At 36.4% G+C, this 67319-nt stretch overlaps 3 protein-coding genes across 6 annotated transcripts; 2 read left to right on the forward strand and 1 right to left on the reverse strand.

The window, feature by feature from the left end:
• Nucleotides 1-19092: 19092 nt before the first annotated feature.
• Nucleotides 19093-31314, forward strand: e2f8 (E2F transcription factor 8). Of its 3 annotated transcripts, none has more exons than XM_084107912.1 (14): nucleotides 19093-19428; nucleotides 20449-20539; nucleotides 20696-20947; nucleotides 21043-21199; nucleotides 21297-21608; nucleotides 22936-23100; nucleotides 25371-25508; nucleotides 25611-25814; nucleotides 26405-26489; nucleotides 26573-27035; nucleotides 27942-28259; nucleotides 28369-28504; nucleotides 29154-29476; nucleotides 30519-31314. In XM_084107912.1, the coding sequence occupies exons 2-14, from the start codon at nucleotides 20456-20458 to the stop codon at nucleotides 30666-30668; spliced, it is 2787 nt and encodes a 928-aa protein (XP_083964038.1). In that variant the 5' UTR covers nucleotides 19093-19428; nucleotides 20449-20455; the 3' UTR covers nucleotides 30669-31314. The 3 variants fall into 3 exon arrangements, with proteins under 3 accessions (XP_083964038.1, XP_083964039.1, XP_083964040.1); XM_084107913.1 differs by having other exon boundaries at nucleotides 19171-19306; XM_084107914.1 differs by having other exon boundaries at nucleotides 19291-19428; nucleotides 22939-23100.
• Nucleotides 31315-34674: 3360 nt separating this feature from the next.
• On the forward strand, nucleotides 34675-41642 carry csrp3 (cysteine and glycine-rich protein 3 (cardiac LIM protein)). 2 transcript variants are annotated; one of them, XR_014605435.1, is made up of 7 exons: nucleotides 34680-34807; nucleotides 35659-35790; nucleotides 37897-38065; nucleotides 39008-39137; nucleotides 39374-39467; nucleotides 40688-41178; nucleotides 41370-41642. XR_014605435.1 is itself a non-coding variant. In XM_084109348.1 (6 exons), exons 2-6 carry the CDS (start codon nucleotides 35679-35681, stop codon nucleotides 40759-40761), a joined length of 579 nt encoding a protein of 192 aa, XP_083965474.1. In that variant the 5' UTR covers nucleotides 34675-34807; nucleotides 35659-35678; the 3' UTR covers nucleotides 40762-41642. The 2 variants fall into 2 exon arrangements, 1 of the variants encoding a protein (XP_083965474.1); XM_084109348.1 differs by having other exon boundaries at nucleotides 34675-34807; nucleotides 40688-41642.
• A 117-nt stretch (nucleotides 41643-41759) lies between these two features.
• Nucleotides 41760-59415, reverse strand: zdhhc13 (zDHHC palmitoyltransferase 13). Its single transcript, XM_084109347.1, has 17 exons — nucleotides 59279-59415; nucleotides 58378-58589; nucleotides 57100-57222; nucleotides 54860-54937; nucleotides 54476-54620; nucleotides 54291-54355; nucleotides 51753-51915; nucleotides 51121-51246; nucleotides 49774-49907; nucleotides 48185-48285; nucleotides 47600-47724; nucleotides 47240-47302; nucleotides 46867-46960; nucleotides 46685-46768; nucleotides 45957-46114; nucleotides 44020-44117; nucleotides 41760-42750 (listed from the first exon to the last, which is right to left on the reverse strand). Exons 1-17 carry the CDS (start codon nucleotides 59300-59302, stop codon nucleotides 42606-42608), a joined length of 1938 nt encoding a protein of 645 aa, XP_083965473.1. The 5' UTR covers nucleotides 59303-59415; the 3' UTR covers nucleotides 41760-42605.
• Between the last annotated feature and the right edge of the window lie 7904 nt (nucleotides 59416-67319).

Consider the following 67319-nt stretch of genomic DNA (forward strand, 5'->3'; position numbering starts at 1 on the left):
CAATGGCACTCATGGTTGTGTGATCAATAGCAGCAGAATGTGAATATTGATTATGTGTGTGTTTTATGAGGAGGAGGGTTACAGGCCGTTGGGGGTTGGAGGTAATGAGAATAGAATGGAGCTCATGTGAAGGCAGTAAGGGGGTTACTGTAGCTAATTAATCCCCCGTGTGTTGTCTTTTGACTGCTCCATATGTGATACTTTCAGTTACTCGCTCTCATCTGGGGAAATTCCATCAATTACGGGATTTGGGTAGAGGAGAAATCCCCAGGGAAAGGGATTCTGGGTGAAGCATGCCAGAGGAGATCACATATACACGCACAGATGCTCTACAGGAGTAATGGACCGGATGAAAGTAGGTGAACAGGGAACACCTGCCAAGAGGCAACTGGAATTTGGATCAGGTTAGAGAGGTCACAGGTGCTTTATGAAGGAAAACTCAATCTCAGGCTCTGACTTCATGCAAAGCTCGCATGCAACAATCTTCACAAATTCACACAAGACAGCATGAATTGGTATTCACAATGCATTTACCTTCTTTAACATGACATATTTCAAAGTGAAGAAACAAACTGAATATTCAGCAAGAAATTATGTGTCAGCCATTCAAAAACAGCTTAACAACATTTTAAAAGTGCTACTCAGGATGTTTGAAAAAATTCAAGGCAATTTGAAAATACATATCGTTCAAAAGTTTGGGGTCAGTAAGATTTTTTTTAAAAAGACAGAAATTAATATGTTTATTCAGCAAGGATGCATTAAATTGATAAAATGTGAAAGTAAAGACATTTATAATGATACAAAAGACTTATTTATTTTCAAATAAATGCTGTTTTTATAATCATTGACAAAATCCTGAAAAAATTGCATCACCCTTTCTACAAAAGTATTAAGGAGAAACACAACTGTTTTTAATATTGATAATAATACATAGAGTAATGACTGTTGAAAATTCAGCCTTGCCATTATAAGAAAAACATACTTTTTATAATGCATTAAAATAGAAAACAGCTATTTAAAATTCCAATAATATTGGATAATATATAAAATAATATAAAAAAGGGCATTCTGCACCTTTTTTGTGTTCTACGGAAGAATGTCAGAAATGAGTGACATGAAGCCAACTAAACAATGACAAAATCTGAATTTTTAAGTGAACTATTCCTTTAACATATTCTTATATTCTAGCATAATCTAAAGTATTTTAAGTCCCACATCTACCCCATATTACTACGCTTAGTCACCAACACAGGAGGGGCAGCTTTAACAGAAGGATTTTAATGGATTTACCCATAAATGCTTCTTTCTAGACACAGGAATCAATGAGTGCTTTTCAAGCCCGTCTGCAACATGAGTGTCTGGCCCACAGGTACGACCTCTCAAGGTTCCCACTCATTCACATTCAAACAAATACTCACTCCCACTCCAGCAGAGGTGCATTATAATGCTGCACGTCTCTCAGGTAGAACAGAGGCCAATGGGTGATGGGAAATCATTCAGTGATTCATTCCACCTCTTTCTCTGTAGATTACATGGTGGAGGGAGCTCACACAAACGGCTGTGATGGGGGTGAACAGGGATGAAAACCAACATATGAAATGGAAAATCTAGGAAAAGCAGAACAGAAAATTCTACAGATGCTCATAGAAGAGTAAATGCTCATATCCAATGCTTTGGAATACAGACCTAAGGCTGGTTTCTGTTTTAAAGAAGACACTCAACAGATTATTGAAGAAGGGAAAGCAGCTTCAAAAATAGTGTGAATTTCATTAGGAGATATATGACGAAAAAAGCTTTTTTCCCCATGACTAAGACGATGACGAGACGACACTAAACGATCATTAAATTATCATTAACGGTCATTAAACAATAACTGTGACTATATCAACAGGCAATATCATTAATGAAAAAAGACAAGACTAAAATGTAGTAAAAAAAGAAAAACTTTCCAAATTCTCACTTTGTTTTTGTCGGAAAAAAAAGAGGACAAAATATTACAGACTGTTTTTAACAAGCCCCAACTACGAGCTTTCATTCTTGCGGTTGCCAGATGTCAAGAGTTTAAATCCTCAATCAGAGTGCTTCTTGTGAATGATACAGAATGATACATGTTCTGCCCTGTGTTTTACTTAACCTGTGTAATCTGGCAACCATGCGCACCTGCTCTCTCTACACCGTGGAATCTGAAATGGATGATCTGAAAACACTGACAAACAACTAAACTGGAGTTTAGTGATCTCCACTGAGATATTCTGGTGTCAATCAGTCAGTCTGTTCCTTCACAAGCTGTTTGCTGCCACTAAATCTATGATCAAACCTTCTTTGATGAACTGTAATAAATCTAAACATGAATCTCGACTAGGCCTTGTTTGCGATTGTGGTTGCTGAATGAATGCACTTACACAGCTCTGTGTGACAATACAAAGTCTTTACTCTTGTTTTAATAGAAAAACATGAATGTAATTTAGAATTATTGGAATTACTAATAGGATTTTTTTCACTGTTTTAATTTTTGAGAGAAGTTTCTTGCTTTACCAGTTTTCATAATGTAGAGGGTATGTTCATTTTTATGATAAATAGCCTATAATAAACCAGGAAACTAGATGAGGTAAAATAAACCATGCGTATGAGTTGATATTCTCTTGATTTCTGCTTATATGTGATTAATTGATGAGATGTAAAAATAAATGTCCTTAAATGACAACAATCGTTAGTTACAATTGTAATTTTGAGCAAAATAATCACGATTATCAATTTAACCATTATGCAGCATGATGAAAATGTGACCCAAGTTTTCATTAACTAAAACTAGACTAAAATTGCCAGACATTTAGTCGACTGAAACTTGACTAAACAAAAACAGAACAAGGTTGACTAAATATGATAAAGACTATAAGTATATTTGACACAGGACTAAGTCTAAATTAAAAAATAGCTGACAAAATTAATACTATTCAAAAAATTAAAGTGTGGAAAGGTTATAGAAGTTTACGTTTACTGTAAAGCAAATGTACTGAATAAAAAAAATATATATACAAAATTTTTATATTACAAAATAATTTGGGCTCTAAAGATGCTACAAAGCTATATGTCTAACCAAACTGTGTTCCAAATTTGAAGTTGATATCACAAAAATGTAGGTTTTAAGGTACCATTTTCATGGTAACGCAATGCTAAATTTCAAAATGTTTTTACAGGATGAATTTTGAGTGTTTAAGCTTTCGAATGATACCTAATTTATGATGACTACTAAAATATCAGAGAGAGAAAGAAGATAATAAAGCATCAGGTCACTGACAGTTAACAGGTTAAATAGATAGAAAATGCTGTCATAATTCACTCACCCTCATGTCATTCCAAACCTGTATGCATTTCTCTATTATGTGGAACACAAAAGAAGATGTTTTTGTGTTTTTGTTCCCTTTCCCTTTAAATTTTAAGCATCTAGTTTTGAACAAGACAAGAGTGATAAATGTTTCTAAAAATACCAAAGTAAACATCAAGAGAGATTTATGTTATTCCAGCATAAGAATCGATATATGTAACTACGCAGAAAATCTATAAGGATTTCATACAATGGAGAGAGAAAACATGTAACCGCTTTTCCATTTGGCTTGAAAAAGGCCAGCAAAGCCTGTGCCATTGCTCATTGTCACCTCGGCAAACCCATTTCCCAGCAGCCCTGAAGGAAACTGCGCTTCGACATTTTTTACACAACACATGTCACATCGCGCACGGACACACGTACACACATATACGCCGCCCTGACCTAGAGCAACAACTCCGGGTTTTCCGTGAAGTGCCTTCCCGAGTTCTCCTTCACCGCCTCCCCACCCCTCTTTGTCCCTGTGCTTGTCTGTAGCTTTTCCGATTAGGATTCAGTACTCAAACCCGCTCTTCCAAACGGTGGCAGAAACGGGATTCTCCAGCTTCACACTCCGGGTTACACATGGCTAGAGAGGGAAAAGACGCCTTTATCCTTCGTTATCGCTGGGAAAGCTCCCAGAGTGTAAAATTGAATTTTGATGAGATCATGTGCCGTGCCACAGCCGAGGGGAGACATTAGGGAAGAGTTTGGGAAGTGGATGAGGGCTTAAAGGAGAATACTGAAGCAGGTACCGTATATCAGCAGCGTCGCAGCCCCCTGCGCTAGAGACTGAAGATAACAGCCTCAAAAACAGCTTCCAGGGACTCTGGGAAGGCAGTCCATCCTTGTGCTGATGTGGAGAGAACTGTTAGTGGAGATCAGCGGGCGAGTCTCGCCTCGGGCTTGTTTGGGCGGATGTGCTGTGATGAATGACAGAATACATGGCTATTTGTCTCTGTGCACAAAATCTCATTTACCATTAACATTGTGTTTACCGGAGCCTGGATGCCAGTAACAAAGACCCTTTGAAAGGTCACACAATAAATTAAAACTGGGAATAACACTCCTGCCTATACTATGACGGGAATTTCATAAGCTGATGAAACACCCCAGATACGCACAAAAACGTGTAATGTCTGTCAACCAACAGTGCAGTATCTCTCCGAAAATCTACATGAATTACAGTTCATGCCATCTTAAGGGGATTGCAATGTTTTTGCGAATACAGATGGCATATAATAATCTGATTAATCCTGTAAGAACATGCATGGCTTGTCAAGTCCATTATGTGTCTCCGATATCCAGAATGTCCAACTGATGGCTCAAATCCGTGGTTTATAGAAGCAGCACAGTGAGACTCTTGAAGGTTGTATCCAAGACCTAAGCGCTAGTGTAGTTTAATTAAAAGACGTAGATGAGACCTACAGATTCAAGACTGGTCATGCTCAGCTTCAACCTTCCAACTGGGCCTGACCACCTGTCCCTCCGTGAGGAAGAAGAGGGACTGACAGATGGTGTCAGAGAGTCAGAAGCCGGTTTTTCCACTCTCCACCCTCACGTCACATTCAGCGGCTCATCAGTGCCACCTGCCCTGACCGACAAAAACACTTTCCCCTCACTGACGTTGTTCATGGAGAATCCAACAGACCAGGATGAAAAGAGGTCTCCTGCACTTCAAAATTAAAGACATGGGGGCAAAAATCCCACATATTATGTGTTTTTGTTTTATGAGTTTAAGCAATATTACACAAGCAAGAATTCTGTTCGTCCCAAACTGATTGCAATTGCAAATGTGATATTGATTTTATAAAACAGTTCAGTAAACAAGAAGTTAATTGAACCTTTTAGACAAAATATAGTCAGTATTGTCTGTTTTTGCTCTATTTTGCTGACTAAAATGGTTTCAAACAAATCCACAACAGAACCGTTGTGCATCTACAGTGAAAAGATGGCTTTTCTTGATACTGATTTAATTTGACTGGTAACAACCCTGTGTCTTATTATTTTAATTGAATTTATTGATTAAATGGAAGAATTTCACATAAAGATGATGCATATATCTATGAGGGAAAATATCACCCCTTAATGGAAAAGTTAAATTAACTGTACAGATATGAAAAATAGGAAAAGCTTTTGGACAGCTGAGATGGCACAACCAGCCAAGGTACTAGCACAAAAACACACTCAGCAAAATACAGTCTAATTATCTGTATTGCTAAAATCCCAGAAGTAGATAGATATACTTGCATTAGCAGTGGTGGTTCACAACATGTTTCATGTGTTGGACCACTTCAACAGTAAAAGAAAAAATGTGGGCCAGCAAAAATCAAAACAATTACTTAGGCTATTTTAAAGGTCCCGTTCTTCGTGATCCCATGTTTCAAACTTTAGTTAGTGTGTAATGTTGCTGTTAGAGTATAAATAATATCTGTAAAATTATAAAGCTCAAAGTTCAATGCCAAGCGAGATATTTTATTTAACAGAAGTCGCCTACATCGAACGGCTCGTTTGGACTACATCCCTCTACTTCCTTCTTTAATGACGTCACTAGAACCGTTTTTTGACTAACCTCCGCCCACAGGAATGCTCCCTCAACTCTACCGAAATTCGTTTATGTACTTGCGCACTTCTTATAACTTACTGTGTTTACTCAGCTCTTACGGTGATTTTCTGAAGTAAAACCGACGCTTCATCTTTTGTGTGATGTACAATAAACTTTATTAAACTCATCAGTATATGTTTGATCATCATTCGGACAGCAGACTTGTAGGCTATTAATAAATAATGGATACATACAAGCAGATGACAAATACGTTATAATAACCGTAATTAAACTACTAAACTATACCTGTTCCATCTCTATACAGCACTCTGACTCTGTAGGCATTATTGTCCGACTCGAAATGAACACCGTTACTGAGAGTTTCTGATATTATCATCATTCCGTGAGGTGAAATTGTCCTGAGAGACTGAGCGCGAGCTCATGAAGCTCCGCCCCCTGGGTCGTCCAGCAGCAGCTTATTTGCATTTAAGGGCACACACTAAAACAGCGCGTTTTTCTGAGCCCCAAAAAATGACAATTTAAACATGCTGTAAAAAATGATCTGTTGGGTATTTTGAGCTGAAACTTCACATACACACTCTGGGGACATCAGAGACTTATTTTACATCTTGTGAAAAGGGGTATAATACGGGACCTTTAAGAAGAACAGCCTCCGATTTACTGATTCATATTTTTTTTTTTTTAGCAGACTGCTGTTTTGCTCTCATTTCACTAAAATGAACTAGAATACTTTCAGTTGACGAACCTGCTGTAAATAAGCCAACTTTTCATTAGCTTACAGATGTTGGACCTAACACTTATGTTCACAGTTACATCACTGAACTAACACGAATAAGACTCCTTTTTTACAAATTAAATGTTACACAATCCGTGTATTAATTGCAACCGGTTGATTAATCATTGGTGTTTTTGGTCAATTATAATGATTTATCTAGTTTTTAAAATCAGTCATTCAACTAGCTGACTACTTGAAATCCTTCACGGACCACAGTTTGAGAACCAATGGTGTTGTACAAGATAATGTACTGTGCTGTACTTTAGCATACTACAAGACAGCACTTAACCATACTAAAGTATACTACACTGCACTTTGTTGCTTTAATACAATACTGTACAAAAATAATGCAAACAGCAAGCTAGGACAAAATAATCAGAAAAACATCAACACAAAATCCTGTTAAGACTGAAAGATGCTGTATGATGTTAAATTATACAATAGACTAGCATCCTAAACAACGTTGTAATGTAACTGTATACAAAAATACACTATAATACAATAGACATCATTGCCTGTCACGATTATGAATTGTGTACTGAGTCTGACGATTACAAATTATGTGATTAACGCTTTAATACAGTTTTGGTCATCACAGTGCAAGTATGTTATTTTTTGTGTGTTTTTCTTGGAATTGTATGTAATATAATACAATTTCCTTCAATGATGTAAAGATTTATGTTTATATAACTAGTTAATATAATATAATGTACTATAATATAATGAACTATAATATGATATAATATAAAGTCTCATGTCTCATTAAACCCACTTTGTGTTCTTAAGAACACAGTTTTTTATTTTGTTTATTCTTTACTATTACCAGATTGTGACTATCTCCACACCGGAAAAGCAGACACAATATCACACATTTTATGGCATTTTTTTTTAACCACTTATATTTCCCTTATTTGGATCATGACAGTATGTAATTGAAATAAAAGTGAAACTACACAATTATCGCAATCTTGTATAATTGCAATAAGATCAAATAACCATGATCAGATTAATCAATAATTGTCACAGGCCAACATTGCACTACAGTACAAATACTCCACTATGATCATACTACAGCATCAGTCAGAAACCTTATGTCTCGTCTCACATCTCTGCTGGCAGGGAGCAAGACCTTCCTCTACGGATGAAGAGTTCCACGCGGGAGTTATTGAGATGAATTGTCAAAGAGGTGTTAAGAAAGAGTGCAGCACACACTTCTCATCTCCAGTGGAGAAACTCTGGCAGGGGGAAGGGGAAGAAAACCTGATTACGGTGATAATGGCTGGCTGTAAATAAAGAGGCTGCGACAGTCATTTTTCAATGTGCTTTCCAGCCTCGCTGATATTATGTTCAATTAGGCTCAGATATTTCTATCATGGGCCAGTGGAAAACGATCAATCAAGGCTGTCAGCAGTCTCTCTCGCTCGCTTTGCATCTCTGGGAAGGAAGCCAACATTACTAAATAAAGGTGCACACACAGAGATATACTGTTCAAAATGGCAATTACTGTCTTTGATGCAGTTTTAGCACTCCAGTTAAATCTGTAATAGTCAGTAAGGAAAGAGATATGGCTTGCTCGGCATATCCCATGCAAAAGTAACAGGAAGTAAAAAGGCGATATGTCTAAATAAATAATAAAAAATTCAGCCAGGATAAATAATCAGCGGGGCAAATAGCACGATGATTATTTTTGATTAATCAAAAGAAGCAGAAATCGTTATCACGATTAAAATACAATTAATCGTGCAGCCCTATACCCAAGGTCAATATACAAAGTAAATATTTTCCAGATAACATTTTAATAATTTATCACAACAGAAGCAAATTACTTCATTTAGGAAAAAACGTAATATCTCACTTTTTATCATAATATTTAAAAAAATTATAATATTCATATTTAAAGGTACACTACATTTAAACAATGAGTTAATAAATTATTAATCCTTCTTCCAAAACATGTTAAAACAATTTGTCTTACCCTGATTCACTATGGTAATATTATAAGCAGTGTTGGGGAAAGTTACTTTAAAAAGTAATGCATTACAATATCGCATTACTCCCAAAAAAGTAACTAATTGCGTTACTTAGTTACTTTTTATGAAAAGTAATGCGTTACATTACTTTTGCGTTACTTTTTCTCACCTGGGCTAGGTTTGCTTGTTTGTTTTTTAATAATAACAAAAAAAAGTTTTATTTTTGGCAAATGTTAAGGCCCTTTCATACCAAAAGTGAAATAATAAGCCTCAGGCTGAAGGAAATGCATATTTACGCCTGTACAATAGAGGGCACCGCTCAAACAAACCATTCAGCTGTGCTGCCATTCTGGATTAAAGAACAATAGGATACAGGAGAAGGAAGTTCAACACTCTTATTCTAAAGTAATTTTTGCTTATTAGTCTGGTTGAATTGGATCATTGAAGGTCAGCAGCAAATACACTGGTTAATAAAGTGAGATTAAATACATAAAGTAGATTTGTGTAATTTAATATAGTTAATTATAAAAGTTTTGCGTAAAATTCTGAGATTGCATTTGACTGTTTTTATTCGTTTTGAGGAATAATGAATGTTTTTGTGCAAGTGAAATGAGTAAATGCATGTTCATATTTATTCTAGAACTAAAATAACCTTCATGTTCACACAGCGCACACAACACCTCCTCACTTTATTTCTCTCAACATGGGGACAGGAGAGCTGTCAGTCAATAAATGTGAAAAAGTAACAAGCGTTACTTATTTGAAAAAGCTTAATAGCTTATTAAAGCTTAGATATTTTGTTGTAAATTGAAAAAGTAATGCGTTACTTTACTACTTGAAAAAGTAATCTGATTGCGTAACTCAAGTTACTTGTAATGAGTTACCCCAACACTGATTGTAAGTGTTTAGATTTTAGATTTTATGATTTTCGCAGGAAACTGTGTACATATGTCGCTAGAAAAAAGTTGCTCCAGCTACTTTGACGCATGTATGGTGTTGGAGTGGAATAAGTTAGCTGTCACAACGAACGAGAAAGGTTGACATGGAGCCGCTAAATCTCCAACCTCCAGGGAATCACCCGTTTAAAACAAAAAATGTGCAGATCAGAGGAGAATCTGCTGGCCAAAAGAGAACAAGACAGAGCTCCGCAGACGTAATAAAACAAAAACCAACATTAGCCTGGCTTTTCACAGATGGCAATAACTGAGGGATTTGAAATGTTGTAAAAGCGAAGCAGAGATGTGTTTTTATTACTCAACAGGTGAGTAATGCATTTTATTGAACGATAAATTGCCATATGTCGCTCTCTAACAGAGTTCATTGTAAAGCATTATCTGTTGTGAAGGGTCATTTTGGTTGTTGTAGTGCTGTGCTGGAATTGATTTTCAAGGAAGCACAGTGTCTATTAATGGGTAAAGCTACAGTAACATCTTCAGCTAGTCAGCTTGAGATCCTTTCCATCTAAACTGGTTATATCCCTTAAGTCTAGTAATGAATGTTTTATGAACAGTGGATAACCATATTCATCCACACAGTCACGCAGAGCCAAAGCACAACCAAAACAATCTTCTGCAAAATGCATCCAGTTTTGTTTTTTTAAACACGCTGGGGGGCCAAAAGTTGCAACTGTACCTTTAATTAGAAAAAAAAACTGTATAAATGAGTTAAAAATACATATCTGCATTTACATATGGAAGGGAGATCATCATAGTTGGGGTTATTTGGCATCAAAAACATTGAAAACACCATTAGATCTCTTTACTGTCAAAATTATCCCAAAGACTATCAATATCAAAGAAATGGCAGTGGCCTTAATAAGTCAAAAACACATATGCACTTTAACACTTCACACAATATGACTCAAAGTGAAGACGATGAAAACAAACAGTCATGTCAACAGCTCAGGCACAAACACACAGATTTCTCATCCTCCTAATGAGAGAGATCTGATGTCCAAGATGTCACAGCCAAACAGTTTGATGTGCAATTAGTGTCACTCTTCCATTCCCATTAGCACAGGGAATCTCTCCCAACTCCCAAGCATGATTCAGAAGAAAAACACATGCAACTTTTCAATCTGTCAAAGCTTTTGTCCTGTTCTGTCTAGAACCTTAGTTCCTAAAAAGCAGTATTTGAACATTTGAACATTTATTCGTTAATAATTTTTTCACCTGTTACCTCTCCTAACATTTTTACTAAGAGGTAAGATATTGAAAATTCTGTCATAATTACTCACCCTCATGTTGTTCCAAACCCATAAGACTTTGGTTCATCTTCGGAACACAAATTAAGAACTTTTTGATGAAATATGAGAGCTTTCTGTCCCTCCATCGACAGCAACGCAACTGACACTTCGATGCTTCAAAAAGTTTATAAAGAGATTGCAAAAATTATCCATATGAATTGAGCGGTTTAGTATCAATATTTGAAGAGAAATGTTTTGTCCCCCCCATTGCTGCCAAAAATCTCTCAGATTTCAACAAAAAGATCCTCATTTGTGTTCCGAAGATGAACGAAAGTCTTACGGGTTTGAAAACGACATGAGGGTGAATAAATGATGATAGAATTTTCATTTTTGGGTGAACTAACCCTTTAAACAGAGTCTTCAGGCAAAACTACTCAAAATAGTGAAGGAAAGATAACAGCACTTGTTGGCTCAGTCAGTTTCCACTGTGTGTGGCCTCAACAAACACAGCCTTTGGTCTAGTGTACACTACTGACACAGTAGCCATGTCAACCAAAGAGGGGTTACAATTTCAAAAATAGGCTAATTCAATAAGATTAAATTCTGCTCTTTTATGCAAACATTAGTGTAGAAACCACCCTTTTCATGTTAGCTTAGGGTGTATTAACATTGGGAAAATCCGCTAGTTCACTTGCTTTGGTCCGGACCAAATACAATGTTGATTTTTTTTGTTTGGTGTGGTTCGCTTTCACACTGCCCTTTTTGCAAGTGAACCAAAATTTGTCAACAAAACCACACGTGTGCTAAGGTCATCCATTCATTGGACAGAAAACCGTACCAGAGTTCGTTTGGAACCGGACCGAGACCACCTCTTCAGCTGGGTCTCGGTACGGTCGTTTGGTCCGCACCCGAGTGCGATTGCTGTATCCCCACCTGTCCAAAAGATCCGGGGGAAACGAACTTGAGTTTGATTCAATTGAACCAAACAAGAAAGGTGTGAACACACCCTTAGTTTCAAAAGGTTCAGGTTATGAATCAAAAAGCAAAAAAAAGTTTGTCTGAGTACTGACTGTTTGTGAAATTAACCACTGCAAAAGGAAAGAACTAAGGTTCTTCAGCAATCAGAAAGTCAGTAGGTTTCACTGGTTGATAAAACAAGCAAAAGATGAACCTGAGAGTCTGAAAAATCTATAATTTAACAGATTGTTCCTAATATTATAATCAAATTATAATTACAATTATTTAAGTACAAGTACGTTTTAACAACGTTTTCAAACAACATTTTAAAATTCCATCAAATTTAATTGGAAAATCCTTACATATTTTAAGATTTTTAAATGAGTAAAAAAACTAGAGATTAATAAAACATTTTGTATAATGGAACAAGGGAATGGACCATTTAGTTTACGTGATTCGTATTCATAAATTGAAACATATTTTTTTTATGAATACGAATCACATAAACTGAAATGGTCCATTCCCTTGTTCCATCAAGATTTATACAAAATGTTTTATTAAGCTTTAGTTTTTTTACTCATTTAAAAATCTTAAAATATGTAAGGATTTTCCAATTAAATGTGATGGAATTTACTATGCAGCAATTGATATTCGTAAATCTTAAAAAAATAAAAAAAATAAAAACTGTATACTACAACAAAACACAAAAGACTACTTGTCCCTTCATTACACATATCATGAAAACATGATTGAACCCTTAAAATTACAGACAAAAACCGTAGACCAATATTGCACACCAATACAATCAAGAGTAACCTTTTTTGGGACCAAAAAAATAATTTCCTACCATAATGGACATCCAAAAGTAGCCAATAATTTAGACAAATAAATGCAGGGCTGCATAAGGCAGCGAAGCATTGAGATAAATGGAAATGCAATAGCATTTAACCATTAAAATACCATTGTGTTTTTGCAGTGAGAATTGAAGAACATGCAGAAAACACATTCGTTTCACCAAGCAAAACAAAGCAATGAAACATTCATGAGAATATATGAAGACGCCACTCAATATAAGCCACTATGCTTTTTCAATTATACCTATTTCATTAATGTATTTCATCCTCTTCATTGATTCACCCCTCGTGCTGTCAATGAATGGAGGACTGGAGTTCACTGGCTCTTTGTCATTACTAGGCCCTAATCTAAAATTCATAGCTTCACATTGAAAAAAATGATGTAAGCTTCACCTCAGCGAGCAATTCCAGAATGAAGTGCATTACCTGCGACTCTCCCAGGAAAAGTCATTTGATGAACACACGTAATCAAAAAATCAGGGCCAATAGTACAGAGAAAATCCAATTAACCAAAGCAGGAGCAGCTCTCTCAGGAAAATCTATAGCATGAGGTAATTGGGAAACACCTAGCGTCAGATCCAGGGAGACCCCTGTTATTCCACAAACAATGGATCGTATATAGCACACGAATAGACCCATTCAAAACCACTGGTTTCAATTAACAGAAACTATTGTGCAATACAAAATATCATGTCACGTTCATACAGAACAAATTTCTGATTCATATCATCCCTCGGATAACTTGAATATGCAATTAGTTACTTGATTTTTGGTCTTTATGCCAATGATCTTCTTGATGTCACGGTGTGTGTTCGACTCAGTGAAGGCGTAGTGTCCTGACAAGAGTTCATCATGCTGGAAAATTGGAAAACAGCAGCTGTGCTTTTTGCTACTTTAATTAATTCATGTTATACTAGAATCCCAGGTGATCAATTTTGCATATCTAATCGAGTCAAACCAAAGAGGACGATGGAAAAAAAGCCATCCACCACCAAGCATTTCAGTCAAATTAGTCTGTATACTTTAATAGTCCTTCAAGACTCTCCTTTAAGTCTGGGCGAGAAACCAAAATGCCCCTAAAGGATCCAGCTGGGCAACCAGGAAGCTCAAGCCTCATCTCTTCGCTTCACGCTAGGATTTACACCAAGCAAAACATGTCATACTTGGAGAGGCAAGCAAACGGGTATCCGTTTACATGTAAAATCAGATTCCCAAAGACGGAAGTGAAACATGGGCCTTGAGGAATCTCTAAGCCAATTAGCTCAGCTCTTGAGAGCACAATGTAAGGGGCGAAACTGGATCGGATCGGATGCAAAGAACACTCAGGTTTGTGAGGACTGCCCTAAAATTATTGTGCATTACTAGCTGTTTATTAGTTTCATTTATCATACAACCTGCATGACTGGTAATCTGCACTGAGAGCCTTGGTAAACCAAGGATTTGGAATAAAACAAAACAAAGCAAATTACACTCTTACATTAACACCGAAACTCTGGCATCGTTTTTCTCACGCTTCACTGCTATAAAGCCTAAAATTTTCCACAAGCTTTGTGGTCAGCACATGCATTTGCAAGCAGTCATAAAGTAGACACACAAATCTCAACACAAGTCAATTAAGCGGCCATTGCACCTGGTGCTATGCTATTGGGCCATATGCCAAGGGACGTGCACGGCCTCAGCTGACCATAAATCACCGGATAATGTGCAGCATGGCCAAGGTGAAAGTGTTCCAAGTTTCTCCCTTAGCATTCAAATAAAACTGTATTGCCAGGTTTCACAGACAAGGCTTAGATTAAGCCGGGATTAGGCCTTAGTTTAATAAGGACATTAAAGTAGCTTTTATAAACGTGCCTTAGAAAAAAAAACATTACTGGTGTGTATTCCAGAAAGCAAGGTTATCTTCCCATCAAACATGCACTGAACTCTCGGTTGATAAAAGGGATAGTTCACCCAAAAAAAAAATTAGCCCATGATTTACTCACCCTGAAGTCATCCTAGGTGTATATGGCATTCTTCTTTCAGACGAATACAATCGGAGTTATATAAAAAAATGTCATGGCTCTTCCAAGCTTCATAATGGCAGTGAATGGCTGTATTGTATGGCTTCAGGGTGAATAAATCATGGGCTATTTTTCATTTTTGGGTGAACTATCCCTTTAAACCAAACCTTGCTTAATCAAGGAACGCTGGTTCCAAAAACGTGTCTGGGAGAAAGTTCATCCAACCCAGAATATGTTAACGCTTAACACACCAGACATTCTCAACAGAGCGACGAATCGCCATGGAAACGGACGTTAAGAAAAAGTGCGCCATACGACTTTCTTCTTCTTTTGTTAAATGCAGATTTACATAGTGCATATCGCCACCTATTTGCTGGTTGTGCAATCATTTTTCAATCTTTTCGTTTAATAATCTTCAATCACCGTGAATAGAACTATAACGTTTGTTTGATGCTAATTATATAATAAAAAGAATGACTGATTTAAATAACAGTCTGTGATTGCAAAGATAACATGGCTTTATAAGTTAATTTTTTTGTCATTTTGCTTCCACATTGCTTGAAAGGTAAGATATACCGTATATCATATAATATATGTCTTTTATTTTAGAAAATCGCTATATCGATTTTATTATATCGCTATGCTACATTATAGCATAGAAACATCCTGTTGCAAAAAAAAAGATGATCAAAGATGTGTGAGATGAGAATTATATAGTTATATATTGTAATAAAACTAACATTACCTTGTAACATTACCTGAACAGAACAGAAGCTGCTCTTGAGTAGGTTATGTTCAGAGATAAGTGCTATGGCTACTTGCATACCCTGAAAGTCGAGGTTATCCGCTTACTACCTTAAACATACCGGGTATGTCACATAACCTGCTTTCTGGAATACCCCCCAGGTGTGCATCTTGAGACAAGACAATGGCACTGACATATTTTTAGATATGCCAGTGCAAGTTGCGTTCAGTTAAAACAGCTCAAACATGCATTTTAGTCAAAGACTAGGCTTAAGGCTTGTCCGTGAAACCAGGAGTAAATGATTGAAATGCTGCAAACAGCGACTGAAGAATCAAATCCAGGCACAATCCTAGTATCTGGAAGCTGAATATACAAAAGCATATTAGGGGCATTTAGGAAAATAGGCAGCTTTGGGAGTGGGAGTATTGCTCTCCTCGAAAAGTAAGATATGAGTATCTCAGATCAAAACACTCACCTTTTTCTGATCATCCAGACCATGAACTACCTGCTTCCGCTTTTGAGGCTGAGATGTAGACGCCTCGGCTCCCGACTCAGACATCTTCCTAAAACACTCCTTGAAGTATCCACGGCACTTCTTCAAATAAAAATCCAACGCTCTCAGACCTGCTCCAGTATTCCCGAAACCAAAGTCCCTATGCAACCGAGCTAATTCCCTTTGCCACAGTAGTGTCCATTCATTCGTGCGATTCATTGAGTCTGGGGCAGGACAGACGTGCGATCACACCATGGTGCATCCCTTCAGATGAAGCCCAGCACGGCTGCTCTGTGACAGGCATCGGGAAGGGGGGAAGGGCCCCTGTGACCAGCAACCCCAACTTCATAATTACACATTTCGGTATTCACAAAGTCATTTTCCCGATGAGCTGAAATCTTTCAAACGACATAGTGTCATAATCTTGCAGCTTTACATCACAGTCGGTTCTTGTAAAATCCTCCAAATCCAGTGATCGAGGTACTTTTTCTCCAGACTTGGTCTTCTTTACATAATCAGGTGCATGTGTGACAGAAGAAAACAAGACAAAGCAAACTTAATTTTATTTTTTATATAAAAAGAACTAAGTGAGGGCAAAATAACTGTTAAACTTCAAGAGTATTGATTAAATGTTTAAACTAAATACAGTACAAGCAATTTGTCATATTATTAGATGTGCAAGTGCATTATATTGTGTTCTGCTGAACAACGCGAGCTTGCAAACGTTGACATTAATTTAATATAATTATATTATATCACAATTCATATTAGGGCATCCAATTAACAACAAACGTGTCTAGATAAACTTTCTAACCCTAGAACTGACATATTGGGCAAGTTAGGTTTCGGGAACAATACGTAAGCCGCGACACACAAACAAATATTTATTTGAAGAATAGTTTTTAAAATACTTAAAAACATTATTCTGACTTATGACATTTTTTCACAATCCATGAATATGGATAAAGACTCTTAATTTAAGAAATCATATCTCTGCCATCATCAAGCAACCCCTCCTTCACAGCGCTCGCATTGTAGTCGAGATCCTTTGGTTTTTAAGTGATTTAATATAAAAATGTAACATTGCACAACAATTAAAACCGCGAAGCTTATAGATGAGGTTTGATTAAACATATTTTACACCGAGCATCTACTTAATGACGATAGAACAGAAGATAAAAGAGACAACTCACCCCAAACAGGAGCGCTGGGTGTCCGCTGAGGGATGCGGAGCAGCAGTGAGTGAGTGAGTGCACGCGGGACCAGCGCGCGCTACAGCAGCTTCAATCCATCACATTACGTCATTCCGCGCACACTAGGCTTTTCTCGCCGCTTCATACCGGTGAACGTCTCCATGGAAACGTCAACAGCGAATACGCACAGTGTCACCTAGCGGCAAACAAAGGCGGTGTCAACAACAAAGAATAGCATGATAATTCTAGATTAGTTTAATATTTAAAAGTTAGATTTCATACTGTTGATTGGGAAAATAAAATGTTTAATTATATATAAAAATATATATTATTAATAATAATAACAAATAATTAAACTTACAACCAGAGCCTAAAACCAACTTTTTGCCCCACCTGCCAATGGCCGTTGACTTAAGAAAATGTACCGGCCATAAATATATTTTACCGGCTATGAAACTGTTTTTGCAAAAACAGGCAGTTATGACACCAACATTTTAGATGCCAGTGAAAAAAATCAGTGAAATGTTTTCAGTGAAAACATTCAAGAAAACAGTGAGTAATAAAATAAGAACAAGAAATCAAATTACAAACACAAATAAATACAATATAACAAAGATACAAATGAAATAAACAGTGCTTTTCAGGTTTTTCAGGTAGGTCTAACAAATTTTCAGGTACAGAATTTTAATAAATTAAACAAATGTAAAATAACACGGCATAGTCTTCACTGTATAAATTAAACATCCTTATTAATTAATCCTTAATAAAGTTACAAAAGGTATTCAGTCAAGAGCAGTGATTTTTTTCTTTGTCCTTTGTTGTTTGATTAAACAGCAAACAGCAGGAATATTAGGATGCTGTCACTTTAAGAGCGAATGCACGGATCTAATATACCGATACTGATACACATGCATTTACTTTCTCAACTGTTTATAGACATAACCGACTATGTTTCCTAGGATACTTAAATAATTTTGTGTGAATTTGTCCGCTCAAGTGCAAGAAAAGAAGAAGCTCAATTTAGTATTTGCAAGCTGTTTGAGACGCACGCAGCACGCGAATAACGAAATGAACTAATTTTGCGTCTCCTTGACTTAAAGGGATACTCCACTTTAAAATGAAAATTCTGTCATCATATACTCCCTCATGTTGTTTCAAACCTGTATGAATTTCTTTCTTCTGCTGAACAGAAAGGAAGATATTTAGAAGAATGTCGGTAACCAGACAGTTTCTGGTCTCATTGACTTCCATAGTAGGAAAAAAATATACTATGGAAGTCAATGAGACCAGAAACTGTCTGGTTACTGACATTCTTCTAAATATCTTCCTTTCTGTTCAGCAGAAGAAAGAAATTCATAAAGGATTGAAACAACATGAGGGTGAGTATATGATGACAGAATTTTCATTTTAAAGTGGAGTATCCCTTTAAATTTCAAGTTTTCATGTCAAGGCTTAAACTTTCATGACGATGCAGCGCTGGCCCGTAAACTGTCCCGAGTAACATTGTATGAAAATGCATAGTTAGAATTCATAAAAACGTTACCGGCCAACTGGCGAGTAACACCGTTTCATATAACTTACTCGCCAACGCCGATTTGTACTCGCATTTGGCGCTTCCCAAGTGTTAACTTTAGGCCCTGCTTACAACTGAAAGAAAATGTGTTTTGAAAAATTACAAATACAGCCAATAATTGAATAAACATAAAAATAAAACAAACAAATAAATAATTAAATGAAAAACAGTAAATTAACAAATTAAAAGATATAAAGTTAAATAAAAATATGAACATGTTTACAAATAGAAACACATTTTTCGGCTCTTATTATATAAAAACAAAGGCTTATTTCCCCCAACAAGTAACAACCAGGTTCACTGAGTTTTTTACCCCCATGACCTGCTGTCGTAGTAGCAGCCGGAAGTCTGACTCCGCCTCCAGTCTGGATTCCTCTACTGTGATTGGCGGAGAGGAGTGTGGAGGCGGGGCGGAGTGTAGCGCGCTGTGTGTCCAGTATCTAGGCGGGACAAATGGTCAGACTGATCAAATAAACTTTTTTACTCACTAGGAAACGGACACATACAACTTTTCCTCAGCTATGCATCAAATGCAGTTTGTTTCCTCTTTTTATTTATTCACGGTTACTTTAGTGTGACTTGGGTTAACTTACAGAAGTGTTGGATCCGATATTCTTGGAAACCAGGAACTGTAAGTTAAGTTAAACGTGTGATACTTACAGTAACTTATCTGTAAAGTAACGTTATTCCTACGGATTTATGGGCACGACCGATGCCTAGTAGTATGTGAGAGAGGTACATTTCTCTTTTTGGGTGAGTAGCTTTTTATATTTTGTCATGTTTTTGTAGTTTTACTCTATGGAGAATGGAGAGTAGTGTAATGTAAGGTAACGTTAGTTGGCTGTAAGCTTGCGGATACGTTTCAGGATTGTTTGGCTTAGCCTAACTAACATCCGTTAGTAACTAAAATTAATCGAAAACAATGTTTTGTTCTATAATGCGTACGTTCATTTCATTATATTATCATACATTTACCCTTAGGACAACAATCACACTGGCGGCTGTCTGGATTTTTAACCCGCGCTAACTGACTGAAACCTCTAGTTTTGTAGTGTTATGAGCCAGCATGACTACAATCTTGATGTAAATACGAACGTATATAAGTACATAATTCATTCCAGAGCGCTTATTATATACCATATTCTAATTTAAATGCAATATATAGCAGATAAGTAAATGAGTTGTTAGCTACCTATGCTAGTAATCTTAGTCGGATAATTAAAAAAAAACCTCAGGAATATTAATAGTTTATCTAGACTGTTAAATTATTAAAAGCGCAAGACAATCAGGCAGCTAAACGATTTCTTTAGAGTTGTAGGAAAGTTAGCAACTTCCGGACTAAGTATTTTGCAATCTGCTAGATTCCGCGCCAAGATTTCAAAAAGTGTGGAGGCGCGCGGGACGTGGTGAAGTCCCGCCTCCTCGCGCCCTCTCATTGGCCGCTGTCAGTTGGGGGTGTGTTTTCGTTTAAGGTCTCCGTAGCCATTCGTTGGAACGCTTGTCAGTTATTGCTAAGCGCAAAAATATCAACACTAATTTGAAATCAAAATACTTTTTGATTTATGCACATTTATTCATATCTGTTACATTTTTTAAATTAGTTTTAGCTGTGTGTGAGTTATACCCGTGACTGATCTTCACAATGTTGTCTCCAAGACTGTATAATGCTGTGAAGAAACGGTAGGATTGATTTATTGATTGTAATTTAAACTGTAAGTGAACGTTGATTATTGAAACGTTGCCTCGTGTGTTCGTTTTTTTTTTTTTTTTAAGGTGGAAAATGTCCAGTACATTATCAGAAGGTCAAACATTAATCAAGAAGCCTTTAAGAAGTCCATTGAAGGCAACATCAACAAATGACACGGTCAGTTACAAGTATTTTGGTGTAACAAATGTCAACAAAATAGTGACTTGAAGAACCAGTACAAATTATTGTCCTACTACATAAAATAAGCATTTTTTGAAAAATAAAAAAGTGTGATTATGATCATGATGACCTATTGTGTTTTCTATGTAACAGGGGCATGTTTTTGTCGAACCACAAACACCACTAAAAAACTCAAATAAGGCTTCAGCATCTGAAGCTTTGTCACTTGAGAGCCATAATATCATGGGGCCCCTGACAACACCTACTAAGGGCCTTGAGGCACCGTCTAGCGAGCCCTGGACACCCACCTCCAACCTGAAGATGCTCATCAGTGCGGCCAGTCCTGAGATTCGCAACCGCGAGAAAGAACAAGCCGTGGACAGTGGCGAATCGGAGAACTCACAGGTATCATCAGTTCAAGTCTGTGTGTGTGTAACAGTACTCAGAGTCTCACTATTTGCTAAAAGGCTTTGTGTGTTTTCCATTGTCGTGCCACACAGGAGCCTGAGCAAGGGGAAGAAGTAGAAAAGCTCCAGATAAGTCGTAAAGACAAAAGCCTGGGTTTGCTGTGTTACAAATTTCTTGCAAGGTACCCAAACTACCCCAATCCTGCTGTAAACAACAAAATCAGCCTCGACGATGTGGCAACAGAACTGAGTAAGTCACTCACTGATCAAACAAAACTACTTATTTCAGTCATCAATCATGTTTGTTTCATCAATCCTAATGGCTTCCATTCTCACTATCCTCTCAGATGTGGAACGACGGCGTATTTACGACATCATGAACGTTCTCGAGAGCCTAAACATGGTCAGCCGGCTGGCCAAGAACTGCTACACGTGGCACGGCCGGGTGAAACTTGCGCAGACACTTGCCGTGCTGAAGCGGGCTGGCAAAGAGAACCGCTATGAGCAACTGATGCACCAGATCCGTCAAAGGAACCTGGAGCGAGAAGAGAGAGAGTTCGACTTGGAGGGAGAGGAGAAGGAGAATGAAGAAATGTCCAGTTTTGATATGGATGGAGACTCTGGTCAAGCAGAGCTTTCAGGAACAGATCCTAAAGCAGGTAACTATGTCACAGCCTGACATTGGGTCTCATTTCATTATTTTGTATTCGTACACACAAGAGAACTGTGTGTTCTTCTCATGAAAAACGTCCACCTAATTCACATACATACGCACATAAATTTGTTCTTAATTTTGTTCTAATGTTAATATGGAGTAACGTATTTTCCAGAAAATAAGTTAAACTTGACTATAAGTCACTCCGGGTCAAAATTCCATTGTTGAGAGAAACAAAATACACAGATGGAGTCGCTTAAAAGTTCAGAAATAATGCAAAATGCCGGTAAATAAAACAAAACATTTACAACCATTAAAAATATATTTTAGTTTCTCTCCGTCCACAACCAATATTTATATTTAATGGTATTTAGAACAGAATAGGAATTAAAAAATAATATAAGTATAAAACAAACAAATTATAGTGGCACTTATGATAAATGCCAAGCCTAAAATGTATTTACAGCAAAGATTAAACTACTGGCTTGTGGGAAATGCTATACAAATAAACTTGGCCTCACATATATCTCTCATCCAGCACAACTTTGCCTGTGTTTTGCATGCAAGGTGAATATGTGTTTTTATACAGCGAAACCTCGCAGCTGCTATAATGCATTTTTTTCTTACTGTATATGATGAAATATATTTAAAGGTGTAGATTGTAAAATTTCTGTACTAAAGCAAAAAATCTACCATAATATGTTTGCAGAGATTTAGGAAACATGCTAAGTTCACATACTTGTTTCTCCGAACAGCAATTCTGGCCAGTTATTCTACTTCGAGATGTTAGTTCTGTGTGGGAATGTCTGTTTTTGTTTTGGTCTGTGCGGTTCCTCACACTGCCAATTTACCCAATAGTATTTCAACACACCTAGTTTCCAGTGGGCAGAAAACGCAGCCATGGAAGCCAGCAAACAAACTAGGTCAGAGATTGCAGATTCTACCCGACCTAAAAAGCCTCCGCATCCATCTAAAAAACTATGACCAGAGGCATGTTAAAACTCATCATCTCAGTGTAAGGCTCTCTGTTGTCAATTGCGTTCGTTCCTGTTGCGTGTTCTTAATCTGGCAGCCCACATGAGCGTTGAGTCTTGACTGCAGTAACGTTAACCATTTCAACCGCTAGCTGTCAATTTTACATACTGCACATTTAATATTTCATCTCAACACGGTTATAATGCCAGCCTTCGTACATTTAGAATGCATTTTAGTACAAAAGTAACGAATCAAATCATGATTTGTTCGTTAAAACGCTCGTACGCAGATTTCAAACACAGATTCGTGCTATGCATACTCCGTGAATAAAACCTGTTAACTTTGCTTTTTCCCAGCAGCTTCAGCGAATAGTCGAAAAGACAAATCTCTGAGAGTGATGAGTCAGAAATTCGTCATGTTGTTCCTGGTGTCCAGCCCTCCTGTGGTTAGTCTCGAAATAGCTGCCAAGATCCTCATCGGTGAAGATCACGTGGTGGATCAGGACAAAAACAAGTTCAAAAGTGAGTGCTGTTCTCATCGTACATATAAAATACACTCTGATCATTGTGATAGTGGAGGGCACTTATGTTTTCCGTTTCATTTGGTGGTTGAAAACAGATACAAATCTTTTAAAAAGTGCATAATCAAATGTACTCGACCAATAAAAACTGCTTTGAAGAAACTGATTTATTAAAACTTGAGTCTATGGCCGTGTGTGTCCACCAAAGCGTTTTTTTCCTGAGGCTAGTGTATTTTTCCAATTGGCGGTTTTTACCAGTCGCCTAGAGTTGAAGAATGTTCAACTTTGGGTTAAACACAGCGCTCATCACTGTCACTTTTTACACAAACAGTCCAATCACAGTGGAGGAGGGGCGGGACAAATACAACACTGACCAACCACCTCATTCTGCTTGTACAACCTCAACAGATGACAACAACAAGCATAATAACGGAACAAAATAATTTAAAACAAAAGCCAGAGCAAATACTTCACATTGTATCAACATTTTTTGATAGAAACAATACAGAAACAAACTATCTGTGAAATGAGATACTAGTAACACTTCCACGGATATTCCATATAGGGGTGTGCCATATCATACCGTCCACGATAATACCGGTATAAATTTTTACATGATAAAAAAAGTGTCATATCGCGATATCACTGATATAGCGACGCAATGACGTATGGCGCATTACGTTCCCTAGCACGCACAACAACAACACCTGTCTGAGCGCGAGAGCAGCAAGTCAGCCTCCAATGACGGTTTAGTACCTAAAAAGGAGCTACTTCAATAATAATAATAATAATAATTCATTACATTTATATAGCGCTTTTTCTAGGCACTCAAAGCACTTTACATAGAAGGGGGAATCTCCTCAACCACCACCAATGTGCAGCATCCACTTGGATGATGCGACGGCAGCCATATTGCGCCAGAACGCCCACCACACACCAGCTTACTGGTGGAGAGGAGACAGAGTGATGAAGCCAATCAGTATGTGGGGATGATTAGGAGGCCATGATGGACAGAGGCCACTGGGCAAATTTGGCCAGGATGCCGGGGTTACACCCCTACTCTTTCGAAAGACATCCTGGGATTTTTAATGACCACAGAGAGTCAGGACCTCGGTTTTACGTCTCATCCGAAAGACGTATGAGAAATGTAGACCATTTTTTTTTAATAATAGTATTTTAATAATTCCCGCAGGTCTACCACTTATAATGCGGGAAATTCCCCCGCAAACATTGATTCACTTTAGCATGTACATTGTATGAGTAGCCTAAATGAATCCACACAGATTATAAAATCAAATCAATCATTTTAAAACTTTCTCCAAGACGCAATTTTACCAACCGCGGTGCCGCGTCTTCTCTCTCTCGCTCTCAAAATTCCGGTCATGGTTAGTATATTCATAAACAGTCGGTTATGTCTGAAATAAGCATAAAACGCGCGTGACAGTGTGACAGACAGTAACAGTAATGGATCCGGGCACTAGCTCTAAAAGTGACAGCAGCCATATGTGTCTGTCATTAATGTTGTCGTCAAAACAACAAAAGATAGCTTTAATTGTAAGGAATCAGAATTAATAGCCTATGTATTTAATTTAGTCAGGACTCAGGACTAGTGTTATTTTACATTTGATTACCTTATTCAGTTTCTGTAGTATTTCTGAATACTAGTGTTAGACCTACCCAAAAACTTTTCTCTTTATTTGTATTTTTATTATTTTGGATATATTTTTTGCTACTTTTTTCAATTTAATTCAAAGATTGAAATCAAGCTTCCTTGTGTTGTGTAAACTCTTAGAAACAAAATCACCCAATTGTAAAAACGCAATGAGTGAGCAAACATTTAGGTGAGATAAATGTAATAAAAAAAATGGTCTACATTTTTTTTCTATATCGTCATATATATCATTATCGCAAATACTCTTGAAATGTCGTGATATAATTTTGAGGCTATATCGCCCACCCCTAATTCCATATCATAGCAAGCAAAGCGTCTCAACTGAAAAAAACGGTCATGCGTATTACGTGTTCAGTCTATAGCCGCGTAATGTTTCTTTACGAAGTGACATCGTCAACTACTGGCCTGGCATGAATATTACAGCGTTTTTAGTCGTTTTCGCAGATCCGTGCAAACGGGGATCATTTTGACAATGGTGTCATCTGTACGTGGAAAAACTTCCCGTTTTAGTACATCGTCATGTAAACTTACCCTAAAACTCTGTCATTTTCCTGTCATTGTAGATGGAACTGATTTTTTATTCCTTTTTCTGTTCGTAGCTAAGATCCGCAGACTTTATGACATTGCAAATGTTCTGAGCAGCCTAGAGCTGATAAAGAAAGTGCATGTGACTGAGGATAGAGGAAGAAAGCCTGCTTTCAAGTGGACTGGACCAGAAGACTTACCATCTCCAAAGGGTGAGTGTGACCTGACTGACTTGATTATAATCTTATTCAGACTGAAATAATGTGCATGTTTTCACTTCTTATATCATTTATTGTTGTTGGTTATGTTTACAGATCTGGGGACCTCTACTACATCATCAGCATCACGGCCTCTGGAGTCTCGTTCCTCTGTTGATAACTGTGCTAAAAATCTCTTTTCCTCTCCCGGAACAAAGCGAGGTTTTACACGCCACAATTCCTTAGTCAAGCTGGTTAAGAGCATACAGAGCGACCGCAGGAAAATAAACTCTGCACCTTCTAGTCCTGTTAAAATGACAGGTGAGCCATTATTGTTGTTTCGTCATAAGCAAGCAACTGACTGATCGTCTTCTGTTTTCTGTGGGAATTTTCTACTTTCAGATATCAACTAAGGTCAGACATTATTAATAGTAAAAGACTAAAGTTTATATATTAATACTTTTAGCAAGGGTGCAGTAAATTGATCAAAAGTGACAGTAAAATTTCTATTTCAAATAAAAGTTGATGAGTGTGTTTTTGAATTCTTTCAAAAACATAAAAAGTGGTAACACATTAAGGTCTAATTTATTAACATTAGTTAATGCATTAACTAACAATGAACAATATATTTTAAGCAGCCTTTATTGACCTGTATTGAGTAATGTTAGTCAATATAAATGTTCATGTTAGTTCACAGTGCATGATACAACTTTTGCTCTTAAAAATGTATTAGTAAATGCTGAAATTAACATTAACTTAACATTAAGATTGATAAATGCTGTAGAAATATTCTTCATTGTAAGCTCATGTTAACAAATGAAACCTTACAGTTAAATATTACCACAAAAATCTTACAGAGCCAGCTAATGTTCTGATAATGATGAACTAATGATCCATCTCTTGTCTGATAGGTGATTCTGCAAACAGTGAGTTCTACACAAACAAAATGGCCCATCTGGCTGCTATCTGCAAAAAGCAACTAGATGAACAATCGACGTAAGTAAACATAACTTCTTAGAACAGAAAAAAGACGGTGAACTACCAATTTCAGACATAACACCTATGGATTTGGCTTGCAGGGTCCATCATATTCAACCGAACAATGAGGTGACGGACGCTGTGAATGGAAGCCCTTCACACTCATCAGAATCCTCGTCCTCTAGCAATCATCAGCCTTATGGGCCTTCAGGAATGCAGATCCCAGTTCTGCCCGCTGGGGCGATCTCATACCTTTCGACTAAGTGTTCCCCAATCATCCCGGTTCTGATTCCTCAGCACCAGGCAGGCGGGTCATATGCTGTTTACATGCACCCCACCTCTCTAAGACCACAGCCCACCAGCCTAGCGGTCCGTTCAATGACATTTGAGAGCCCAGGGAGTGCAAACGCAAAGACACCACCGGCTGCCACGACTAACAGTAACCAAACCAACCACCAGTCATCACACGGTAAAGAGCCGACAAGTCCCTCAACCCTTAAACGAGCATGTGGAGAAAAGAGCTTAGTGGGAAGTCCATCCAAACTGCAGCGGATAGAGCCAAAGGTGAGGTTACTTGATGTGTTCGCTAAAGAATATATAGATATAGAATATATTGTAAATGGTAACACACGAGAATGAACCTCATTGGTACTTGCTGAAGCTCAAACGTGCTGCGTAACACAAGAATGAACCTCATTGGTTCCTGAGAACTTCTCGCACATCAAGCGAACATACTTGAGTTCCGTTTACCACAACTGATGTGTGAGATTATGAATGTTTATATGTGAATAAAAGCCTAAATTCAATCTATTCATCATATAAAGTGACTGTCTCTTCAGAAATATTGGACTAAACAGCTCAATTCAAAGGGATTAGTTTTAGGATCTCTTTATGAACCTTTTGAAGCGTCAAAGTGGTAGTTGCGTAGCTGTCAATGGAGGGACAGAAAGCTCTCAGATGTCATTAAAATATCTTCATTTTTGTTTCGAAGATGAACGAAAGTCTTACGGGTTTGGAACGATATTAGGGTGAAAAATTAATTTCATTTTTGGATGAACAATTCATTATTTCACTGTATAAAATAGGTTTTTACTAAATATTGCACTTTATTGCTGTGTATTTAAATGCTGTCCATATGAATAAATATGATTACATATTGTTCCTTCTATCTGAATTTTTTTTTAGCTAGCTTTGCAGTCTGAAGTGTTCAATTATCTGCAATTCTTGTAAGTGTTGTCAAAAATAACGACTTCAGTACCAAGTCGGTACTGGAATTTAAAAAAATGTGACGATACCAGCATTCCGTTCAACAGTGCTCAAAATGCTAGAGGGAAATGCTGGTATCGTCACATTTTTAAAATGTCAGTACCGACTTGGTACTGAAGTCGGTACTTTTGACAACACTATTTCTTGTACTGACGTTACATTTAGTAACAATTTCAACCTTCTGGTGTTTTGTTTCCCATTAAGAGCGGTTCTCCAAAGCTGTGTGAGATTCTGCAAGCTCGTCTAAAGGCCCGTAGAGGGTCTTTTGTCTCCCACCGGCCTTCCCCGAGAGCCCTGCATCTGGAGTTCACCAAGCCCTGTGAGAACCAGCCTCCCTCATTACCCACGAGCACAGCGCCTCTGGAGCACAGCGTGGAGACCTTCCTGGAGAAGGAGGAGAAGGTTCAGACCTCAGACAACGAGGCAGGACTGACCCCTGTCAGACCACCTCAGTCGCAGGCCCAGAAGATCAGCGTTCCCTTTCAGGACATGGGGCTGCCATCTGGAGCCATGCATACAGAGGTGGGAATCACATCTTCAAAAATTCCTCATGTAGGAATTATCCTAATTGTTTTAGGTGTGTTTTGCTTTGAGTTACAATCTTGACTGTAATTACTTTTGTTTGCCTCAGACTTTGATCCCTGCAGGTTATTTGATTCCGATCCCTCAGCAGTCCATCCTCAACTTCAGAGATCCACAGTATTCCAATGGAGAAATCTCCAGAGCCTCCACACCAACATATAACATCTACCACACTCCAAACGCAGGTATGCTAGTACCCAAGATAAGTACTTATCCAGATTCCAGTAATCAATCAGATAGAATCAACATGGATATTCAATGCTCAAAAAGTGGAACCTAGATGAGATGGTTTGAGAATTCATTTTGGCCCAAATTTGTCATATAGTCCAGAATGTTTCACAGTAAACATCAGGGAGCATTCGACTAGCCAGGTGAACTTGATTTCACAAAGAACAACATGTTACTGGATCAACATCTTTGTTGATCCTGGAACAATAATCCAATCAACCAATCAGATTAAAGGGAAACGTTTACAGTTTATGTCAAGTTTAGGCTTACAACCAGGGTTAGGTACTTCTACATCAGTGTTATTCATCTATCATTTCCCTCTGATTTTAGGGATAAGCTAGGGATAAGGATTATCCCTATTACCTACCAATAGCTTAGGGATAAGCTATTGGTAGGGTCGGGTTTAGAGGTAGGGATAGGGTTAGACTAAATTCTGAGACAGGAGTGTTCCAGGATCAACACAATATCCAGGAACATGTCTTGCTTGGCAAAATCACGGTGACCAACCAAGCCATATGGTTTCTTGTCCAGAGCGGTATTCATACAGTTAAACTTGCATGTAATGAATTGAGCAATCACTGATACAGCCATTCCCATTCTTTCCAGGTTCCAGACCCCATCTTCCTCAAGAAGTTACCCCCACCCGGCTCCCTCTCCACCGGATACCGCACATGTCCCCGTTTCCTTCTCACGGCCATCGCATCCACAGCCCCAGTCCTGCTATTCTCAACTTCACACTGCAGAACCTGGGCCTTATCCCCGGCACCAGCACACCAAACTCCACCCCCGAGGCGTCCAGCACACTGCCATCTCCCCACCCAGGGCTCCCTCACCAGGGCATGATCTTTGTAAAGCCCCTGTCTCCTGCCCGAGCTCTGCAGCCGGCCTCAATACACGGACAGCCCGTCACCCTCATCAGCATACCACAGGTACAGCCACTGCGACGCAATCACATTTAGTGTAAGAGATCATGTACTACTGTACAAGCTACTGTTGCAAAAAAAATACAAAATTGTGAAATTATATCATGTAAATTAGTATTACCATATATATTAACAATTCAGTTAAAATATTATAATCTACATTAGACTACATGGAAAACTGTTGAAAACCTTTTTTTGCTTCCAATTAATAAAAAATAAAAAAACCTGGCCAATAACAAAATATCAAATTGTGTTGTGCCTGTAGTATTTTCCTGTTTGAGGTCAGTAAGATTTTATTTTCCTCCAAAGAAATAAATAATTTTGTTCAGCAAGGATGAAGGATGCGTTAAAGTGACAACTACAAAAGATTTTCATTTGTAAAATTGAGAGGCCACACAGCATAAACAAATACAATATTTCATCTTTTTGTTAATGTTTTAATTGTATTGTTTTTATTTTTAAATTTTTAAGATTTAATCAATTATTAGCTTTTCATCATTTGGGAAACCCTGACGTAATATAATGTTTAATGCACTTCATGTTGTTGATAACAAAAATATTTTTTATCGATATGGTACAAGATTATACTATTTGTTTTAAACAAGTCACATCAAAAGTAATCTAAAAGTAATCAAATGTGTAACAATAGATTACAATACTAACTACAATTTTAATAATGTAATTGGTATTCAGTAACAGACTACAACTTGTAAGTAATCTACCCAGCACTGCGCTGAAGACTGGAGTAATAGCTGCTGAAAATTCAGTTTGCCATCACAAATAAATGACATTTCAAAATATATTCAATAGAAAACTTTTATTTTAAATTGTAATAATATTTCAGATTTTTACTGGATTTCTGATCAAATAAATGCAGCCTTGCTGAGCATAAGAGACTTCTTTTGAAACCATTAAAAATCTTACAGACTTCAAGCTTTTGGACTATAGTGTAATTTCCATATCAGTAACTTTGAGCCTTCCTTGGTTTGTGCGAATAGTCCTCTGTTGTTTAAGACAGTCATTTGCATATTTGCTCTCTCTCCTGCAGGCTTTAGTAACCACACCTAAAGGCGGTCAAGCCCTCCAGCAGAGTTTCTTTCACACACCCGTCTCCTTCCCTACTGTAACCAACACCACAGTTCCCAAAAACTTCTACATCCCTCAGAGAAAGCTTGATGTGAGTCCAGAGGACACCTAAGACCTCCACACTTGCAGTCCTTATGCTGCTAAAAAACACTGTTCTGTTTGAGCCATTGTGTGTGCTTGCTATTTGTCTTCGAGTGTTTTGATGTTTTTGCCTATTTTATATTGTTACTTTACTGTAGGGTCTGCATTAACTACACATAAATCTGCGGTTCTTGGTGCTTTTCACTGCCGAGACTGAGGAAGGCAGGACAGCAATGCAAACATGGTGCTACGCTATTTGACAGGAAGATAGTCAAGGGTTTATTTGCCAAATGAAAGTATAATTCAGGTTGCTCTTTCTAAAATGCTGTAAATGTAGGGTTAAAAAAGTAAGAATGAAAAAAAAAATGCTTGTATGAAATGTTAAAAGGAAATCTAATTTCAGGGATTCTAGAAATTGCCAAAATTTTAAGATTTTGTTGCGAGTGGCATTGACTTAAAGTGTTGAAGTACCACAGTATATTAAATAGCCATAACTTGGCCATTGTGATATGTTGTATTAACATGGGAGAATGTTAGATTAAGGGTGTTATAAAGTATTGTAGATGTATTGTATTTTATGTTAATGAACTATAGTAATATTACAATATGCACATCATTTATCTGAACTGCCTTTACAGTTGGATCTATGTGTAATAAAGATAAATGAATGTGCTCTACTTTTGTGTTTATGTTAATTGTTGGTGAAAAGAAGTCACGCCCCAAACACACGCTATTGGTTGAGCTGGAAGAGATTGACGGATCTGAGCGGACCGATCTCATGTTTTGAGGGAGATAATAAACCCTTGAATGGCAGATTATTAATAGTAGTCAATGAACATTCAACTAGGTTAAGAGAATGTACTTTTAAAGTAACCTTAACGTTAACATTTGAGCATAAGTCAAGACATATTTTATTTATTTTCACAACGCACATTGTTTCAAAAGCAGCATTGCAGAAAAAAAAATCACGTCAATGTTTATAATATTTTATTAAAATCATGCCTTATAGTCGCATTTAGCAGATTAGAGCTGGGCAATAAAATATATAGTTAACATTTTGCACTGATACAAGCAATCAAGCAGTTGAGATATGCTAGTATCGCCCTTCGCTAATATAACTGTTACTTGTGTGCAACGCATGCCGATAAAGTTGGACATACTTATATATCAACCTTTATACTATAAAAGAACATTTTGATGAAATAAAAAAAAACTCGCATTTGATAGTTTTTCGTTTCACTATAGGCTATATATTATAGTTCAGTGGATGCTAGATCCATCACAGTCAATTACATTCATATGACTTGAGTGAAGGATGCTGCAATACCCTTTTTTAACTCAGTTTACGCATATTAGTACACTTCTCTGGTTTACCATATCACTGCTTCTCACCACATACACATGGGACTCGGAGTTGTAGCTAAACTCGTCGGTAATTTAGTTCCCCAGTTATTATAACAATCCCTAAAGATGTTTTACTAAAGATACGACCCCGGCAGGACTCGAACCTGCAATCTTCTGATTCGAAGTCAGACGCCTTATCCATTAGGCCACGAGGCCGGTCGGTAAGACTGATACCCACATCAGTCACATTTAAGTAGACAAAAAAAAAACTTCAGACAATATGAGCTGTGGAAAATTATAAGTGATATAGAAGGTTTTTACAGCGGACGCCATTGAAAACACGGTACGTTTATAGTCTCGCTTTCATACCTGTCTTGGCGCTGCTCTGAATAAGGTCTATTATTAGAGTGTTGTTTATTCTCGTTCAGTGATTACTTACATAACCCAAAGCATTTCAGTCTCGTAATTAAAATCATAATTTAAAAAAGCAGGTAAGCAGGTAACACAATTTAATAATTACAACAATTAAAAAAAATGTGTTTACCATCAGCAAAATAGAATTGGTTAACATGGGGTTATCTTTGGGCAAATTAATCCTTTACCAATTAAGCCCAGCTAACAGTGCATGTTGTTCAAAGTCATCTGTCTTTTTATAATGTTCTCAAAACAGTCTAAAAAAAAGTTAGGATATTTAAACATCATTAATGTAACGTTTTTCTGTAACATTTTAGTCTGTTTTTACTAGTTTTTTTACTAGTAGTTGTTGTTACTACTTAGAGGTAGAGTGGGGGGAAATACCCACCCTTAAGGACTGTGCAAAAAAAAAAAAAACATTCTGTGAAACAAAAACTTAAATGTGTCTAGAAGTTATCCTAGTATTTTTTTTAATAGGCTAAATTTGTACCAATGGTGCATTATCCCCATTCTGAAAAAAGCTATTTACTTTATAGCTACATTTACAGCAAAATCAGAGTACAAGCAAATTTAGCTTAAAATTAAAAAGACATGTTAAAATAACAATAGATAAATATGAATATTTATTAATGAACCATGCTGAAAATCAGCCAATTTGAAAAAATATTGTTAGTTGATGCTAACTGGCTTGGTAGCTGATGCTAACTTGAGGTAATTTTTAAATATAAAGTCCAAATATTTTTATTCAACCACCTAGTTAGATCACATTTGATGGAAAAACAAAGGTTTTGATTGTTTCAGGTCGATATGATTTGCCGGTTGCCTCCTTTCACCCCCACCCAGCACATGCACTTCAACTCCCTGCTCTCCCTTGGCCTCTGTGCATCATGGCCTCCTAATAACCCCCATATAAACTGATTGGCTGCATCACTCTGTCTGGTGTGTGGTGGGCGTTTTGGCACAACATGGCTGCCGTCACATCATCCAGGTGGATGCTGCACATTGGTGGTGGTTGAAGAGATTCCCCCTTCCATATGTAAAGCGCTTTGAGTACCCAGAAGAGCACTAGCCTAAATAAATGTAACAAATTATTATGAATGAATGAGGCATTTATATAGCACTTTCATATGTAGGCTACTACTTTACCCCACAGACTAGGTTTTAATTTTTTTAAAATATAATTAGCCTATATTTTCCTTAAATAATATGTACTCCCTAACTACAGGCCTTACTATATATCATATAACTGTGATATTCTGCGAAGAAACACTTTTTCATACTGCTGAAAATTAGATCACTTACCGTGAAATCCGTTTTCTCTCAGGTACGTCGCCAGTGTAAGCTTCACAGTGAATACTTCACTTCATCACTCTTGTCAGCTTAGTGCATAGCAACAACAAAAACGTATCATGACTTAGGCCTAATCTATTGGTTATTTTGGGAAAAACAGTAGGGGGGCGTTTTACACCAAGGAGGCGTTTACCCTACTACTTCTTTTCAGATGGTTCAGAGAACATTTAGCAGTAACTTCCTCATAATAAGTGCAAAATGATCAAATATACAAAACGTTCAAGGAGTGGTCTGGTTATGTGAACATTAACTTTTTTTCGGTGGTGGCTGCCAGGTAAAACCCTGTGATTTTATTGGGGTGGCAAAAAAAAATCCTGCTTCAAATCTAGAGAAAATCTACAAGTGTAAACGGACCAAAACGGTGAAGTGAGAACTTAGTTCAGCTGGAGTGTGTATGTGGCCTTTGTGCCAGTGCCATAGTTCTTTGAACCGAGAAAAGTCAGCTGTTAAAGCCGTTAAAATGCTTTCGCAACAGGGGTGGCCAAGCTTCTGTCCGAGGTGGCACTGGCATAGGCACCACAGCACATAGGCTAGCAACACCCCTGCACAAAACCACATAACCAAGACATGCAATGCGCTGAATCAGAGACTCCAGCATTAGAAGCATCATAGAAATGATGCTTAATCAAGGACAGACTTTCCTTTTATATAAACATCCAAAACTTGAATTAATATTATAGAGAATATGACGGTTACAAGTCGTTTGTCATCATCAGTTTTAACATTCAGCCATACAGACCGATTCAATGTATTTATGCAGCCGAAAACCCACGCCTTTAAAATGGGGAACAAATGTTGTGGAGTTTGTAGAATATTTGCTCTCAGGACTGGAGACCATGCAGCTACATTGTGTTTGTGTATTGTCAGCTGTTAATTTAGGAGGAGGAGGATGGACTAATCTGAATGTCAGCACACCCTTTGGTCCTCTTGAAATGATGAGTGTGTGTTTGGAGCTGAGGGAGTGACGTCCAGGAGCCTATATAAAGACCTACCATAGAGGGCCAGAAATGGACATCATCAGGGACAGACGAGAAAACATTATTTCCAGAAAAAAAAGATTGTGTAAGTAGAATTTGAACATTTCTATTTTAATGGCTTCATAATTTGTGCTGTACTGACAATGTAGATGTGAACTCATGTTAACTGGGACACTTTTTGCCATTGGGATGACTGGGGAAAAGTGTCCCAATCAACCTGAATTCACCCCATTGATATTTATTTAATTAAGCCTGTGAAGTGATTCTATAAGAATTCATCAGGTTTAAAGTGATTCGATTAGTATTACACGATCGCTTAGCAGATAACAATAGTAGCCTACATTTATATAGTTAGAAAGATCATGAAACAAATGTATTTTAAAGTACATTAATTCATTATTCGATATGCATTGTATAATTACCTTTTTAACGAGTGTTACTGATTAATATTTTGGTCTTAAAGTATCCCTAATGTTTTCTCTCTTACAAAGCAGAGTGATCCAATTATGTTTTGATTTTGAAATGCATACAAAATAATAACAATGTGAATAAATAATAAAAAATTAATGGCATTTATTCTTTTTAGCATCCGTTTAGCCACACAAAGCAGGCACTTCTTTTAATCTGGCAGTGCCATTAATAAAATACCTATTTCTGGACTCTTATCGTGGCATTCCACACTAGTGAGGTGATATTCTGCCTGCTTAAAGAGATGAGATAGAGACTAAATGACATATTCCTTTGAGATAGATAGGATACATCTATTTTTATATCTGACCTATCACATATCACATAAATGAAGGTTTCTCCTTGTTTTCAAAAAATGGTGATACATTTTCACAGTTAGTAAACTGATTGTAACACTCATCCCTTTAAGTTGATGGTTTTTTGGCAGTTTTGGTTGATTGTCTCTCTTCCCATCCCTGTAAACGTCAGAATCTTTGCCAGAGCCGAGGATGCCAAATTGGGGAGGAGGAGCCAAATGTTCGGCCTGTGAGAAGACGGTTTACCATGCTGAGGAGATCCAGTGCAACAGCCGGAGCTTCCACAAAACCTGCTTCATTTGCAGTAAGTCCACAATACAATTCAGGCAGTAATTGTTACTCTTACTTACTAAAGTAAAAATTAAAGGTATCAGAATCAAAAAGTTTAAGCTCTGAGGGAGTTAAAGTCGGCATGAAATGGAAGTTGTGATTGTCTTTTCTTCCCTATTGTGACATATATCATAAAACTGCTTCTCAAACAAGAAAAAATGTAGGGCGGGACTTGATTTTGTCCATCAGGAATTGATTGGATGGTTGTGGTTTGCCATTGGTCGATCTCTTGTGAGTGACAGGTTGCCCCGCCCTCATGCCAGTAAACACGTCATCAGAGAAGTCGCTGCAAGAGGGAGGGGAAGTTATTTCGATTAAAGATTATGAGGGTACCTGAAATAATGATATGCACTGATAAATCATTTATAATATATACTAAAATATTCCATAAAAAATTTTTTTTTCCTTGTTGGTTTAAGACATTTTGAAATAATATGTGTGTCTCTCAGGTGAAAATATAATAATAACAAAAATATTTACCATAGCAATTTTCGCCAGTTTGATGAATTTTAAAAAGCACAGATATTTTAGAGCAAAATAAAGATAATAGGATAGAAGACTGAAAATGCAATTCTTTCAAAACATCAACTAGTTAAGTAGTGTGTCCAAAGTTATCGCTTGACTGAGCAAATGTGCATTTTCTTTCCACTGAGTCTGTTATTACACTTGAAAACAGATTTACCTTTTGCTAAAATACTTACTTCAATAGCAACAATACATATTTGGATAGAGCAATAAACTTTCACTCAGCATTCTTTTATGAATTTATCTAGTTATGTCAGAATAAGTTAGTTAATGAATCTTGATGAGGTGAAAAAACCCCGAAAAAAAACGAAACTAACTCCCATCAATATCAAGAGTGCTCTTTGAAATGTTTCCCAGTGAGCAGACAGCTTTCAGTGGCACAGCATTAATTCTTAAACGCTCGAGTCGTGCCAGGAGGGGTGTTGAGACTGGTCACACTGGTAGAGCTGACACCCCTGCAGTTCAACCATTCAAGGGCCTGTTTCCATCTGCTGCGGACGACAGCGGCCGCGCTACTCTCAGCTCTCTCACAGCCTCTTGTTCATCCAGCCCAAAATTAGACACAAAGCCAAGCTCCCATGAGCCTCTTGAGCCGTCCTGGCTGAAAGTGCAGCAGCTGAGGAACACAGACAGGAGATGACAGCCCTCTGGAGGAGCTGGAAGATCACGGGACAACTCTAAACTCTCTCTCATATCAGATTCAAGAATCTGAGATTTTGTGTTGAATGTAGTATGCTGTATTTTGTTTTGTTTTGCTGGTCTCAATACAACTAGTCTATATATATATTAACACCACTGTTCAAAACAGTTTTGATTTGACGTGACGTTTTGAGTGACGGTAAAGATATTTAGAATGTTACAAAAGATTTCGATTTCAAATAAAAGCTGTTCTTTTGAACTTTCTATTCATCAAAGAATCCTGAAAAAATGTATCATGGTTTCCGCAAAAAAATATTGAGCAGCACAACTGTTGATATTAATAAGAAATGTTTCTTGAGCAGCAAATCAGCATTTTAAAATGATTTCTGAAAGATCATGTGGCACTGAAGACTGGAGTAATGATGCTGAAAAATTAATTTCTAACTATTTTATGTTTTGGTGAATTGCATGCTAATTCATATGAATCCGTAAAATATCATTTCTAAAAAAAGAATTGTATGATCTGCTGACGCCCCCAGAGACAGTTATGTTTAGGGACGCTCACTTTTTTTCTAAAAACTGTACGATCATACGATTTACTTTGTATACATTCTTATGAAATTGCCACCTTGTAAAATAGCATGAGATCAGGTTGGAAAATTCAGCTTGCCATTACAGGAATGAATTAAATTTCAAAATATATTAAAAGAGAAAACAGCTATTTTAAATTGTAAGAATATTTTACAATATTAATGTTTATATTGTATATTTTGGACAAATAAATGCAGCCTTGGTAAGCATAAAAGACTTTCAGAAATATTTGAAAGTTAGTGTATTTTTTTATTCTCATATACATATTTATATTTTATATGGTATTTATGCCATATTTTAACACAGATTTGTTTGTGTTTTTTAGTGGTTTGTCGTAAAGGTTTGGACAGCACAACAGTTGCAGCACACGAGTCTGAGATTTACTGCAAATCCTGCTACGGCAAGAAATACGGTCCCAAAGGTTACGGGTACGGCCAGGGTGCCGGAGCGCTGAGTTCTGACCCGGTGAATAATGAAGAACTTCAGCCTCAAGAGTATGTCCTGAAAATAGCTTTCTCATGATTCATGTAGAGACAGCAGCAGTGCAGTTTCCAAGACAATGATGTAATTAGCCTAAAAACAAAACCTTGTCAATTACACAACATTGTTTTCAACTAAAAACAGAATTTTTTTAATGTGTTTTGGCCGCTCATTTACATGACAACTGGGCCTGAAAACGCAAACTTTTGAAAACGGGTTCAAAGTGTTTTGAAAACAATACCGTTATCGTCTCTATGTAAACTACAAAAACGCAAATTTGTGAAAAAAAACATGTTCAGTCTATAGGCGCGTAGTGTTTCTTTACAAAGTGACATCGCCAACTACTGGCCTGACATGAATAATACAGCGTTTTTAAATCATTTTTGCAGATCCGTGTGAATGGGGGAAAATTTTGACAACATTGTGGCCTGTACGTGAAAAACGCAAAGGAAAAACGTTTCTGTTTTTAGTGCATCGTTGTCGTGCAAATGTATCCTGAATAATGCTGTGATTTTCATTTACTGCTAATGTTGAAAATTTAAACCGACTTAGGGTGTGTTTACAAGACAACGATGTAGGAAAAGTACTACTAAAAACGCTGTATCATTAATGCCAGGCCACTAGTTGGCGGTCACTTTATAAAGGAACACTATGACTAATGCGTATCACCGTTTTCACAAATTTACGTTTTTGTAGTTTACACGGAGATCATAACAGTATCGTTTTCAAAAACTTGATTGGCTGAATTGAATTGGCTGAAACCAATTTTCGAAATGTTGCGTTTTCACGCCACCAAAACGCTGTTGTCGTGTAAATGAACGGCCAAAAAAGTTCAGTTTTTAATTAAAAGTGGTGTCATGTAAACGGCCCAGAAGAATTTAGACGTTTTTTTTACACTTGAATTTAGATTTTTTTATTTATTTTTTTTTTTTTATGTGTGTGTTTAACATATTAAGGCCTAAAGCTCGTCCGACATCTGCAAACTCGAACCCAAGCAAGTTTGCGCAGAAATTTGGGAGTACGGATCGATGTCCCCGCTGCTCCAAAGCAGTCTATGCAGCGGAGAAAGTCATGGGCGCTGGAAAGGTAAAACTGCAGTTACGATGAAAGCCTGAAGCTGGCTCAGAGTTTTTGCTACTATATGCTGTGTTATGATATGAAATGTATTAATATTAAACCATTTAACCGCCCGTATAAGCAGATTTTGAGAAACTGTTCCATTCTCAGCACTCCTGCAATATGCTGCTGTCACAGGTCAGTGCTGTGTGAAGCAGATTTTACCGTAGTACTTTATCAGTCTGTCACTGGTTCTGATCCAACAGCCCTGGCACAAAACCTGCTTCCGCTGTTTATTGTGTGGGAAGAGCCTGGAGTCCACCACGGTGACGGATAAAGACGGAGAGCTCTACTGTAAAGGTACGATCAATCAAATGAGCCAGCACAATCTCTAATATCACTTAACCAATCAATAGATGGTCTGTTTGATAGACCTAGTTATTGTTCAACAGCCATTACAGGCCAATCGATGCAATCAAGAGAACAAATACTGTAGCAGTGATTAAAGCCTGAGTGATGTGTGTTAGTTGCATCATGATGACTGTTTTTGATCATGCTAACACAAATTTGCATTAAATATTGAGATAAAAGAATGAGAACAACATTTAAAGGTCGCATTAGTTAATGTTGTTGTTGCAGTGTTTATTCTTCTTTGTTAACCTTAGTTAATAAAAATGTATCTGTTTATTGTTAGTTCGGGTCCATTAAATATCATTAACAGATACAACTTTTAATTTTAATAATGTACAGTACCTGTAAAAAGTTTGGAAACTTTACAATGTTTTAGAAAGAATGTCTCTTATGTTCACCAAGGCTGCATTTATTAAATCAAAATTACAGTAAAAACAGTAATGTTGTGAGATATTGTTACATTTTAAAATAAGCATTTTGTATTTTAATACATTTTAAAAATGTAATTATTCCTGTGATGCAAAGCTGAATTTTCAGCATCATTACTCCAGTCTTCAGTGTCACATGATCCTTCAGAAATTATTCTAATATGATGATTTGATGCTCAAGAAACATTTCTGATTATTGAAAACAGAAACTTAACATTTTTGTGGAAACGATACCATTCAAATATTTGTGGTAAGATTAAAAAAAGAGAGAGGGAAATGAATGCTTTTATTAATAAAGGATGCATTAAATTGATCAAATGTGATGACATTTGTTACACATTCTATTTTTATTTCTATTTCAAATAAATGCTTTAATAAATTTAATGACAGTTCACTGAACTTTCTATTCATCAAAGATTCCTGAAAAAAAGTATAATTTCCACAAAAATGTTAAGCAGCACAACGGTTTTCAACATTGACATTAATAATACATGTTTCTTGAGCAGCAAATCATCATATTAGAATGATTTCTGAATGATCATGTGACACTGAAGACTGGAGTAATGATGCTTTGACACCACAGGTTTCATAAATTACTTTATTGTAAAGTGTTTCTAAAAAATATTGGTATTAAAATATTATGGAATATTGCTGAATACTAGCTGACCCTTAGCCAAGATTTATTTTATTATTCATAAAGTTTTTGTCATCTGATTTCTCCATTTCATTTTTTTTTTTCAGTTTGCTATGCCAAAAACTTTGGTCCAAAGGGGCGTGGCCTTGGGAACATGGGCGTGGTCGAAGACACTGATTGACAAGTTTAAACCAATCCAGTCCAGCCTCCTTTTCACTGCACACATTTGAATACAACTGTGGGAAATCGCCTACTAGTGGCAGTCGTAATAGTAAAGGAAGGAGAGCAACAAGGGCATTCACCATGGTGGAATGAATAAATTACTACAAACACACACACATATATACACACATATATATATATACACATATACACACACACACACTGTATCTCCTGTGACTAGACCATATGCTGCATGTTGCATAGGCTATCATCCAGTCTCTTACGTTCACATTTATTAATGCATCCAAAGCTCAATTCGGATCCAAACATTACGCACCTGCATGACGCATTGCCCCTGCGTGATTTTCCATGGGAAATTAATGACTTCTGTCGAATTAACGAGGGTCCGGCGAATGTTGTGTGCAATGAAAAGGTGGCTTTATACTTAAAGCTGAAGTGTGTGATTTCTGCCATTACCAAACAGAACTGCACAAATACATGGGGACGCTTAAGCAGTGTAATGCTGTGATGGTGCCAAATGTTTACACTTTTGGGAAACGTATCTTACCAATAGTTTAGGTTGGGAAAGGGTAAAGTATTTTAACAAACATTTTTTACACACTTCAGCTTTAAACATCTCATGTTGATGCTATGCACACAGACTGTGGCATACATCAAATGTATTACAATTATTTGACTCCTGTCTACTGTAACTGTTTTTATGCTATGACATGGGATACAAAGAATAAATAAAGTCATCCAACAATGATTAAACGACGATCTGTAACCAAGAAAAAGCACTTTAAATATAGTAATCTTATAAATCAACTAACACACATTCACACAATAAAATACAGTAATCAGTTCAGGGTAATAAAGTATCTCCAAAACTCTTGGTTATTAGATAATAGTGGCTATAATGCAAGGTACTCAATATTAACCTGTTATTTTAGCCCAGCAACCAATAATAAACATAAAAATATACCGTGACCTGGAGAAACACTCTTGAGCCGCAAATTATGAAAGTGATTTATTCCAAAGCACAGAGCAGGATTCAGCACATTTCCCTTATAATGGCATATTGCGTGATAAAGTATAATGAATATTATTGATAACTGCAGCAAACAGCATGATGATGCCATCAGACATGAGCCTGTACTACACAGTGGTTATTAAAGGCTAAACAATAAGATCAAATGCCACAGAAAATATGACTGATTACTCAGAAAATGTACAAAGGGCAACGTGATTCTAATAACTAATGAAATATATTAAATTATGTGATTAATCTTGTATGTATAATGCTATAAATGTTGTGGTAGCTCAGGAGAGTGGTGGTGCATCTGATCGTAGCATTAAGTCATTTCAAATGCATTTTGACGCATCAAGGGATGTACGTTTCTCAAAATTACAAGAAATCAGATTTTCAGCCAATAATCAATATTAGCAACTGAAGTTGTAATTTGGCGCATTTTTTGTAATTATTTGTTTTGTAGAAATAAAATTGCTCTGATTTACAAATCTGTTCACAAAGAGGATAGTGGTCACTTCCTGTAAAAGGACTTGGAGTAAAACCCAAAACAATGTGATCTTACCGTACCTTACAAAATATTTCAGTTCAAAATATATCAGTATGCTTATAAACATTATGTATAACTTAAGCTGTAAGGCAAAATCTTTCCTTCATTACCACGAATGCACATCACATGTATATTTCCCTCAAATATAAAAGGTGAATGTTCTTGCAAATAGAACAAAAGATTATCCAAATTAGCATTCAGTCTATTCTTCCTTTTCATCTTTAAAAAGGCATTAAAAATCAAACCAATGGCTCTCCCTGAGTGGGTGACTGGCCTCTGGTGGTCAAACCGCATCGGGACCGCTGAACATGGGATGGTCTCTGCTGAGACCCATCGGATACTGCTGAGTCCAGTCCAGCACCATTGGTTTACAGAGACCGCAGCACCGCCACTGGAAGAAGTTCACCAGGTTCTTCACCACTCCAAGACTATGAGAGAAGAAACCACATTAAATATAAAACTCACACATTTATGAGTGTTATCACTGGAAGCTTGTTTCCGTCACAGAATAAAGCAATAAAAAAGGTAATTGTGAGTTTATATCTCACAATTCTGAGAAAAACAATACATAACCTCACAATTGCGAGTTATAAAGGGAGAATTGCAAGATATAAACTTGAAATGAAGTCAGAATTGCGAGATATAAACTGGCAATTGCAAGTAATAAAGTCAGAATTGTGAGATAAAAAGTTGCTATTACTTTTTTTAATTGTGATTTTATATCCCACAATTCTGACTTTTTTTTTTTGAGTTTCGCACAATTGTGAGGGAAAAGTCATAATTGCAGGAAAAAGTCATAATTACAAGTTTATATCTCGCAATTCACATTTTTTCCTCAGAATTGTGAAATACAAACTCACAGTTGTGAGTTATTAAGTCAGAATTGCAGGATATAAACTCGTAATTGCAAGAAAACAAGTATTTGCAAATCTTTATATCACAATTCTTACTTGATTACTCGCAATTTCGGTTTATATCTCACAATTCCGAGAAAAAAACAGAGTTGCGATTTGTAACATCATAACTATGAGAAATAAAGCCATAATTGCAAGATATAAACTCGTAATTACAAGAAAACAAGTATTTGCAAATTTTTATCTCACATTTCGGATTTTTATAACTTGCAATTTTGAGGGAAAAAGTCAGAATTGCGAGTTATAAATTCAAAATAAAGACAGAACTGTGAAATATAAACTCGCATTTGTGAGACAAAGTAAGAATTGCGAGATATAAACTTGTAATTGCAAGAAAACAAGTCAAGTAATTGCGACTTTTTCATAACCTCGAAATAGTCAGAATTGCGAGATATAAACTGGCAATAGCATGTTATAAAGTCCAAATTGTGAGGTATAAACTCGCAATCACAAGGAAAAGACTAAATTTGGAGATAAAAAGTCAACTAGCTTCGTTATTGCGTTATTTAAATTAAGTTGTTTTCTCGCAATTCCAAGTTTCTATTTAACAATTGTGAGGGAAAAGTCCAAATTGCAGGAAAAATCTCGCAATTCAAATTTTTCTTCTCAGAATTGTGAAAAACTCGCAATTGCGAGTTATAAAGTTCGAAATGCGAAATATAAACTTCCAATTCAGAGGGGGAAAAAAGTCCGAGTGGTGAGGAAAAAAAGTCACTAATACCTTATTCCAAGGCAGAAACAAGCTTCTGTTTATGAGCCATAAACTAGTTAAACTATGCTTACTTGAATGGGTTTTGTCTGAGAGAAGAGGCTTGAGGGAGTTTTCTCTGCCTGTGTGTCAGGTTAGCTCTCTCGACCGTCGTCAGTCCGAGGAACGCAACCTGTGAGGAAACAAAGCAAAGTATAAAGAGTGTGTCCATGCATCACAGGACAAAATTAACACTTTACACTATTGACCAATATTAACTCCCAACAGGAAGTCAGGTCATGAGAACAGGATCCTAATGCCTCTGCAGGGGGAACCTCTTTACACCATGCTAATCATGTGAGAACAACTTGAGAAATTCAGTCTTCTGCTGAAACACTACAGACATATGAGGAAATCATTAGTTACACCTTTTAAAAGACTTACACACCTTTATTTGTTCATTTTAATTCAATTATACTATTTAAAAAAAATACATATATATATTTTATTATTATTATTTTTTTTAATCAGTGTTATTTTAGTATCACTTATATACTATTATAATATTTATTAATATTTTTAATTTAATTTTAGTAATTTTGTTATGTGCATTTGTTTTTTTTTCTAGCTTTATTTTTATTTCAGTTTTAGTAATTTTGTACTTCAGCTTAAACTTATTTATTTCAGTTACTTTATTTAGTTGGTATTTAATTTTATTTCGGCTTTATTTCAATTATCGAAAATGATTTTTAATAGTTTCAGTTAACAATAACACCACAGGTATTAGTAATGGAAATATAAATTCATTAATAAGACAATGTTTTAAGCAATGCTAAGCAATGTTTACTCTACAAAAATGTAACAGCAGCTTTGAACAAAGAGCCACAAAATACCATAGCTATGTTACAATCTAAAATAGTGAATTTAACTTATGGGCAAAATTGCACAAATCAGTTTGTTTCCATCCCATGTGTTCAAGAGAACAAAATCGTCAACTGGAACAAAATATCTAATATCTAATAAAAATGGAAGTTGCAGCAATCGGGGAAGAAACTTTGGCTCTTTTTTCCAACATCATAAATGACTTGCGTCTCAGAGCGCGCAGACAAACACAATAAACGCTGTCATGTTATGTAGAGTTCGGATGCTGGTGCTTAGGAACGCATTAATGTCAGACACTTCTGAGAGGGAATTAAACCAAATCATTCTGATGACAGACTTTGGCTCAGGCATTTCAAAATGATCAAACCAACGCTTGAGATGCTGTGCGATGCGATTGGTCCACTGGTTAGTCCAGTTATCCAATCACATCCTCTTTTGAAGTAAAGTCACGTGAGATTTTTGGTACTCCTTGAGGGATTTATACGGTAAATGTGTTTCCATCATAGTTTATTCACGTCTTCCTATTGGATAAAAAAATGTATCCGCCTAAACATGCGATATCCCAAAATGCCCATAAAAATAGGTGGATGGAAACACAGCTAATAAATATTGGTCTGAGGTCAATATTAGACTGATATAATAAAAGTGCATAATTTAAATATCAAACTATTAATTTATTCTAGGTTGTAAAAGTATTAACAGTTTCTATTATATTTTATTCTATGAAGATGCCTGATTTCACATGACGTAAAATTTGAATATCGTGCAAAAATTTGTGTATTACAGTAATTCAAATTAAAAGGTGAAAACTAATATATTTAGTATATATAACTGCATACATATTCATGATTATACTTTTCAGAGGGCCGACATTTCTGTATTTAAAATCTTTTTTTTAATATTGATTTCATGTAATATTCTAATTTTCTGAGATTTTGAATTTGGGGTTTTCATAAGCTGTAAGCCGTAATAACTTTTGCACGATATTCAAATTTTTCGAGTTTCACCTGTACTAGCCAAAAATATATGCCATTGTATCAGCCATCAGCTATAGCACAAAAATAATGGCATAGCTGTTCTCTCTGGTCCTTATATCCTAACTAAGGTATCCTAACTTGTATCTTAAAAGCACATGATCTTCATCACTGACCTGGTAGAGCTGTAACAGCAGCAGGATGGAGGCCCAGCACGTGTGGAAGAAAGCGAAGCAGAAGATGTAAAGCACCCAGGGAGAGCATCCCATCAGAGCGGTCACCGCCCCCCACACACCCTCCTCCGTGTAGTGCAGCGGGCAGTGATTCGACCAGTCTACACACAGAGAAACACACATTATTATCATCCTCCTCTAGAGCATAAATGTGACGGTGGATATTGGTGAAATACAGATGAAAACTAAACTCTATGAATGGCTCATTACACTAACACTGGTCTGCAAATCACCCTGTATGGAAACTTATGATGAATGTAATGCAATGTAGAAGAATTTGAAGATACATGAAATGTGTTTTTACAGTATATTTTTATTTTATTTTATTTTAAAGCAGTAAAGAATGTTAAAACTGCATAAACTTTAAAACTTGTTTTAATAAATAACGCAATTACTAAGATCAGTACGATTTTTTAAAAAGAAATTAATACTTTTATTCAACAAGGACACGTTCAATTGATCTAAAGTGACTGCAACTATATTTATATTTTCATGAAAACTTTCTATTTCAAATAAAAGCTGTTCTTTTGAACTTTCTATCATTAAAGAATCCTGAAAAACAAAATGTATCACTGTTTCCACAAAAATATTAAGCAGCACAACGGTTTTCAATACTGATAACAATAATAAGAAGTAGTTCACTGTACATTTGAGTTGAAGTGGTGACTTACACTTAATACTGCCGTAGAACGTCCAAATGCAGAGGAAGTTCAGAGCCACCAGGAAAAGCACAAAGAACGGGTGATTTCTGGCGCCTGTGGAACACGTTAGCATGAATAATACATAATGAGAGAGAAAAAAATGAAAGAGAAAGACATACGTGTCATTAAACATCTTAGTTTGTGCTTGTTACCTATGCAGCCATTGATCCAGATGGAGTGGTGGTCCTGTTTAGCAACACAGGCATTGCAGTAAAAGCAGTGATTGGCTCTCATTGGCTTCCTCATCTGTAAAAACAAGGTTTTTAAATAACCTGGCATCAGACTTTGTAGAATGTTAACAATATGTGTTAGTGTCAGGAGAATATTACACAATATTACAGTAAAAATGTGTACGTTTTTAAACCATGACCCGACGGTTAGTGCACATGCCATGACTCATTCAGTCTTAACACTTTTAGTAGGTGACACAAGTGTGAATTGAACTGGTTTCATTTCCCAATCTGGTTTTCTTCTCATCATTTCCTGTCCTTTATATATTATAAATTAATAGACATAATAACTTACCATACACGAAGTACAAAATATCCTGGGATCCAGACAGCCCGCTTCTGCCAGAACCACAATATTCTACAGAGAGACAAGACGCATGAGACTAGAAAGAGCTTCACAGAGCCTAAATGAATCATTAGGCCAACATGTATATTATTCTTGTTATGAAATCAAACGATTTATTGCACAAACCCATCATATCCAACGCCCCTATATATAAAACACTTGAATATACTGTACGTCTGTGTAATAAGAACTACCTAAAATGACAGAAACCATATAAATAATTTGATGTGTTTTTTGTTTTGTTTTATTTTTTGGCTCACGTCCCATCAGAGTGTGGCAACACACCAGCCAATCGCAGCCAGTCCTTACCTTCTTCTTCTCCTCCTCGGTTGCCTTGACGATCCCAGGGTCTGTCCTGCAGGAGCGGAGGTAGTAGTACAGCAATGCTGTGATGTTGACTGTGAAGAGTATCTGGACTGTAGCGCTGGGGTCATGTGAATGCACGTTAAGGCCTTTACGGGATATCACTTGCATTTCCCTCAAACAATGAATTTGTCATTCTCACATTTAGATTTATTCGTAAAGCATTTAGTCCTATCAATGAGAGAATAGCAGAAATCCAATTCTTCTGTGAAATTCAAAACAAAATTTATATGAAAGTCTAAATATAATTTTATTTCTTTGAATGTTAATATAATGTGTTTGTTTATTTTAATCTATCTTTTGATTATTTATTAATCTTAATTAGTCATTTTTTCATTATTATTTGTATTATTATTATTATTATTATTATTAATTTATTTATTTATATTATATATATTTTTACCCCCCATTTCTATATAACATTTCTATGGACCTCCTAACACTTCCTTGCGGCCCCCAGTTTGAAAACAGAAAATCACATTTACAAGTGTTTGTGTGTGTGTGTGTTGTACGTGTATTATACAAGGATATCAGGTAGAAACCACAAGCCCCATGTGACCACCATCCAGAAGACAGAAGCCATGAGACTGGCCGAGGGAATCAAAGACCGTACCGCCACAGTCGCCAGCTGCCTACAGACACAAACAGGACAGCATTGTTAGGACACTTTCAAGAGTGGAAACAACAGCTCAACTTCTTTTTTCCTGAACTTTCCTGATCTTTTTGTTCTGAACTCTAATGGTCTCTGTAACATTTAAAAGGATAGTACACCCAAAACTGAAAATTCTGTCATAATTTTCTCACCCTCAAGTTGTTCCAAACCTGTATGAATTTCTTTCTTCTGCTGAATACAAAAGAAGATATTTTGAAGAATGTCGGTAACCAAACATTTGACAGCAGCCATTGACTTCCATAGTATTTTTTTTTTTCATACTATGGAAGTCAATAGCATTGACTGTTTGGTTACCGACATTCTTCAAAATATCTTCCTTTGTGTTTAGCAGGGAAAAAAAACTCATACGTGTTTGGAACAACTTGAGGGTGAGTAAATGATGACAGAATTTAAATGTTTGGGTGAACCATCCTTGCAAGTAGCACTCTCAGGCTAAACAGAGCGGCTCTACTGAGCTTACAGCGCCCTCGTGAGGAACTAAGTATTATTGCACACTCGTACTTGACCAGATTTGCTTAAATGGGGGGGGGGGGCTCCTTTCTCTCTTTACAGACATACATCAGAGTAAAACGGCTTCTCAAACGAGAAAGCATGTAGGGCGGGACTTGATTTTGTCCATCATGAATTGATTGGATGGTTGTGGTTTGCTATTGGTCGATGTCATGTGAGTGACAGGTTGTCCCGCCCTCACGCCAGTAAACACATCATCAGAGAAGAGATGTTGTTGATCTTTAATGACCTTTATCTGGATCATTTATAAAAATGCTGCACTATTTCATAAAAAAACAACAAAGGATTGTCCATTTTGCTTTAATGGTTACTTTAACCATCTGTTTCAATCTGTTCTTTCATCTGAATCCTTAAAAATTATTTGCTTAATTATCTGATGTATGTGCAATGGCATCGCAAATTATTTAAACAGATTCAATAAGACAAATAACTAAAAATTGCATTTATTATTAATACTGAAATTTGCATAATAATATTTAATAATCAATACAATTTAAATACATTTTAATCAAATCAAAATGCAATACTAAACCAGTTGTTATGGTATTCTGGGTGGCTGCTTATTAAATTATTCTTTAATTTGTCTGTTGTTGTTTTGTTTTCACCTGCTTTGCCATCATTGAGACAGACAAATTGAGGCAATAATTACAAAATTAACCAACAAAGACCATTCACATCTTTTCTTTTCTGCCAAAAACATGCAATTGATTTTAAACTATCAATTGATTTTAAACTATCAATATGGTGTGCATAGTTTTAGTGAACAAAATGTTAGTATGTTATATGAGCAATTTGTGTTTAGTCACTTAAGACATACAATCAGTCACATCATATCCAACGCAAATGCGTCTGTTGTGAAAATGGTAAATATTGTAGCAACAGGGCATTCTAAACCTATATGAAAAATGAATGAATAAAGGCAGTGTGTTTGTTGCACCTTGACGTGAGGTTGATCACAGCCATGATGCAGGCCAGCAGAACACCCTTCAGTAACCAGGACTCGCTCTTCATGTCTAATATGGCACCGATGGCTCCGACCACAACAACACTGAACACAGACTGTAGACACACCTGAAACAGACAAGCACACACACACACACTCTGAATAATGAACCCTTTTCAACAGCAATGAAAAATCAGGGTTACAGCAGAGGAATGTGGGTCAGAGAATAAGTGGAATGTTATTTTCTTGTTTAATAAAAACCTAAAAATGGAGAATTCTCCAGGGCCAAACACACATTATGAGAGAAATTGGCTGCTTTTGTTTCTGAAAGCTTAATTCAAGGTTAAATACAGCCCTGGGATTTCAAATAATCGCCTGCCTCACGTCTTCCTTAATAAGGTTAGTGAAAGTGGTGTGTGTGGGAGTGTGTGTGTGTGTGTTTGCCTGAAACGGTTGTAAAAAAATACAACCATTAAAACTGGGATCCACATGCAACGAAACACTTTTTTTTTTTTTTACTATTAAACTTTATGCTTTACATTCTCTTAAGAAAATGTTATTTACTATTATGAATGTGAATTATTATTATGATTATTTATATTTACACATTTATTCATATTTTTAACATTCATTAGCTTTTTGAAACAATATCTAAAACATTACACTTTTAAATTAATAAAAACATATTCATGTTTTTGTTAATAAAAATAATAATAATAATAATAATAATAATAATGTGTAGACATTTTATAGATAACATTTTTACAAAACAATTCAGTAATAATAATAATAATAAGTTATTTTTAATTAGAGGTCATATCCACAATAACATAGCATCCACATCATATTCAATAATAATAATAATAATAATAATAATAATAATAACAACAATGTTTATAAATTAAATATTCTAATCTATTAAATTTACTGTAATTATTACATATTACTAATTTTACTATGAATTAAAAAAATAAAATAATAATTAATATTATTAAATTAATATAATATAATTAAAATCATATCCATATATTATAACATTCACATCATATCCATTAATAATGAGTATATTACAATTTTACCATTTATTTTTATTAATTTTTTTATTTATTTTATCTAATAAATTCTGAGTTCTATCTATAGCACAAATGCTTAATACTACGTTAAAATTAGAGGTTTGTTCAAATCCAAAATACCTACATTTTTAGAGCATCAAATCTACATCACGAAGTGAAGCCAGATTTCTAAATATTTTAAACATAAAGGGGTTTAAACTTGGCACGTGTGTGTGTGTGTGTGTGTGTGTGTGTGTGTGTGTGTGTGTGTGTGAGAGCATGAGGTTACCTTGTATCTATTGAGCAGTTTAAAACATGCGGAGTTGGCTTTGATTCGTTCCGTCTTCGTCGCACTGAGCGTGTGAATGAGCAGAGGGCTGTGCACCTGGTGCGCCAGGTCAATGGGAGTGTGACCCTGAAAATAACACAACCACATCAGCAACACAAGCTAATGCTCAACTTACAAACTGAACACCCAGGTGAGTGAAGAGCACTGCTTCAGAACCAGTTTACAGCTATTGTTCTGCTGGTTTAAACAGCATCATAGCAGCTTTGGATTTAGTGATGGACATGTAATAACTAACAATAACACAATTAAGATGTATGTGGAACGAATGCAAGTACTTTCACATGGGAATAACTGTTAAACAGAGCGTTACTGACAGACTGGGAAGAAAGGTGCTGCAATGTAAAATATGTGGACAATTATAAAAGGCCATAATAGGTCCTCTTCAAGGCCAGCCTGTAACTGCTGTCATCGTATTCGCACAATTAACGTGACATACTTAAAACATAAAATCAAAGTTGACCCGATTATTATTTATTAATTTCTTAATAAATAATAAATCAACCAAAAAATTTATAACGTCATTCTCCCTCCATGAAATGTAAGCAAGCTGAAGGGTGTGTGTGGACACTTACATTGGTATTCTCCAGGTCCACGCTGGCTCCAGCCTCCAGCAGGATGTGCGCCGCATCCACATTGCCGGCCAGTACAGCACAGTGTAGAGGAGAGTTTCTGTTCACTTTATCCACCGCATTCACTGAAGCGTTGCACTTTATCAGGAAGTTTGTGGGTTCAGGTCTGTGTTTCAGCAAACCACAGCAACAAGTTGTGAGACGAGAGAAACACCAGCACAGGAAAGAGTTTAACTACAGCCTACATCAAGACACACATTGTCAGCCAGGCCACATCTGAGTGAAGGTTCTCAAATGAACACTAGCTAAGTGCCAAATGTCAGAAAAAGATAAAAAGATGACTATAAAACCTGAAAATACAAAGAAAATTTTAATTTTGTGAAATATTATGACAAATAATACTGACAAAAAATCCAAAAATGAGCTACACGCATCAAAAGAATGAGAAGAAATAAGGGCGATGATGTCATTAAAAAAATGACAAGTTATAGTGCTGCAGAGATATCAACCTGAATTAGCATTAGCATTACTAGCCACGGCCCGACAGGTGTCGTAATACCAGTTTCGGCCATGGGAGGCGGTATGCGGGCAACATAACCACCAGCCAAACATGCAATACACGAATAACTCGCACGGCTTGTGGGCGTACTTGAACCTGATGTCAATCGTGTGGAAAGTACAGCCCACTACTACATTCAAATAAAATCTGATAAAAAAGGAACAGAACCAGATAACTAATGGACATGAAAGAAATGAGGTTCGACTCCGAACTTGCAACATTTCTTTTGGATTGGTAAGTAAGATGCTGTTAGTATTTCGTTTGTTTTATATGTTTGTGTAGTTTTTTCGGGAAGTTATAACAGAAATGTATCGAAGGCTGTTCGATAAACGTATATATAACGTACATAAATATAGTATTGCAATATAGTACACATATATAGCACAATCTCTATAGCTCTTTTTTTCTTGCCAACTACGTGACCTATATTATGTTTATTAAATGGCTTTCCTGAGGTAAATCTGACATAATTGTTCTCCAGCTATGTTATTGACCTCTTCACGCTGATAAAAAACACTGATTGGTCGATATTATGTATGAGGAATACATTTTGTTAAGTCGTAGCCTAGCCTACTGTATCTTTCAACAGTGTTCGTGTTTTTTAACTATTAGTAGAGATGATCGGTTCACGTGCGCTATGGATCTGTCGTGTAACATTTACAAGCGCCAAAACGTAATAAAATTGACAGAATCTGAGAGCTGAGATTTTTTTTATATCATAACTAACCTGCTCTGTCTAGTCTGTCGGTCTCCGTGTCCTCTTTGCTTCGCGATTTTTCTGTGCGTGAGAAAATTAATGTGTGGCGTGAGAGCCTGTGAAAAGTGTCTCACGGTGAATGCGTGAGAGTTGGCAGCTCTGGTTATGTTGGCGCTAGCTTGGTCAACATCAGCGAATGCTGTCTGTCAAATTAATTATTCAAACTAACAATAAAAATGTAATATGAACAAAACGAATATGAACATATTCACTGGTAAAGGTGAAGGGGAGTAGCTTGAAGATGTCATATTTTACCTTTTATAGCCTACTACAGTTGAATCAGCTTGAATGCATTAATATTATGAACAGCAGCTACGCTAATTATTTCCCATCTGCTTTTCTGTTGTTATCTCGGGACGCTAGTCCCAAGGTAAATACAGATCGTCAGCTCCAGTTTGTATCCTGAAACTACAGATGCCCCAACACCCGTGCAGAGACGACTCGAAGCCTGTGAAGAGACGACTCGACGCTGGCGATATGTTTATGCCCTAAATTAATACATGATTAACTAACTGTATTTTTCTATGTACATTTCTGAAATGCACTTTCTGTAAAGCTGCTTTGAAACAATATGTATTGTGAAAAGCGCTATACAAATAAATTTGAATTGAATTGAATTGAATATTTCAAAATCACTGTGAAGGTAGGGGCGGAGCATAGAGACTATGCCGTTTCTCGGTTGTTACTCTAGAGTAGACCAACTCACTTTCTGGAGGTATACTGCCCCCATCTGGTATGGAATGTGGAGTATGAATAGATTTTTTGGCGGACATTACACAAGGCACCTTTAAACCGTTTTCTATTTTAATATTTTAAAATGTAATTTATTCCTGTGATCAAAGCTGAATTTTCAGCATCATTACTCCAGTCTTCAGTGTCACATGATCCTTCAGAAATCATTCTTCTAATATGCTGATTTAGTGCTCAAGAAACATTTCTGATTATTATCAATGTTGAAACCATTTCGGAAACCGTGACACACCTTTTAGCAAAGATTCTTAACAAATATAACAAATATACACTAAAATAAAAATTTTCGATTAAAGATTTTTTAAGCAAATTGTGATATTTGATAACATGATACATGATAATGTTTGCCAAATGAAATAACTGACTTTTAGAATTGACTATGTTACTGTACTAAAGCCAAAGGAAATATTATAATATAATACAGGAAAACATTGACTTTGTATTAATTGTGTCTTTTTTCAACTGGTCGTCTTACCCAATGATTTTTTGTGCCCCCAACATCAGTGGGGTTTGTCCATTTATGTCCGGTGTATCCACTTCCTGCAACAACACGGGAACAAGAAGTGTATTCAACGGCATTACTCAGTATTCAAACCTTTTATCGTTATTTAAAATGTCACTGTGTGTGTGTGTGTGTGTGTGTGTGTGTGTGTGTCACACCTGTCCTTTGGCCATGAGGTAGGCAGCGATGGGCATATGCTGGAAGAGCACAGCCAGATGGAGACTGCGATACCCTTCACCATCTGCTAATGATGGATCAGCTCCATAACGCATCAGCTGAATGACCATAGACAAATGACCCTGCCTGTTCAGAGGTGACAAAGAACACCATCGGGAGATATAAAACACTGTCAAGTGCAAGCAAATGCGGCAAGAATCAACATTTTTCAAAGCCATTTTTGCAATGACATTTAACCAACTGGAATTTTAGTGACTTGTATGATGTATGAATGTGGATGTCAGCTCTTCTATCATTACATTAAATAGGACATTATGGTGTGTCATTGCAAAATGATCTCTATTTCAGCTGGGAATGTATCTCACCGTATGGCCCAGTGGAGTGGTGTAGAATTCAGGTCACCGCCTAACTGGTCTATGACAGCACCTTTAGATATGTAGTATCTATGAAATACAGCAGAACATATGCATACAAATAAGAACAGGTTTAAGAAACTCCAGTGAATTGATTTGAAGTGTTATAACATTTAAAAGTTGGGATGCACTGATATTAACGTTTTGGCTGGAACGATAACCGATAATTCTACATTTGAAAGCCAATAACAGATATATTGGCTGATAAATCTAAATACAATCAAAATTTTTGAGAGCCTGATTACAAAAACCAAAAGACTCACCATTAAAAGCCCCAAGCACACAATTATAACAGGGTTCCCACTCTAAACCAAATGTCAAATTCCCTGACTTTTCCCTGACTTTCACTGACTAAAAAGATGAATTTCCATGACCTATAATGAACAGCAAAACAGGCTGCTGTTTTGCGGAGCACCAAGCTGTTTTGTTTTGTAGAAAGCCTTTCTTTAAAGTGAATTTTGTTTTGTAAAAATTGTATCTTAATTTTAATACATTTTTCATCAACCAATTGCCTGTATTTAATAAATGAGAAGCAAATATATAGCAGACAATATAATCATGGAGGCGCCGGCGCGGTCACTTGCATTGCACGTGAACTGGAGCGCATCTCATCATAAATTAACCGAAACTCGGTGTATGCCTCACATACATGAGAAATACATCTGAAGATAGCTTGGAATGTCTTTAAACGAAACAATTCAAAACGAAAAGAAATAGGCTACTCTCTGATTATGTAATCCATGATGTGGGACCTGATATTCATTTATGTGATATTCATGCTTTTTTTCTTACAGTAAAGCACAGTCCACAAACAACCTCCCTATAATAAGACAAATCTCTGGAGGCATGCTCCAAGCACACTATCATCTCATCCCTTTTCCCACATTTGTAGTAATGACACTATAACCAAACCGGAAATTGTAACGCGTGGGCACGTGAAACTTTCTCGTGCGCAACACAATAGTCGCGTGCGCACGTGAAAGTCCGTATTATTATTTTTTTGCAAAGGTCCCCTCAGGGGCTCCGTAGAAAGATGTGTGAAACAGCGCGATAAAAAAAATCGATATAGAAAAATTACATTTTGATAAATGGAAACTAAAATTTAAAGCAACAAACTAAATTCCCTGATATTCCATGACTTGGACAAAAAATATATACAATTCCCTGACTTTCAATGTCTGGAATAGACCTTTTAAAATTCCATGACATTCCAGAAATTCCATGACCCGTGGGAACCCTGTTATAATGTTGCACTTCACTGATTTCTTTCTTTTTGAAGTGATTTCAATCATATTTCAAGCAATACAAAACTATCTGAAGTGTCTCAGCTGAAGGAAATAATCCATCATTTATCGGCTTCAAGACATCGGACAAATTTACTCATCGGGCCGATAACGGTAACATTAAAAATGAACGTATTTTGGCCGATATCTATATGATAGCCGATATATTGTACATCCCTATTTTAAAGTGATCTATAACCTTGAACTAGAGCTGCACGATTAATTGTTAAAGGATCACAATCTCAATTAAAACAGCCACGCAATCTTTTTCCTAAATGACAATGATTCATCTATGTCTATTAAACCTTTGAGAAGAACGATCACACTGCAACCTTCAAATCCGCATTAGTGCTGTCGCTGACTCAGAGAGAGCGGTTCTCATGTATAGGTGTCAAACAGCCTTTTTAACCACAAACATTCAAATTATCACAGAAATACTTGGATAAATGTTTATAGTTCAGAAGATATTAACACTAATGTCTACACAATCTATCAAAACAGAGTAAAATACTTTGAAAGTAACTTGCGCTGTTTATCTAAACTGTAGGTGGCGACAAGTGAATTCTATTTGCAATTGAATCATTCATTCAAGAGATTCGTAAAAAAAAAAAACGCAGATTAATTTAGTAATGAAACAAGTAACCGATTCAAGTAATAATTCACTCAAACCGATAAAAAAAAAAAATCAAATTAATTAAATATCTTTAAAATGGACTGCAGCAATTCAATTAGTGAGAACCTATAGTAAATCACGTTATTTTGTTTAGTTGTCTATTCAAAATCGTGGGATAATAACGATCTCTAGTTCAAACTGTGATCAATTTATCCAGAATCATGCAGTTCTACCTTGAACCTTAAACTAAATCAACTTATAACTCCATGAAAAAGGCATGAAACAACAAATCTTACTTGACAATATCTGCCCGATTGTTGATGGCAGCCCAATGGAGCAGCGTAACATTCTCTTTGTCAGGCTGCCTGACGTCATAACCAGCCTCTATAAGTTCTTTACACCTCTCAAGAGCACCAAACCTGCAATTTAAAACAAACAATGGAAAAACTTTGTTTATTTTTGCATCATACACACATACACATCAGGTTCTCTGCTTGAACAAGTGATAAAACAGATATGCACCCTCTAATGGAAATGAAGTATTTGAGCAGTGTGAAGCATGCAGGCGAGACAACAAATATGGACGCCGCTTGAGTTAGAAAACCAGATAGAAACCCAGATATTACAAAACCACATAAAACATGTCCTGAACTAGTGTTGTCACAATACTGGAATTTCTAACTTCGATACGATACCTTGAAAAGTATCGATATTCGATGCCATTTTCAATACCACAGGGAAAAAACACTGCATATACTGTCATACAGATTGAAAGTCATACATCTATTGAAAGTCTAGGCAATCAAAAATTTCCTCTGAAGAGATCACTTTATATGATAAAGCTTTTAAGCTTTTTTCATATATAAACATTGATCAATTACCATTACAATTATCTCACAAATATTTGCTAACTCAATGTATTTGTTTTTACAATGGGGTAATGATGTTGCAATAGCTTACAGCACAAGGAAGCTTGGTTTCAAATGGTAAATTGAATTTTAAAAAGACAAGTAAACAGTAATAAATAATACTCACCAAATAGGCATTGTGACATTATCGACCATGTATTTGACCATTAATAAGCCACGAAAAAGAGCTAATTTTGGCACTTGTATGTCAGAGGCGGCTTTATTATGTGTGTGCGCTGCGGATGTGAGTGCGAAATCTGCAGGAATGAGTAGAATTATGCGCAATCCCGTGCCAAAATTCAGACCCAGTCACATCATCACTATTTAACCGGAGTGAATGAGAGGAGGCGGATGTGTGTCAACTCACTGTCGGAGAGGAGAGCAAGAGAGCGCAGCTGGTATCGGTGTATCGATTCGATACTGCAGAAAGGAGTATTGGAATCGTCTCAGATATTTCAGTATCGATTTTGACAAGACTATCCTGACTTGAACATAATTTTTCATGCTTTAATTCACAGAATTGCACAAATACTTTGAGTCCACAGATGTGCCCAAAATTCTCCAGGGTATCTCCAGTATCTAACATCACCAGCTGTTAAGTATTCCCAGTGATGCGAAAGTGTAATCCCATTAATGTTTATTGCATTTCAAGGGAATAAGTCTTACTGTGTTGCTTTGACGATATCCCAGGAACTGCTGTCCTCAGGGTGCGAGAACTTCCTCGGCTGCTGCGTGGAATCAAGAGGTCCCGGGCCCTGGAAGCTGCCGGGCATGAAACCACCAAAGCCAGGACCTCCATGAGCTCCATGACCGTGGCTGTGGGAGTGGCCACCGCCGTGTCCATGGCAACTGTCACCCATGTGACCATGGGAGTGGCACTGTAAAACAAAACATTACAGGCTATTTCTGACTGATTTTAAAAATTAACACAAAATGCAAATGGTTTGTGATAATTAACCAATTGAATAATTGACAGAAAGGGCAAACTTATTTTTATTATTGATACCAATAGTAGTAGTTGTTATTGTAACAAGTGCATGACAAGGCTGGTCATGTGATAACAACATGGCAGCGCCCATGAGGGAGAGACCCTCTCAATGTAAAATGAAACAGATATTTTTCTAGTCTTTATGTCAAGTATGTATCATTTTAATACTATTTAATTATTTTCTTTATATGTAAAACTTTTTAAATTAGCAAACAATATTAAGTGCACATTTAAATAACAGACAGCAATTTTGTTCAATTCAGTATTTTGTTATTGTTAGTAAAACAACTGACTTGGAATCTGACGATCTAACCTTCCAATGAGCTAAGAAAAACCTGCAAAACCAATGTTCAATATGTAGCCCATATTTATGGTCAATAATAGATTATTAAAGGCAATGATCATGGCACGGTTTGTTTTACAGGTCAAATCTAATCATGTATGATTCAATGCGCCTTGAATCGATCAGCAAAAACACACAGGTGATCAGTTAGCAGAAGATGCTAAGTTAGCTTAACCGTTCTTATAAATCCATCTAACGACGTAACAAAAAAATAATAGAAACATTTTCTCTCTTACTCCGTCTCCTTCTGACCAATCCATCACTTCTGAGCGAGGTTATACGTGCTTTAACATGAAAAATTTACTCTGTCAGATACTGAAACCGGGCGTGCGTTCAACGCATCTTCCACTTCCTCGAGACGAGTGACAAATCCTGCGCTCTGATTGGCCACTTTGCCTCAGTGACGTTCCTCTGGTTTAGGGTTTACCTTATTTGCATTTCCTGTCATTTAAGAGCGCATTCCGACAGGAGCCATTATATCAAGATTTACACACGAAGTGTGTAATATACCTGTTAAACATGCTGTTCCAGTTGAGTTTGTGAAACGTTGTGAAAGCCAAAACATATGAATGACATTTTTCTTTACATTCTTTTCAGGCACTGTGTATATTTTTTTCAAATTAAAATAACAAATTTGACTATTCCAGCTGTCTGCATAGCTAACAAAGATACTATTTTAGTACATTATCCCATGCAAATACTAAATTTGGATATTGCCATGGCATTACGATGTTTAGACAATTATTATTATTATTATTGGACGCACATTGAGGTTTTTTGAAGTAGCCTACAATTGAGTAGTCTCAAACCCTAAACCCTAACACTACCCCAAGAAAACTTGTATTTTTATAATGTGTTATAAAGTAGGCTATATAAAGTTTTATAATATTTTTATAAAGTAGCCTAAATTTTTACTTTATTTTTGAATCTTTTTTTGTCCCCAAAACCTACATACAGAAACACTCGTTTATATTTGCCTTCATTTTACATAATGCATCACTCTTGAATTTGCATTGTCATTTAAAAAAAAAAAAAAAAAAAGATTTTGCCATTGTTGTTGTTATTTAAGGAATATTCAGGAATAGTGTGATTACTATGTACACATAAAAATCAATTTGTGTGGGATTATCACTGTCATCATATTTATCCTACAAAAACTAAATTAAAATTAAAAATAAAATAGGATTACCTCATGCTGACTAAAACTGCGGCAGGTTTAGCAGTGATATTGTCAGGTCAAAAGCAGCAGTGTGGCTCCTTTTTTTTTTTTTTTTTTATGAGACAACGAAGGTCTCGAGAAACAATACTGTACACTGTTCATTCATTAAATAACTTTGAACTTTTTTTATGAGATCATTTAAAACACAGAGGGAGTTTGAAGAATTTAACAATTCTTCATCAAGGACATATTGGAATATAAACATAAGTAAAATTATATAGGCCTAAACATTTAATTCCAAGATCATGGACCTATAGTGATCACAAGATGGCAGCATATCCTATAAGTTACTAACGGAAGCTCCTCAGCTAGGAAAAAACCTCTCAGCATTTTGATGCCAGTACAGCATTATTGATTATGTTGCCACAGATCAATCAAAGCCTGAAGAGATCCATCACTTCACACTTTACACAAACTACATTGAACTGGAACTAAACTAGGAACAGAGATTTCTGTCTATTTATCTGTATGTCTATCTATCCATCCATATCTATCTATCTATCTATCTATCTATCTATCTATCTATCTATCTATCTATCTATCTATCTATCTATCTATCTATCTATCTATCTATCTATCTATCTATCTCAGTGCGTTCTTATGTAAATGTGAAATGTATTGATATTTAAATTGAAGAATCTAATTTGAAGACTAACATAACTGTTGAATTGTAGGCATCTTCAAAAACCTGTTTATGAGGTTGATTTCAGAGTTGGAGTAAGTATAGTAGTCAGTCTTCATATATCCAGCTCATTAATACCTATGGGAGACCAACAGTTTATTAGCATAATTAATTTAATCAGCAGGGGCTCCATGTAATCTCTCTCCTTTTTTTATTCCAGGGCTGAGAGAACATAATTACATTGACGAGATTGATGTATTTACATTGTTCTCTAGCCTCATTAACGGTAATGTATGCAAGCCAGCATTCAAACCATTGTGAAACGTCCCTGAAGTCAAGGCCCTTTTGTCATAAAGGATATATGTATTATGGATTTATGAGAGCCTTAGGAGAGCAGCCGTATCGAAGTGACAGAAACACACAAGTATGGATGACATCTGTAGCCATTCACAACTCCAATGGACGGCCGCTAATATAACAAAAACATATTAGTTTCCTGCAGCAGACATATTCCTCCACCTCACACTTTATAATCCTCCCAAAACCAGCCGAGTTCATGTAATCTCATTAGTATGTAATGGCAGTACAGAGGGGTTAAAGATGTCTGCAGGCATGATGCTGAGCTCTTGTCTCCATCTGTCTAGTGTGTGTTTAGAGCTCTTACACGAGCATGTGGTGCGGCAGACATCAACTAATGAGCTAAAAATGGAGGGCTGCACACTTTGAACTTTTTTTGTATTCCATCACGCATTCCACTTTAAGCTTACAAAATATGCGTCATAACTTGTGGAGGTGTTTGGAATTAAAATATATTAACATGCAAAAAAAAAACCATACATTGGACACCATAATGCCTTGTTTTCATTGACAGATTTCAACCTGAATGCTAGTGAAAACTTAGTTTTCCTTAAAAAAAGACACTCTGCTATCAGAAGAGATTTGATTTTTATTAAGGAGGTGCATGTAAGCAAACAGATATACGCGCATGCACACGAAACGATCCGTCTCGGCTTAGTGTTTGTGTGCATCTGTATCCTCAATGGCTGATGTATCATCCCTCTTCATTCATACTTCACCATAATCAGCCCGGTGATCCATTTTATGTGGAATGGAGTTTTGTGTGGGCTGTGCTGGTTTGATAAAAGGGGACACACATAACTCTGGGCAATTTGCCCAGACATCAAAATCAATATTTGAAGGCCATTTGCTATGGACTTGAAAATAAAGAATGTCAAGGCCTCCCAAAGCTGCAATAAGGTTTCAAGTGCTTTCCTCCCCCCCACCAAGTTCTTCTGGTTCAAAAGCTTTTTTTATTGTTTGGTTAAATGTTCCTGATGATTTCCCCTCTCATTAAGATAATCTGATCATTATATTTATACTGTATGGGGACCCAAGATCACATCAAGACCAAACTAATCCATACTGAATCTACAAAGAAAAAGATTGACATTGACTAGAAACATTCCATTCATTCGAACATATAGCCTAGTCAAAAAATGCAACAAGAGATTATAAATTAAAAAAAAAACAAACATCATTGGCTTTTCTTTTATACACTGCTTAAACTAAATTGATTGACAAACACTATTTTAACGGTTGATTGAACAATGTAATGAACAAAAGCCAACCTTTAGGTCACTTAACACAAGAAACCATTTTAAACACAACACATAAAGAAGCACTTGTTACTTAACTGTGACAGACTGCACATGCTCAGTTTAAAAAGGTCATTTAGGGCATTATACATAATTATAATCAACTTCAACAGATAAAAATATCAGTTAAAAGTTATACCTGTCCCAGGTGGTTGCAGGTAAACAGATGAAGAATGTTCCAACACAAAGCTTTACTAACAACAATCCAAAAGACATGCGAACAAGAAGCAACACACACTTAACTTAGACATGACCGGACACTCTGAACGACGGTGAAGGAGAAACTTAAGTAGTAAATACAAATGAGGTAATCAACAATATACAGATGATACACATGAACTCATAATGACGGTGACCATGGTAACAAAGGAGTGGTGGGAAAGTCAAAAGGAACACATTAGAATGAATGAAAACAAACGAAGTCCATGATAACTAAGAGAAACTGAACATAACTGTGACAATAACAAGTACAAACAAATTATATTCATTTAAAATATGTATATAAATGCGTACTATAGTGCATAATAAAACAAACTGTTAATTATAATCGTTTTGTATAGTGTGAATTGACTTTTTGTTTTTGTTTTTTTTGAAGCTTTAAGAAAACATACATGCAAAAACATTTATGGAGAGACACATTTATTGATTTGCCATGGTGCTATTCAGTTGCTGGGAATTTTGCCTACTGGCCTGTTAAAAGTTTAAAAGATTTTTAGTTTTTTTTTTATGACCAAGGTCACTCTTTCATTGTAAGTCTATTGTATTTTTCCCCCATCTGTTTTATTAACAAAACAAGTCAGATGAATTAGAAACATAATATAGCACCCCTCTTCTCAACAGTTTAAAACATCATTCATGTCTTTAGCACATTTGGTGCAGGATAAGTTATAAACTGTGATACTTCAGGACAGTGGTTTGTTCTATCCGTAAACCCCAATCACCCCTAATAAGAAACATATCCAGCTGAATGTTAAATGAATGAATGTATACCATCAGCATTCACCACTATCCAGACATGCTTGTGGGGAGAAGGGCAGTAAAGCTCATTCATCAATCCATTAAAAAGGTAGTATTCCCTGGTATTTCAGCATGTCCGTCAAGAAGACATCAACTCCCAGAGGACGAGCGCTCTCTCTCTTCACTAGGAAGGGAGCCTCTTGACTCTTAAAGGTTCCAGTATGCCAAAAATTACTATTGACATTTCAATTTGGGGTAGATTTTTCAGACCGGCCCCCACAACCTCCCACCCTCCTCCACACCCCCAGAGAAAGGAAGGAAATTTACATCTGAATAAGCCAGACAAAACATAGAGAGACATTTTCATGTGTGGCACATTGGGCCGTCCATTCATCTGCAATCTCTGTCAAGGAATACAGATGCCTAAACATCACTATGCTATGCATGTTATGTTATTGCTTCTTTTTATATCTGTTTTAGTACTAAATTTTCCACATTTGTTTGAATATCTGGTCATCGTTTCACAGTTGAGCCCCATTCTTGGTCAAGTCATAAATCTTTGTTGAAGGGATCAGATTAAAGCTAAAAGAACAACTCAACCAGTACTGTAATGACATTTCTGCCAATATTTATCTTTATGAAGAAAGAAAACCTCAGACATGCAAATAGTCTGCTATACGAGACCTCTCGGTGTGAGATATTAGCTCTTATTCTCATAAGAATTTGCACATATTGCACATGTGCAATAGGATTTTTCCATAGGCTTTTGGATAATCGCTAAAAACAAGCTCTGTGATCAACAAAAGTTTATGATACTTGCATGTTTTGTCCATCAAGATAATTATCAGATGAATTTTGAAGCCTAAATGCAGTTGCCAGAGGTAAAAAGCTAATATAGGCTATAAAAATACACCACAGTAACACGACTTCAGCGTCACCACCACTAAGCTTCCAACAACTCAGAAAGTTTGAGTTTAGAATAGTTTATAAGAGCACAATTACAACCACAACGATGCCGTAAAAGCAGACTGAGTTTACCTTTTCGGCGTGATGACGTTTAATCTCCTCTACTGCCTCTGTTGTCCCATTTAGCCACTTGTTAGCAATCGCCTTTTTCAAGTGATGTAGCCTATTTTATTTTTTACTACTTTGTATTTTATGTCGTAGAATAAAATGTGAAAGTGTCTTGAGCTTGTGTTCACCACATACCTCATTCCAGCCATTTAACCAAAAGCCCCATTCAAAAAAAACATTGACTTTGGGACAATGGAACTGGAAGTGCTAAAATGCTAACATGTTTTACGTCCGTCCTTCGGATGAGACGTTAAGCCGAGGCCCTGACTCTCTGTGGTCATTAAAAATCCTATGGCCTTCAGAAATAGTAGGGGTTTAACCCAGGCATCCTGGCCAAATTTTCCCATTGGCCTCTGCCGATCATCATGGCCTCCTAAATAATAACCCCCATATAAACTGATTGGCTTCATCACTCTGTCTCCTCTCCACCAATAAGCTGGTGTGTGGTGGGAGTTCTGCCGCAACATGGCTGCCGTCACATCACCCAGGTGGATGCTGCACATTGGTGGTGGTTGAGGAGATTCCCCCGTCCATATGTAAAGCACTTTGAGTACCCAGAAAAGCTCTTTATAAATGTAACAAATTATTATTACGTCATACCTGCACCACTCTAGGAACCGAAGCTGTATATACTGTATCTTTGCCTTTGGTTGAATGTGCCTTTTACAAATGTGCATACCTATATATATATATATATATATATATATATATATATATATATATATATATATACACATCCACTAAACTTTTGAATACCAATAGATTTAAACCCTTTACAGCAAATGAAAACATGCCTACAGTAAAATACACTTACATCTGGTAATGCCGCTTTGCCAAAGCTAACAGGCTTTCATGCATGCTAATATGAAACGGCTATGGGATTTTAGCCTGCTAAACCACAGGACACACTCGCTTGATTCAGACACCTGTTTAAATAATATATAACGGCTAATGCCGGCTTAATCTTCTTGTGGATCGCAGACATATAATTTAAGGCCTTCACACTGAATTTCTCCCTCCCATGCCCTGGCCAAGGTTACGTACTGAGACCAACGATAGTTAAACTTACATGCATCTTCACTGATGCTGTTCTCCTGTTACTTCAGCACACAATATGAAGAAACTCATATTATGTTATGCATTCAGTAAACTAGACTGAAAAATAAGATTTAACTAGATTTGAGGTAAGTAATTGCACACATTTTTTATATTTTCTTGCTGATATTAATATTATTATTATAATTATATTTTGACAGTTATAATGAGTGAAGTGAGCAAATCCTGCATACATCAGGCTACAAATGGTCTTTTTTCAACTTAAATTACGAACTTGTATATATTACAAAGAATTCACATGCGGAATGTTAAAAGAGTGATTAGCTCTCAGGTGCTAATGTAGTTAGAAAATGTCTCTTGTTTGCTGCACAGTTGTTTAATAAATGAGAAACTTCTGATTGTGAACAAGCATTAGCTTAGTAAGAAAAAACAATATATCTCTAGGTAACACTATACCAAACTGTAAACACAACTATAACCCACATTAATTAACAACAACAACAATTTGACAAAGTGACGGGCCAGGATGATTAATCAGTAATACACAACTGTATACATACATGCATACACACACACACACACACACACACACACACACACACACACACACACACACATATATATATATATATATATATACATACATACATACATACATACATATATTTATTTATTTATCACTGTAAAAAAAAGTTGCTTCCTTAAATTAAGCACAATCTACTTGGATGTGTAAGTCATTTCAACTTAAATTGCATAAGTTGCATCTTGAATACCATAAAAAAGTTGAAAATTGCTTAACTTAATTTGATGAGTTAAAGCAATGTAAAAACATATGTTGTCAAAACTTATTGCTCATATAATTTTTTACAGTATATTTTTTTTTACAGTGTATATATATATATATATATAAAAAAAAAAAAATATATATATATAGTGCATTTAGCTTTCATTGAAAGATTGGAAAAAGGAAAGAGCAGTGATCTTTCAAATTGTACACACCGTCTCGAGGTTTAAAGTGCTTTTTTTCCATTATGAAGCTGCATTAATGCTCTGCGTTGGGTAATTAGCAGAAAGTCAATTCCCATTACTGGTTAGGCCCATTGACCAGCTGCTTACTTTAATAAAAAGGCATGTCCTCTACATTTAGAGCGGGAAAGAATCAATACCCAGGATGCATTAAACGAACCTGCCTCCTGACAACAGGGCCGCCAACCCATAACACAAGAACCTTGCCCTCTCAGAGATTCATCTATTCAGAACTCACCTCTCTTCTTCTGAGAAAGGGAACTCTGCACTCAGGCTTTCATGAATCCATTCCCTTTTCTATCTTTCTTGCTTTTCATTACTTCGGTCTCTTTTTAAAACTCACAAATCCTAGCCTTGTAGAGAGCAGCCATTGAAACAAGAATGTTAAGTCTGGGGTGATATAAAGTAGCAAATCTATTTGGAAAAACTTATAAAGGGCTATATTTAGTATGTCTTTATTTGGGCTTTTGTTGGACTGCTGGACAACATGGTATGTTTAAGTAAGTTTTTGTACATAAGATAAAAAAGGCAGGTGTTCAGGAAGCCAAGGAGCACAGGTCAATATCTTGGGCCTCCATAGTCAGGACATAAAAGCCTGATGACACTGCTATTAAAACAGTACAGGATCAAATTTAAGAGAGGAAAAAATCTGTTAATGGGGACCTTTT

Source organism: Abramis brama, assembly GCF_963993115.1.
Source record: "Abramis brama genome assembly, chromosome: 3".
In the NCBI taxonomy this organism is placed as follows: domain Eukaryota; kingdom Metazoa; phylum Chordata; class Actinopteri; order Cypriniformes; family Leuciscidae; genus Abramis; species Abramis brama.

What these genes read in the sequence shown, in the direction of transcription:
- e2f8 (XM_084107912.1), top strand. Translation starts at nt 20,456, where the DNA reads ATGTCCAGTACATTATCAGAAGGTCAAACATTAATCAAGAAGCCTTTA. An exon ending in CAACTAGATGAACAATCGAC is followed by an intron (nt 26,490 to 26,572) that starts GTAAGTAAACAT and finishes TTTGGCTTGCAG; the next exon opens with GGTCCATCATATTCAACCGA. An exon ending in TGCAGCGGATAGAGCCAAAG is followed by an intron (nt 27,036 to 27,941) that starts GTGAGGTTACTT and finishes TTTCCCATTAAG; the next exon opens with AGCGGTTCTCCAAAGCTGTG.
- csrp3 (XM_084109348.1), top strand. Translation starts at nt 35,679, where the DNA reads ATGCCAAATTGGGGAGGAGGAGCCAAATGTTCGGCCTGTGAGAAGACG. An exon ending in CAAAACCTGCTTCATTTGCA is followed by an intron (nt 35,791 to 37,896) that starts GTAAGTCCACAA and finishes TGTGTTTTTTAG; the next exon opens with TGGTTTGTCGTAAAGGTTTG. An exon ending in AAGTCATGGGCGCTGGAAAG is followed by an intron (nt 39,138 to 39,373) that starts GTAAAACTGCAG and finishes CTGATCCAACAG; the next exon opens with CCCTGGCACAAAACCTGCTT.
- zdhhc13 (XM_084109347.1), bottom strand. Translation starts at nt 59,302, where the DNA reads ATGGATTGGTCAGAAGGAGACGGA. An exon ending in ATTGGTCAGAAGGAGACGGA is followed by an intron (nt 58,590 to 59,278) that starts GTAAGAGAGAAA and finishes TTTGTTTTACAG; the next exon opens with TGCCACTCCCATGGTCACAT. An exon ending in TGGACCTGGAGAATACCAAT is followed by an intron (nt 51,247 to 51,752) that starts GTAAGTGTCCAC and finishes TGTTATTTTCAG; the next exon opens with GGTCACACTCCCATTGACCT.